This window comes from Mustelus asterias, chromosome 23, assembly GCF_964213995.1.
Source record: "Mustelus asterias chromosome 23, sMusAst1.hap1.1, whole genome shotgun sequence".
In the NCBI taxonomy this organism is placed as follows: domain Eukaryota; kingdom Metazoa; phylum Chordata; class Chondrichthyes; order Carcharhiniformes; family Triakidae; genus Mustelus; species Mustelus asterias.
Window position 1 is genome coordinate 58248382 of NC_135823.1, and position 72089 is coordinate 58320470.

At 44.3% G+C, this 72089-nt stretch overlaps 1 protein-coding gene across 2 annotated transcripts; it reads right to left on the reverse strand.

Moving 5' to 3' along the window:
* Window positions 1-446: 446 nt before the first annotated feature.
* acsm3 (acyl-CoA synthetase medium chain family member 3) lies at window positions 447-54273 on the reverse strand. Of its 2 annotated transcripts, XM_078239841.1 has the most exons (13): window positions 53988-54273; window positions 51156-51366; window positions 48078-48285; window positions 43220-43363; window positions 40247-40403; window positions 38147-38226; window positions 30724-30847; window positions 19612-19692; window positions 17004-17105; window positions 8931-9058; window positions 5850-5949; window positions 4320-4439; window positions 447-843 (listed from the first exon to the last, which is right to left on the reverse strand). In XM_078239841.1, the coding sequence occupies exons 1-13, from the start codon at window positions 54243-54245 to the stop codon at window positions 748-750; spliced, it is 1809 nt and encodes a 602-aa protein (XP_078095967.1). In that variant the 5' UTR covers window positions 54246-54273; the 3' UTR covers window positions 447-747. The 2 variants fall into 2 exon arrangements, with proteins under 2 accessions (XP_078095967.1, XP_078095968.1); XM_078239842.1 differs by lacking the exons at window positions 447-843; window positions 4320-4439; window positions 5850-5949 and having other exon boundaries at window positions 9000-9058; window positions 16984-17105.
* Between the last annotated feature and the right edge of the window lie 17816 nt (window positions 54274-72089).

A 72089-nucleotide genomic window follows, 5' to 3' on the forward strand; every position in this document is an offset into this window, starting at 1 on the left:
TCCCATTGAATAGGATTCCAAAGACAGCACACAAATTAATTCAGAAATCAATATTGGATTAGATTTCAATCCAAAAATAACCTTCAATGTGGTTATATTCTGGCTTTATATTAAAATAAAAATGTGGCTACGTTTTGGCTTAATATTAAAAAATAATAATGGCCGGAATTTTACTGGGAAAATTCGGAGTGGGCGAGGGGCAGAGCATGGGAAGGTCCATTTCAGGATGAGCGAGGCTGTAAAATCCCACCCAATATACATTTTTTCCCTGTAAATACTGAGCACTTTCACGTTGCGATCTAGAAATTTGGTTATTCTTCCAAGTATGAAATCTCTTAAATTGCAGCAATAACTGTATAATATCATTTGGGAACTAAAATGGTGTGGGTGGCACTCTTCAACTTGATTGCTTTCTATTAATAAGTAGTGGGTAAAAGAACATTGTGGAAATTCATGATGAAAGCATCCTTTATTACCTTCAACAAAACCCATATCTTATTATGTCTTATAACAAATCAATCAATTAACATATAGAGCAGGATTCTCCGACCTCGTTCCCCGCTGCCAGTGAGAATGGAGAATTTGGTGCTCAGCCAAAACTCCATTCATTGCAGCGGCACTGGAGAATCCCAGCCACGGATGGGGTCAGAGGTTCCCGGCAATAATTTATATCGTCATCCAATCGTTAGTTGAACTGGAATTATTGCTTATTATTAATGATTCCTTTTTATGATGAACAAAAATGATTTAGCTCTCAGTTTTTCTCCCCCATTCGTTCTTTCGCAATATACTTCTTTTGATTTTCCCACTAATGGTCTTGGGCAGTTCCTTCACAAATTCAATCTGTGGGGAAACAGAAAGGTAGTCCATGAGTAATGTGCATTCAGAAAGGCCAAACCTTTTTAACCAAGAACTTAGTAGATTAGGTAATAGGGACATGCTAGAGGCAGAAGGCAAGAAGAACCTGTTAAGCAGATTGGATGCAGTTGGTGTATTAACCAGCTAACGCTTAATAAACATGAACAGCCAATACTTCAAGAAATGGTTTTCGCTAAGGAGAAAAGTCCAACCTCATTACCTGGTGAAAAGATCAACTTTACTCAACCCTGTCATTCCAAATGCAAATACTCAAGTATGATACAATCCAAGTAAGAAGTGCCATCTATTAATATCTTAACTAGGATATTGTTGAGTTTTAGACTATTAATATAAATAGAAAGTATAGAACATAGCCCCTATAATGTAGCTCAGAAGTCCATTTAAAATGAACCTCTCTTTGATGTACTAAAATAAAACAGGACAGATTTTAAGTTTAAAATTTCCAACAGTATCCAAGGGCCAAATTTAATGAGAGCTGTGGGGGTGGGGAAGGATGGGGGCTTAAGGATGTGTTATAAAGGTGTTCTAGTTAGTGAGGAGCAATGGTACCATGCACATTATGTAGAGAGTCACATCATGGTAGACTGTGTGTAGATAGTCTAGCTCGTAGGAAGAAAATCTATCCACTCTATAAATGAACAGAGCAAATATTCCCTCCAACCTGCATCCAAAGTTGCAGGAGAATTGCTCTACCCTTTGGATTTAATACTGACATGACCCAGTCCCAGGAACAGGATGGTTTTTCCTTTCCACAATGGAGACACCATTAAAAACTTAATTCTACTCAAATTTTACACATACATAAATAAAGTATCTGTCTGAAATGAAGGAACCGGTCCACAAACTACTTACCCAACCCTGACACCAATACAACTATACCTGTGGGATGTGCTGCATCAGGTGGCCATTCTGCCAGCGAAAAACTGAGACCCATAAGTGAGTAACCAAAGTCACTTAAGGATCTCATTGTGCCACAACTGGGATTCAACCTCTGTTTGGCTGCCAGCTCTCTGAGACAGAACTTTCTGATCCAATTACCTTTTTAGCATGGGTTGGGGTGCAGGATTTCAGCATGGGTTGGGCATGAGAATCCTGTAAAAATCAGCTCATGAAGTAACACTTCAGTATGATGGCTAGGGTATAGTGATGGAATGTGCAGTTGCAAAGCTTGTCATTTTTGAGATAGGCCCTATTTGAAAAGGGTAACCAAAATGGGAAATAGAGAAAGGAAACCGATCCTCCAAATAGCTAAAAAATGAAGATTAAAACCGAGATTGGAAACCAAGAAATCTGGGGAGACTGAAACTGGTTGAATCCATGTAAAGAGTCACAGAACCATCAGAGCTCAGAATTTGGTGAGGTTCCCAGTAGTGCAGTACAGGCAGGCTGAAGAAGACAGATAGAGGTTTACAACATGGAAACAGGCCCTTCGGCCCAACTTGTCCATGCCACCCTTTTTTAAAAAACCCCTAAGCTAGTCCCAATTGCCCGCATTTGGCCCATATCCCTCTATACCTATCTAAATGCTTTGTAAAAGACAAAATTGTACCCGCCTCTACTACTACCTCTGGCAGATCTAGATGCCAGATCTAGAAGCTGGGAATAGGCAAAAATACAGTTGCTGCAGTGGTATTTGTTACTTGAAGATAACATTTGTTGATCTGCACCATCCAGAACATCATAAGCAGAGTTCAGGAGCTTTGGTGAAATACCTCACAGAACCAACAGACCCCACCTGCCATGCAGCCTCCCCCCACCCCTCCCACCATAGACTTGGGATCTCACCCCCTCAAATACATTGGAACCCCCCCGCCCCCACCCCCCTAACAGAAGACTCAGGGTTAGGATGCAGTTCCAGGGACCAAAGCCAGGGGCTTTGGCCCCTGGCACTGCATTCTGGTCCTGGGGTAATGCCCAGGCATGACGCTCTCCTACCGAGAGCTGTACCTACTTGTGCATCCTGAGTGGGTTCTGTTTGCCAGGTCCTGGTTTGTTAAGACCTGTTGTGAGCTCCACCAACATGACATCATGCTTTATCTGAGGGGATGATACAGTGGGGAGGCCTGCTGAGCAGATGCTAATGTATGCTAATGGCGTTCCCGACTTTTCATGGTGCGAATCCCATTACGTCATTGGCAGAGGGCAGGGACAATTTCAATGGGAAATCCCATTGATGTAACAGCTAGTTTGGATCTCCTGTTCCACATCCCCTCTGGCCTTCCCCCCCCCACTGCCTGTGAAACTCAAGCTGGTTCTGCGCTGCTTTTGGCTTGGGATCAGGCTAATTCCCAAAGTAAAATAAGCTGAAATTCTTTTTGAGGAAGACAGAGTTTAGAATGACTTTGTGACATGATGACATATATGCTGAGTGGAGTGCCAAGCCAATTTGCAGTATCTGTCTCAGTTGTATCTGCCATTTAAGGTGCAATTTAATTTATAATCGACCGCAATTTGCCTGTTTATTCATATTTAACTCACATTGATTCTGGATTTTAAAGTATAGATGGTGGTATTTAATGGCCCATAACTTCCTGGTTCCCCAGTGTTGCATTAAGGGAAATTCCTCTAGGGTTTATCCAGAAAGGCTAACTTCCCCTGGACAATTGTGTTGGGCTGGGAACCATCTGACAGAAGCAATTTAAATTGCTAACTTTGATGATTCTGCCAGTTTTACTCTGATTGTTACTCTGGCAGAGTTAGAAGAAACCTTACATAGGATACCCTGCAGACACATGACCACCCCCCCCCCCCACCCCCCAACGGATCCCCCATATAATCCCCATCCCGATCTCCCCGACCCCCATCCCTTTCCCAGTGTTCCCCCCTTCCTCCTGGTCCCCCCCCCACCCTCCCTTCTGATCATGCTCCCCCTCTTTGATTGTTTGAACCACTTATCTTTGAAACATCGCCCTTTAAATTGTTCCTTTAGACATCTTCTTTATGCCAACTGGTGCTGTAAAGAGGGCACATTCCTTTCTGTCCTGTGCCCAGTTACTTCTCATCAGTGCAGCCAAATAAGCTTAAATAAGCAGCTTCGCTGCTCCTGTCTCAAACAGCCTGAATGAAGAAGGTTGGGTGAGACAGGGGTTTTAGAATTTCAGCAAAGGTAAGGGTAAGTCCATTCAGAGTGGCAAGCCGCAGGAGATTGCCACTCTGAGGAAATTGATGGGCCAATAATGTTTGCCTTGTTTTGACGTTTGTGCAGCAAAAATTCTTTTGTTTTAAACCACAGAACATTTTCCTTCTAGTAAATAACTCAGACTTCGGCTTAAATTTCTGAAGAAGAATTCACAAGATCATAACAATAATGCTAAAAATCTAAAATAAAAATGCACAATGACTTGCCATCATCCATATCTCTGTATAGATAACTGATTTTGAAAAAAATACTCAGGATCTATCATTTTAATCCAGGAAATCTGGAGAAGTAAAATACAGACCTTTCTTGGGTATTTATATGGTGCTGTGATTTTCTTAACATGTTCTTGTAATTCGTCAATTAACTTGTCAGGATCACAGGCAGTATAACCAGGACTTAGAATGACAAATGCCTTCACAACCTTAAAAGAAGAAAATGTTTTTAAATGGGGAAATTTGGAGTATTCAAAGTATTTATTTATTTGTGTCACAAGGAGGCTTCCATTAACACTGCAATTAAGTTACTGTGAAAATCCCCTAGTTGCCACACTCCGACGTTTGCTCGGGTACACTGAGGGAGAATTTAGCATGGCCAATGCAACTAACCAGCATGTCTTTCGGACTGTGGGAGGAAATCGGAGCACCCGGAGGAAACCCATGAAGACATGGTGAGAACGTGCAGACTCCACACAGACAGTGACACAAGCTGGGAATCGAACCCGGGTCCCTGGTGCTGTAGGCGCTGAGCAGAAACTGATAGCCAAGTTCCGCACACATGAGGACGGCCTAAACCGGGATGTTGGATTTATGTCACATTATCAGTAACCCCCACAGCTTGCCTCCTGGGCTTGTAGAATCCAGCTGTTCTGTCTGGAGACAATACACATCTCTTTAACCTGTGTTGAATGCTCCCTCCACCCACATTGTCTGTACCTTTAAGACCTGGCTGGCTGTCGAGATTCGCATGCTAATTAGTATTCTGTAACTTGATTTCTGTGTCTGTGCATTGTTTGAGAGCACATTTCCACTCCATCTGACGAAGGAGCAGTGCTCCGAAAGCTTATGGTATTTGCTACCAAATAAACCTGTTGGACTTTAACCTGGTGTTGTGAGACTTCTTGCTGTGAGGCAGCAGCATTAACCACTGTGCCACTGTGTTGCCTACAAGTGTGACTATCCCACAAACGATCATTATTGGCATTATGTTCTATGATGTGAAATTACATTGGCCAGTTCTGCCAATGAAGGCCGTATTTTTAAAAATCAGATTTTAAAGTTAGTTCTGTTTGTGAAAGGTGAAAAGGCTAAGCTCTTGCAATTATAGAGCTTAATCATGTAATTAAAATAAAACAAAGAGTTCAGTCACCTGCCTAAAAGCCATTTCTAGTGGTTAGCACTGCTGCCTCACAGCGCCAGGGACCTGGGTTCAATTCCGGCTTCGGGTCACTGTCTGTGTGGAGTTTGCACGTTCTCCCCGTGTCTGCGTGGGTTTCCTCCGGGTGCTCCGGTTTCCTCCCACAGGCCAAAGATGTGCAGGTTAAGTTGACTGGCCATGCTAAATTGACCCTAGTCAGGGGGATTAGCAGGGTAAATATGTGGGGTTACAGGAATAGGGCCTGGGTGGGATTGTGGTCAGTTTAGACTCATTGGGCCGAATGGCCTCCTTCTGACTGTAGGGATTCTATGATTCTAGTTAAAATTTCCCTTAAATTTCCATGTGATTGTGTTACGAGGCAAATCCTGCTAAATATGTCCACAGTCTAGTCTTAATTTTAATAATCTGCGAACAATTGCAATTGCTTGATTAAATCTGTGTTGGTTTCTAAGCATACCTCTCCTCGGGTTGGATCAGGACTGCTAACCACAGCTGATTCTGTCACAGCCGGATGCTCTATCAATGCATTTTCTACTTCAAATGGTCCAACACGGTACCTGTGACATTTTTAGTATAAAGGAGTCATATTACTTGGCGCATTGGCTTACGTTAAATCATCTTTAATGCATGATATTTGTTCATATTTTATCACAACCATTTAGTTTTCTTTTTAAAGGTTTAACCGGGTATGACATTTTTCCCCTGATTGTAAGAGTAAATACTTGGCCTACTCCCAGTTGTTCTCCCTGGAAAGACGGAGAATGAGGGGAGATCTAATAGAGGTGTACAAGACTATGAAGGGGATAGATAGGGTGAACGGTGGGAAGCTTTTTCCCAGATCAGAAGTGACGTTCACGAGGAGTCACGGGCTCCTGAAACATTATTGCAAAATAGTTGTCCACTCTGGTACAACATATTGACCTTGATCTTGTGGTCCTAACAGCTGGAGATTTTCACTGCAATTCAGAGCTGCAATGACTCTGTATCTCCTTGGGAGCCCCCTTACGTTCAATTACATCTGCACTTAGCAAGTGCAGGGACTGCTCAGGAGCACATCTCTTTAAATAAACCAGAATAATAAAACTCTCCCCCTTCTCTGGTTCCTCTCTGCCCACATCCTCGCTCTCCTTCAGTCAACCCTGCTCCTCACCCAGATATGGGGCTCACCCGCCCGCATTTTTGGCACCATCTGCCCATGGCACCCTGGTTCCGCTGACCCTGAGCACCCACTGTTGTTCTCCAACCTGACTCCTCAGTTCCACCTGATGGATACAGGCTGCAGGGGGTGTAGAGAGATCAGGGAGCTGTCACCATATCCTTGAGACATATGCAGGAGTTGAATGCAGGAGGCTGTGGTCCTGCCCATTGACTGGAGAGCTTGCTTGATCCTTGTATTACTTCCTTTGAGGAAGGCATGCTGTTATTAAGTGCCAGTCAGCATTTAAGTGGCAAGTGGGAGGTGCCTTCCCTGAGATCAAGGACTCCAGGGGTGGAATTCCCACTGCCCAAAGCTGTAAGTTGCTGGTATCAGCTGGAGCAGGGGTAGCTGCCAGCAATGTGTTAGGGAGAGGCTTAAGTTTGCCAACGGTCCAAGGCCACAGGTGAGTTGGGCCGCAATGGGGAAGAGGGGTGGGGTGATTGGCAGCAAGTAGTGGGGATGGCTCTCAGCAGACCACCCACCTCTTGGCGCCAGGTGCCTCAAGCTGGCACTGAATGCCAGCTTGAGGCAAATACAAGAAATAGAAGGAAAGGATCAAGAAATATTTGCTTGTCATTGAGTTGAACATAGACCGCTTGGAGCCTGTCTTCAGCCAGTGATGTCAAACTGGTAATGATTTTGTTGGCAATGTGTTTAACTGCTTGGCCTCTCCACTGGGAAAGAAAATTCTTGTTGCAGCCCATTACCAAAGTCGGATGGGTGGTAGTTCTTCACGCAGTCAGCACCATTACCACAATTGACAAACTATTTACAACCTAAGTTGTATCTCCGAGCTAAATGTGATTTGCCGACTATAAGATTGATCTCCAATAATCATCAGATGATCATTTCACACATTTTGCTATTTTACAGTCCTAAATGGCATATTTCCCTTGCCTTGCTATGAAGCAAAATGGCCTTTTCTCTTCCAATGACAGAATCACATCCAATTCCCAGTTGAAAACAGCTTCACCACTCGTTAATCCAGAGCATTTACCTGTTGTCATTCCACACCTACCTATTGAGTTCTTGAAATATTCAACCTATTCTTGGACAGGTGTTATTCTCTCTCCCTTTTCGCAGCTACATATTATTTAAAAAATACATTATTTTATTGGTTGTTGAAGCTGAAGTCTTTATATTGTCTTTTTCTCATTTTACAGGTTGTCTCGTCTTGTTAGCTAATCACCTCAAATACAAAAAACCTAATTTTAAAATTCATGTTATGGGATGTGGGTATCCCTGGCCAGGCCAGCATTTATTGCTCATCTCTAATTGCCCTTGAGAAGGTGGTGGTGAGCTGCCTTCTTGAACTGTTGCAGTCCCTGAGGTGTGGGTACACCAACAGTGCTATTCAGGAGAGATTTCCAGGACTTTTACCTAGTGACGGTACAGTTAATGAACACCCAAGGGTTTTATATATTTTTTATCCATTCATGGGATGTGGGTGTCGCTAGCTGGACCAGCAATTGTTGCCCATCCCTAATTGCTTTTGAGTGGCTTGTTTGGCCACTTCAGAGGCCATTTAAGTGTCCACCACATTACCGTGGATCTGGATTCACATATATAGGCCAGATCAGGTTAAGACAGCAGATTCCTTTCCCTAAAGGACATTATTAAACCAGATGTGTACTTGCGACAATCGACAATGATTCCATAATAAAAGCAAATTACTGCAGATGCTGGAGTCTGAAACCAAAAGAGAAAATGCTGGAAAATTTCAACAGGTCTGGCAGCATCTGTAAGGAGAGAAAAGAGCTGACATTTCAAGTCCAGATGACCCTTTATCAAAGCTAAAAGAGTTAGAAAGTGGGAGATGTTTATACTGTAGGGTGAGGGAATGAAAGATGAGTCATAGCTACAAAACTAAGGGGAAAGGCTGCTGATGGCAGTCCATAGAGAGAATAGAAGGTGTGAATAGCCAAATGGCAGAGAAGCTGAAATCGGAGGATAAGCTGTGACAGATGAAGATGTGGGGGGAGGGGGTGGCCCTTTTAGCTTTAACAAAGGGTCATCTGGACTCGAAACGTCAGCTCTTTTCTCTCCTTACAGATGCTGCCAGACCTGCTGAGATTTTCCAGCATTTTCTCTTTTGGACAATGATTCCATGGTCATCATTAGACCTTTAATTCCAGATTTCTTTTTTACTGAATTCAAATTTCACCATCTGCCATGGTGGCATTCAAACCTGGGTCCGTAGAGCATTGCTCCGGGTCTCTGGATTACTAGTCCAATGACAATACCATTGCGCCACAGCCTCCCTATAATTTGCATTGTAAAATATATATCTCCTGTGTGAAACATTGACTAAATAAAATGGGGATAACTGGAACACTATACCCAGCTGATAAAATTATATCATCTGATCTTCCAAGGAACCAGATGTATCCATCGTCATCCATCAAGCCACGGTCTCCAGTCATGAAATATTCTTCTCGTAGGACTTCGGCAGTTCGTTTTGGATCATCCTGGCAACAACAAATAAAGCAACTCAAAGTTCAAAAGTAAGATCTTTTTACAATAGCATTTGCTCTGTGGTTAAAAATTAATTCCCCTTAATCCTTTCTTTCCCCCCCCCATACAAAATAGTTCTAGCTTCATTAGGTTTGTTCTGGTGACCACATGGGCTGGAATAAAATCTTTAAATGCTGCCTGTTGTTTTACTTCATTAAATCAAAGAACCCTCCGTCTAATTTTAACCTGCAATACAACCCCAAACTGTTATTGATCTTTTTCACAGAATCTCTACAGTGAAGGAGGCCTTTTGACCCATAGAGACTGCACCAACAACAATCCCACCCAGGCCCTATACCTGTAACCACACATATTTACCCTGCTAATTCCCCTGACATTAAGGGGCAAATTAGCACAGCCAGCCAACCTAACCTGCACACCTTGGGACTATGGGAGGAAACCCACGCAGACACGGGAAGAACGTGCAAACTCCACATAGACAGTGACCCGAGGGTGAAATTGAACCTGGGTCCCTGGCGCTGTGAGGCAGCAGTATAATGTGTATTGATCTAAACTTTATTCTGTCCAGTACAGGGTTCATTTAATTTAAATTATGGATGGATATACTTGTATTGGAAGCAGTTCTAGGTTGATTCTTAGAACGAAGGGCTTGTCTTTTGAGGAAAGATTGAGTAAGTTGGGCATATACTCATTGGAATTTAGAAGAATGAGAAGTGATCTTATTGATACATTGAAAATTCTGACAGGCCGTGACAGCGTATATGGGGAGAGGATGTTTCCCTTGGTAGGGAATCCAGAACTTTAGGGCACAGTTTAAAAACAAACGTACAAGAACAGAAGAAAAAGGAGCAGAAGTAGATTACATCGCCCACCAAACTTGCTCAGCCATTCAATCGTGGATGATCTGGGATTCAACTCCATTTTTTTCACATGCTCCCCATAGGGCCTCCCATTTAATATTGAGCTGATGAGATTTTGTTACTTTGGAATTCTCTTCAACAAAGTGCTTTGAAGACTGTGCCACTGAATATATTCAAGGCTGACTTAGAGAATTTTTTTCTCTGTAAGCGAGCCAAGGGTTACGCGCGTAGGCAGAAAGTGAAGTTAAGGCTACAAGCAGATAAGCCATGATCTTATTGAATAATGCAGCAGGCTCGAAAGGCTGAATGGCCTACTCCTGCTCTCAATCTTATGCTTAGGGTTTAAAAAATAACTGGGCTGATCCTCCTCTCCTGGTACTGCCCAGTACCTGATATTGGAACATACTCTTGGGTTTCATTTAAATCATGGAGACTGATACAAATTCATTTTCTGCGGCAGGTAAAAGGACAGAAACAGATAGGGAACATCCATGGCTTTAAAGACACCAACACCATTCTAGTTTCAGGCATTGTTCAAACCCGGTGGGAGAGGTAGAAGAATTTATTTGATGCTGCAGGTGATGGGGTAAGATTATTGCTTGTACACTGTATGAAGTAGGGCTGGAGGAAATGAATGCATGTGTACCAGTGGTTGTGACTTGCATTCCAGTAGCTTTCAAAACTGTGAATGAATACATGCTTGCATGCTGTCATGAATGGCACCAACCAAGCAGCAGTCTAGATGTTTCTGCAGACTGCCTTGGAGGGAGCCAGTAAGAAGCAATTAGCATTATGCCAGGCATAGATGTGGAATATCAAAAATGTGTCTTGGTATTGGGAATGAGGCTACTAGAATGAAGGAGAGTGCTTGATTGAATGTGGATTTGTTCTAAGTGATTTGGAGTTATTGTCTGGTCGAGAGTTCCTAAACTGTGGTAGGGTAACAGATACTTATGGCTGAGTGAATGAGCTCAGCAGATACCAAGAATCTTAGGGTATTTCCCCACTGAATAAACTGTATCTGAAAGGAGAGCACTTTGAGTGTGTAAATGATAAACTGCGTCCGCAACAAGTACTGAAATAGCAACCTAGCTACTAAAAAGTTAAAAATAGAAATCTTCTCAGGCAATTTTGTTGCTTAAATGGATAGAAACAAAGCACTTTTGTTGCTTAAACGGATAAACTGGATAGGAGCGAAAGTAACAGGGTAGTTGTACCGGGGGACTTTAACTTTACAAATATTGACTGGAAAAGCTATAGTTCGAGTACTTTAGAGGGGTCGGTTTTTGTCCAGTGTGTGCAGGAAGGCTTCCTGACGCAGTATGTAGATAGACCAACAAGAGGCGAGGCCACATTGGATTTGGTACTGGGTAATGAACCAGGCCAGGTGTTAGATTTGGAGGTAGGTGAGCACTTTGGTGACAGTGACCACAATTCGATTACGTTTACTTTAGCAATGGAAAAGGATAGGTATATACCAAAGGGCAAGAGTTATAGCTGGGGGAAAGGAAATTATGATGCGATTAGGCGAGATTTAGCTGGCATAGGTTGGGGAAGGAAACTGCAGGGGATGGGCACAATTTTGTAATGTGGAACTTGTTCAAGGAACAGCTACTAGGCGTCCTTGATAAATATGTACCTGTCAGGCAGGGAGGAAGCAGATGTGTGAGGGAACCGTGGTTTACTAAGGAGGTTGAATCTCTTGTGAAGAGGAAGGAGACTTATGTTAAGATGAGACGTGAAGGCTCAGTTAGGGCGCTTGAGAGTTACAAGTTAGCCAGTAAGGACCTAAAGAAAGAGTTAAGAAGAGCCAGGAGGGGACATGAGAAGTCTTTGGCAGGTAGGATCAAGGAAAACCCTAAAGCTTTCTATAGGTATGTCAGGAGTAAAAGAATGACTAGGGTAAGATTAGGGCCAGTCAAGGACAGGAGTGGGAAGTTGTGCGTGGAGTCTGAAGAGATAGGAGAGGCACTAAATGAATATTTTTCGTCGGTATTCACACTGGAGAGGGACAGTGTTGTTGAGGGGAGTACTGAGATGCAGGCTCTTGGACTGGATGGGATTGATGTTCATAAGGAGGAGGTGTTAGCAATTCTGGAAAGGGTAAAAATAGATAAGTCCCCTGGGCCGGATGGGATTTATCCTAGGATTCTCTGGGAGGCTAGAGAGGAGATTGCAGAGCCTTTGGCTTTGATCTTTGTGTCGTCATTGTCTACAGGAACAGTGCCAGAAGACTGGAGGATAGCAAATGTTGTCCCCTTGTTCAAGAAGGGGAGTAGGGACAACCCTGGTAATTATAGACCGGTGAGCCTTACTTCTGTTGTGGGCAAAGTATTGGAAAGAATTATAAGAGATAGGGTTTATAATCACCGAGAAAGGAATAATTTGATTAGGGATAGTCAGCACGGTTTTGTGAAGGGTAGGTCGTGCCTCACAAACCTTATTGAGTTCTTTGAGAAGGTGACCAAAGAGGTGGATGAGGGTAAGGCGGTTGATGTGGTGTATATGGATTTCAGCCAAGCATTTGATAAGGTTCCCCATGGTAAGCTTTTGCAGAAAATACGGACACATGGGATTGAGGGTGATTTAGTGGTTTGGATCAGGAATTGGCTAGCTGTAAGAAAACAAAAGGTGGTGGTTGATGGGAAATATTCATCCTGGAGTTCAGTTACTAGTGGTGTACCGCAAGGATCTGTTTTGGGGCCACTGCTGTTTGTCATTTTTATTAATGACTTGGATGAGGGCGTGGAAGGATGGATTAGTAAATTTGCGGATGACACTAAAGTCGGTGGAGTTGTAGACAGTGCGGAGGGAAGTGGCAGGTTACAGAGGGACATAGATAAGCTGCAGAGCTGGGCTGAGAGGTGGCAAATGGAGTTTAGTGCGGAAAAGTGTGAGGTGATTCACTTTGGAAGGAGTAACAGGAATACAGAGTACTGGGCTAATGGTAAGATACTTGCTAGTGTGGATGAACAGAGGGATCTGGGGGTCCATGTGCATAGATCCCTGAAAGTTGGCACCCAGGTTGATAGGGTTGTTAAGAAGGCGTACGGTGTGTTAGCTTTTATTGGTAGAGGGATTGAGTTTCGGAGCCAGGAGGTCATGCTGCAACTGTACAAAACTCTGGTGCGGCCGCATTTGGAGTATTGCGTACAGTTCTGGTCGCCGTATTATAGGAAAGATGTGGAAGTGTTGGAAAGGGTGCAGAGGTGATTTACCAGGATGTTGCCTGGTATGGTGGGAAAATCGTATGAGGAAAGGCTGAGGGGCTTGAGGTTGTTTTCGTTAGAGAGAAGAAGGTTAAGAGGTGACTTAATAGAGGCATACAAGATGATCAGAGGATTAGATAGGGTGGATAGTGAGAGCCTTTTTCCTCGGATGGTGTTGGCTGGCACGAGGGGACATAGCTTTAAATTGAGGGGTGAGAGATATAGGACAAATGTTAGAGGTAGGTTCTTTACTCAGAGAGTAGTAAGGGCGTGGAATGCCCTGCCTGCAGCAGTGGTGGACTCGTCAACGTTGAGAGCGTTCAAGTGATTATTGGATAAACATATGGATGATATTGGAATAGTGTAGATTAGAGGGGCTTTAGATTGGTACCACTGGTCGGCGCAACATCGAGGGCCGAAGGGCCTGTACTGCGCTGTAATGATCTATGTTCTAAAGCATAGAAACCCTACAGTGCAGAAAGAGGCCATTGGGCCCATCGAGTCCGCACCGACCACAATCCCACCCAGGCCCTACCCCCATATTCCTACATATTTACCCGCTAATCCCTCTAACCTACACATTTCAGGACACTAAGGGGCAATTTTAGCATGGCCAATCAACCTAACCCGCAAATCTTTGGACTGTGGGAGGAAACCGGAGCGCCCGGAGGAAACCCACGCAGACACGAGGAGAATGTGCAAACTCCACACAGACAGTGACACAAGATGGGAATCGAACCCAGGTCCCTGGAGCTGTGAAGCAGCAGTGCTAACCACTGTGCTACCGTGTCGCCCAAGGATAGTGCCTAAGCAGTAGCTCAGCAATCAGTAGCATCATTGTTTTCTAAGAGCATTCTTTCTCTGAATTGTATTGGCTTTAATTTTTATCATGGTCAGCTATGAATACATAATAGCACAGCCGAGGCAGTTCATTGTTGGGAGTTGTTTTTTTGATATCACATGACTGGCTGTGGCAAATATTCAACAACAACTCATATTTATATACAATTTTTGTGCAGTAAAAGACAACTAACAACAGGAACAGTATGAAACAAAATTTGACACTGAACTGCAAAAGAGGACAGATGGAAAAGACAGGGAATAAGGAATGACTTGAAGGAAATGAGGGAAAGTGAGACCTTAGAGCCTTGGCAGCTGGAAGCTTATCCACCAGAGTGGAGTAAATAAAATTGGGAATGTTAACATCTTTTGGGAAAGTGTTAGAATCAATTATCAAAGAAGCAATAACAGGACATTTGGAAAGTCAAAACGCTATCCATCAGAGTCAGCATGGTTTTATGAAGGACAAATGATGTCTGACTAATTTGCTTGAGTTCTTCGAAGATGTAACAAGCAAAGTGGATAATGTAGATGTAGTATATTTGGACTTCCGAAAATCGTTTGATAAGGTGAGTCATTGGGCAGCATGGTAGCACAGTGGTTAACACTGCTGCTTCACAGCTCCAGGGACCTGGGTTCGATTCCCGGCTTGGGTCACTGTCTGTGTGGAGTTTGCACATTCTCCTTGTGTCTGCGTGGGTTTCCTCCGGGTGCTCCGGTTTCCTCCCATAGTCCAAAGATGTGCAGGTTAGGTTGATTGGCCATGCTAAAAATTGCCCCTTAGAGTCCTGAGATACGTAGGTTAGAGGGATTAGCGGGTAAATATGTAGGGATATGGGGATAGGGCCTGGGTGGGATTGTGGTCGGTGCAGACTCGATGAGCCAAATGGCCTCTTTCTGCACTGTAGGGTTTCTATGATTCTATGAGGTGCCGCACAGAAGGTTAATTCACAAGGTTAGATCACGTGGGATTGGGGTAATTTATTAGCTTGGATTGGTGTCTGGCTGATGGACAGAAGGCAGAGTCGGGCTAAATGGGTTTTTTTCTGGATGGCAAAAAGTAATTAGTGGGGTGCCACAGGGTTCGGTCCTATTTACAATCTATATTAATGGCTTGGATACAGGGATAGAAGGCTCCATAGAAAAATTTGCAGATGACACAAAAATATGCAGGACAGTAAGTTGCAATGAGGAAATAAGAGTCTTACAACTGGATATAGATAGGTTAGGAGAGCGGGCCATAATGTGGCAGATGGAGTTTAACGTGGATGAGTGTGAGGTCATGCATTTTGGTTGGAAAAATGGGAAGGCAATTTATTATCTAAATGGGGACAGACTTTGTGATACTCTGGTGCAGAGGGATCTGGGGGTCCTCGTTCATGAGTCACAGAAAACTAGCATGCAGATACAGCAGATAATAAAGAAAGCAAATGGAATGTTGGCATTTATAACTAAAGGAATAGAATATAAAGGTAAGTAAGTATTGTTTGCAACTATACAAGGCATTGGTGAGACTGCACCTGGAGTATTGTGCACAGTTTTGGGCCCCTTATTTGAGGAAAGGTGTAGTGGCATTGGAGGCAGTTCAGAGGAGGTTCACTTGATGAGGAGTTTGTCTTATGAAGAAAGATTGCACTGTTTAGGCCTATACTCTCTGGAATTTAGAAGAATGAGGGGAGATCAAATTGAGGTATACAAGATGATAAAAGGTATGGATAAAGTAGATGTGGAGCGGATGCTTCCTTTTATGGGGCATTCTAGGACAAGATCTCTTAGGATAAGGGGTAACAAATTTAAAACAGAGTTGAGGAGAAACTACTTCTCCCAAAGGGTTGTGAATCTGTGGATTTCACTACCCCAAAGTGTGGTGGATGCTGGAACAGTGAGTAAATTTGAGGAGTCAGACAGATTTTTAATTGGTAATGGGTTGAAGGGTTATGGGGACAAGGCAGGAAAATGAGGATGAGGTACATGTCAGCCATGATCGAATGGTGGAACAGACTCGATGGGCCGAATGGCCAAATTCTGCTCCTATACCTTATGAGCTTATGAACTACAGGTGGAAGGAGGTGGTATCTACTGGGAGGGAACTAGCTGCAATGTCAACTAGCATGGACTCAAGGAAGGACATTTGTGCTCTTTAATGGAATGGGGTCAGGACAACAGGTAGGAGAACGGGAGAATGGATAAGATGAGTTGGAGAGGACATTGGGAGATTGGAGGTAAATTTAGAAAATTATGCAGGTCCAGTTTTATTGTAAGGAGAAATCTTCGGAGAGGATTGGTTGGGTAAGCACAGGAAAACAGTGCAACAGAGGCAGTTGAATGATTGGGGAAGTAATTTAATTGACCATACATGTTCTCCTTTGATGTATGGAGACAGCAGGTTATCCTACATTGCCTGACCTGGTGAGGTCACTGCATTTTTTTTGGATCTACTCAATAAAGTGTATTTATATTCATGGCCATTGCCCATGAATCCTGAACGGCTCAGCTGGTTATTTAGTGATGGTCAAGTGATGGACAAATCCACTTTTTCTGGAACATTTGTTCTAGATGAAAGATGAATGTTCTGCAGCACACCACATTTCTTATAGGAATTTGGTAAGTATTTTTCAGTTCCCTGCTTCTAAATTACCAACACGCACGGACCCATGAGACTGCAAATTTGTCCACATTTTAAAATCAGGCAGATACTAAAAGTTCTGCTAAGGTCATTTACATGGTCAGGCATGTGCTAAATATACACCACCTAACGCCAGCCTGGTCAGTAACCTATATTTACTTCCATGTCAGGTAAATTAGGTTAAGCAGTTTGAGATCTGCTGAGGATAGGAAGAAAGCTCCAATGTCTTGGTTTTAGGGGTCCAAAGTAAAATTATCTGAGAAGATATTACTATCCCACTAAGTAAGCAGAATCATTAAATCAAAAAATAATCACATTCATCAACTAACACAAAGTACATCATTACATATTGTGATAATTTTAAAACATTTTCAGTGAAGTACTTGAAATAGGGTTACAGTACAATGTATCCAGAAAAGAGGCTGAACGGTCTAACAGGCTTCAGTTTAATGGCAATTTCACCTTCTGTTCCAGGAGGAACCACATTGCATTTCTCATCAACAATCTGAAACAAGAACAACATGAATTCTAAAAATGTGCAAATGGTTGCAGAAACAATCATTTCTAGGGTTGTCAATAAAATACTTCTAGGTTGACCCTCAGTCGGCCTATTTGTTTTAGATCAGATTTGCTGTAAAGTGTACTCACCTAATGGTGTTCCAGTTTTCTGAAGGAATTCTTGCAGAAGTTTAACCTTCTGCCAATTCTATTCAGGTTCTGCTGGCAGGTTTAGCACCACAATGGATTGAATTTGTGTTGCTGCACCAGTGACGTCATTGGGCTGCAGACTTTCGATGGCTAAAATTTTACACCCTCCCCCAGCGGGTTCTGAGGTAGGGAGGGGTGAAGCATAAAATTGAACAGACAGGATGACAGGATTCCCTCCGGGATCCTGCCCACCCCAAGACAGACACAATTTTACTGTGAGGCAAGCAGAGATTCGGATAGGAAGACAGCCCGTTCCCCTATTAAGGCCCTTAAATGCCCATTTAATGGCCACTTAAGGGCCTTTTCCCACCCAGTCTCAACTTTTAAGCTGGTGGGCACCAGTTGGATCAGGGTGCCAAGCAGAACGAAGTGTTTAACGGGGGGGGGGGAACCCCCTTCAGATATTTGGGGTGTCCTTTCCTCAAGGACCTGAGAGCTCTGGCACTTCTTCACCTCCTCTCCCGGCACCCTGGACACAGTCGTGACCCCCAGGGCATCCCCTACCCTCTCATCCCCAGGGACTCCTGGGACTTACTGAAATGTGGTCAGATTTAGGCTCAGGCATAGCATTGCGGTACCTCTTCTGGCCACTGCAACAATATGCCTAGAGGGGCTCTAGGGCTGTCAGTCAATCAAATTGGCCGACAGTTCAACAAGTTACGGACAGAAGTCCTGTCTGCTGCCAATCAATGCTGAATTGAGTGTAAAATGGCAGCATGCCCGTCAAGAGTCGGCAGAGGTGCATTCTCTGCTGACTCTCAGGACGATGGCCAGGGAGTGCCTGTCATCTTGTAAATTCAGGCCCACATGGAATAAGCCTGCCTGCTTAAGTTGAGGGGCTCTCCCATGCTCAATCTGAGTTAACTTCAGGGGGAGAATGCATTCGGAATGTTTCCCACACTGGTCACTTCACCCCTCTGTTTGCACCATTTCTACCAGATAGGCGTTGGTGAAATAAACCCGATAAACTCTCTCACTGCATTTAACGCTTTGTTTATTCCGGCAAATTTGGCACATTGGTAGTCGTCTCACTTTGAATTAGAAAGTCCCAGAATTGTTACTGAGCAGATGGAGACCCATTTAGCCCATTGTGTCAGCACTAGTTCTCCAAATGTCATGACTTAGTGCCATTCCCCTGCTTTTTTCTTCTATGCGCATTGTTTCTATTTGAGTAATAATCTAATGCACTTTTGAATGCTGTGATTGAACTTGCCTCCACCACATATCCAGGTAGTGCATTCCTGACCCAAACCACTCGTTGTGTGAATTCTTTTTTTTCTCGCATCACATAGATTTATTTTGCAAATCACTTTAAATCTGTGCCCTCTCATTCTTGATGTTTCTCTGAGCAGGAACAGCTTCCTCCCATCTCCACTGTTCAGTTCCCTCATGACTTTGACCATTTCTTAAAGCTCCTCTTAGCCTTCTTCTCTCCAAGGAGAACAGTCCCAACCTCTCCAATCTATCTTCATTACTGACGTTTTTCATCCCTGGAAACCTCTTCTGCATTGTCTTCAATGCATCCTTCCTATAATGTGGCAGCCAGAACTGTACACAATATTCCAGCTGAGGTCTAACTAGTATCTTGTGTAAGTTCAGCATAACCTCCTTGCTCCTGTATTCTATGTCCCTTTTAATAAATAAATCATTAATAATAAATAATACGCCCTGAGTCGCGTGTTTCAAAAGCCTATTCCCGAATTAAAGTACATAATCTAGGCTGGCACTTCAGTGCAGTGCTGATGGTGTGCTGCAGTATTTGAAAAAATGCAGTAAAGGTGTTGTAGTGAACATTTCTCCCTCGAACAGACATGTGAATCAGTCAGACCCTCCTTGTGCTTAAAGAATTTTATTGTGCACAAATTAGCTGCTGTGTCTCTTACAGAATAGGGAGGCACCAGAGTGAATTTGAAAGCAATTTGTTGGTTGTGAAATGCTTTAGGATACCCTGAGGATTTTCAACATATTATATAAATGCAAGCTTTATTGAAGATTGGAAGATTCAGGTCTTATAAAACTGGTGAGCTAAAACTGTCTCTAGGGGCAGAGAGGGTCAGTAACCAGAGAACACAGATTTAAGGTGATCAGCAAAAGAACCAGAGGTTACATGAGAAATCACTTTTTTTGTTGTGCTCTGGAATACACTGCCCAAAAGTGGCCATGTTACTTTTTGTAGTAATGCCCTGTAATTCCCGTGAAACATGACAGACAATTTACACAAAGGGTACTGAAAAATAAATACTGCCGCTCAGGATATAGATTGTTAATGGCAATTTTAAAGACATCAAAAAGACAGTGCTCACCTGCACATTAAATGCTGGAGAAGGCTTCCCCATTGCACCAGGTTTAATTTTCATGCCTTTGAATGTTGCACAGATCAAAGTCTAAATGGTTATTATGAAAAAGACCAAAGCTAATTATAATCACAATGTTTAAGAGTCCAAAGCAAAGTACAAGCAAGTAAAATATACCCCAGGTATATTTCAGTTCACCAATGCAAAATAATGTAACTTCAGTTATCAATGGAGGACTGGTGGCCTTAGATCTCATGAAACTGCTCTCTTTGTTGATTTTGTTTCAAGCATTGGCATAAATGTCAGCAGATCTGCAACCACACCAATCACAACTCAGGATGTGTACAATGCTCCCAGTACACTATGGATGTGTATGCACAGTCTCAGAGCATAGGGTTACCCATAAATTGATGCTAAACTGCCAACTCAGATACCATAAGTGTGCCTGTTGAAAATAAGAAAAAAATATAATTTGCTTTGTGAGCAAGTGCAAAATATATAAATTAAAAAAAAATATATATATTCTGTCTCGCAGAGACACAAATTCCATTCACATAACAACTTGGGCGCTGACCTGCATTACCTTCCAGTTGGGAGCGAATTTATTTAAATTTTGAAATGTAGTGGAACATATTGTAATATGCTGTTTGATAAGGCTGCAATTTGCACATGTTGCTGAAAGGTTCCTAATATGTGCTCAGACCCCTATGACTAATGAATTTACTGACAACACAGAACTTTAATAATCTGGTTGCCAAATCAGTGATGGCTTACAAACCGCATATATCGGTGAGTAAGTAACTAGCTGCATGTCACTTTGATAAGCTTTGTAATCGACTGATAACATTTCTACATCTCCATGTTACTATCAATCTATCAATCAATTTAATTGAAACAGGACAAAAATGTCAAAAATAAAGAAATAGTGGATGGCTTGAATTAAGCAACTTTAAATCTGAAGTAAGATGGCAAATGTTTTTGTGCTACTCATTCAACTTTGCAATTCTACTATAATATCAGAAGGATATGGCTTATATCATTTAAACAACTAACATCCCATCACCTCTTGGCAATCAATTATGCCATTAGCACATTATGTTTATATTTTCAAAAATATCTTCATCACATTCATGGCATTTTAAAACGTTTTTTACTTGCTGTCACAATAATGGAAAGTTGTGACTGAGAGATCTACCTATAACTTCACCAGCAAACCAAAAACATATTGGACTGCTTAAAGAGGAGCTATTTTAAAAAAAAAACAAGAAAAGACACTGACTAAAGATGGCTACCTGATGCTTGGTATTGTAAGTGAGGTATTATTTCCACACAGAGGGTGTTTGGAGACTGGAACAAATTTCCTGAGAGGGAGGCAGCTTTGATTGAGGGATTCAAAGGGAATTGGATTGCTATCTAAAGGGGTGTGGGACTATTAGAATGCTCTTTCAGGGAGTCTGTGCAGAGTCGATGGGCCAAATAGCTTTCCTGTGCACCGTAAAGATTCTATGATTCTGTGACCACTCATATCAGCTCCTCCTCTGCAGACCTGTCTGGGCATCATGCATGGAATTTCACACCTGCAGGATGTCCAGTCCACTTCAAAACCTGACTCTTGAAAGGAAGCTCTAAAAAATGCATGTGAAATGTCTCATTACCTGTAATTCTGTCAAGATAATGGGAACTGGTAACCAGCCAGATACACCCACCAGACACTCAAAACCCCCTTTGGAGGTTGAAATAACCCCATCTCCTGTTGGTTTCTATTATCTTGAAATTGGGCAAAAAAGTCTGAGATGAAAGGTTAATAATTAATAAACGTACTCTTCTTTGACTCAAGAAAACCTGGTTTGATTGTCTCCTAATTAAAAAGTTAGGAATGGAAAAGGTATTTGCAGGGAAAAGAAATAAAAGTTTCAGGGGGCTGAATAAAGAGGAGCCAGTTCAATCCTCCTTACCTGGCTGTAACATTGCTATTTAGTGAAGTTTCCCTCTGTAGTCTTCCATCAGGGAATTTTCACAGGGGGTGCACAATAAGAGCATTCAAAATGGTCAACTGATTTCCCTTAAATGAATCCTTAAGAGGGTATGAAGATTAAGGTTTGTGAAAGATTGTTCCAGTCCTTAATTGTTCTCGGGGGGGAACCGGAATTCGCTAAGGAAGCTAAGTAAGGGCTCTATAGACAGTAATCTGCCAAGAGCCTGATCTGGATGACATTGTGGGTTTGGCATGGTACCATGTGGCACGTAGCTTAATACTGGTTTCCAGTTTGAGACTTCCCCATTCACTGTGACTCTTTGTTGTTGTTTGGTTAGAAATGTTCTTATCCATTGCTTTATATTTCCTCTGACTCCATAATGGCCTAGTTTGTCCAGTAGCTTTGCACGTGGTGTGGTACATAATCAAAATCATTGATAAAATCTGAAGTAGCTGAATCTGTAGACATGATTTTTAACATTACAAATAAATGTGTTTGCACTGAACTATTTGCTTAAAAGTGCAAGCTGAGCAAACCAACATTGAATCAGATGGAGCTAAGATGGGGTGGAATCTTAAGAGAATTTGGCAGTGTCAGTTCTGGTAAGAAAACTGGCATGCACCTTTTCAGCTCCACTGGCCAGTTTTCTCTCCAGATCTTGTCACTTTAACTGCCAAAGTGGGCGTGGTTTGCGCCGTCATTCTGGCGAGGCGGGGGCCAATAGAGTAGGGAACTGGCGCCATTGAGATCGGGGTGCTATTTTTAAAGAGCGCCCCGATTACTGAAAAAATATTAATCCTTCTCCCCGGGGGCTTTCTGTGATCTTCCCACCATACCCCCCCCATCATTGCTGGCAACAGCCCCCTTCGCCCCACCCCCCCACCATTGCAGAGCATTGCCCACTCTCCCCGATTGTCGTTGGGACAAGCCCGCTTCACCCCACCCACCCTGATCACTGTCAGCATTGGTCCACGTCCCCTGATCATGCCCGGCATCGTCCTCTTTATCCCCTGCTGATCATCTCCAGCATCCCCATCTCTCATAGTATCCACACCCATCACCCACAAATAGATGAGTTCCTATGTGTGAGGCTCCCCCGTGGGGCCTGCCCTGGGGGCAATGCCAGGGCACTGCCGGCCACGTTCCTTTCCCCTGGGGTCTATAGTGACCTTTGCACTTCCAGGAGGATCCCCACAACAAGTTCACGTCAGGGTGAACCTGTTGTAAAAGCGGTACGAAAATCAGAATGTGTTATGTTGCTGGAGATGGATCACCCCGAGGAATGTTGTCCGATTGAAGGCTACCATCTATGAGCATGCTCACAATAATGGATCAGCTCCTGCCTCATGTAGGTTGCCATTGCAATTGAGTTGCTGCCGAGATGATGGTGGCATGCTTCTTCCAGACAGAGCCTTGTCTCAGCAAGGGCGCATGCCCCTAAGGCTTCATTAACCTTCAATGTGGAACAGCTCACTCTCATTTTGAAATGCATAGTTGAAAAGTTAGCAATAGCAAAGCAGCTGTCCATGGTGGCCTCTCATATGGGACACCTGTCCAAGATGCTCACTCCTCCTGGGGTCTGGGGACTATGAGGCCTTCCCATCATACCTGCCTCATCTGGCCTCAACGACGGCCCCTTCAGCTTGGCTTCCTCAAACTTATCACTCTGATCCTCTTCAAGGTCCTCCACATCGCAGGAGATGTGTACCTTCTTCAAGTCGGCATCTGGCAAATCCTTCCCGTTTGCAGTGCCAGGTTTTGTTGCGCACAGAGAGTCACAATGATCTGTGAGACTCTCTGGGGGGTGTACTGGAGTGCTCCGGCAGATCTCTCCAGGCATCAGAATCTCATCTTTTGCATCCCCATGGTGTGCTGCACCAATGCTTGAGTAGTGACATGAGCCTCTTTGTAATTTCTCTCAGCAGGAGTCTGAGACTGCTGTACAGTGTCATCAACTATGTCCTTTGCAGGTACCTTTTGTTCCGAAGGAGCCAGCCCTCAATCATGTGTAGTCCCTTTAAGATGTCCGGGACCTGCAATCTACTCAGGAGGGTTTAAACTAGTTTGGCGGCGGGGTGGGACCTAAAGCAGTAGGGGGACAGAAGAGAAGGTTGAGGAAAGCACAGAAGTTAAAGACAGCATATTAAATAATAAAAGTAGTGTCAGTAATCTTAGTACTAGACAGATCAAGCAAAAGCAAGGCAGAGAGCAAGGGAAATCCAGCTGAAACTGCATTTATTTCAATGCAAGAGGCCTGACGGGCAAGGCAGATAAACTCAGGGCATAGATGGGTACATGGGACTGGGACATTATAGCTATTACTAAAACATGGCTAAGTGAGGAACAGGACTGGCAGCTCAATGTTCTAGGGTACAGATACTATAGGAAAGATAGAACAGGAGGTAAGAGGGGAGGGGGAGTTGCATTTTTGATTCGGGAAAACATCAACAAACAACAAAGAACAATACAGCACAGGAACAGGCCCTTCGGCCCTCCAAGCCCGCGCCGCTCCCCGGTCCAGGATTGAATCCTGAATCCAGGATCCCCGCCCAATTTTCCAGCCTATCTACATACCAATATCCTATCCACCGAGCTGTCCCTCACAGCTACGATGCTTTGTTCATTACAACCTATTAACTCACCCCCACCCCCCCATTCCAGACCATGTGATCTCCAGGGAGAGGCGAAAACCCAGAGTGAAAAACCCCAGGGCCAATATGGGGAAAAAAAATCTGGGAAATTCCTCTCCGACCCCCTGAGGCGATCGAAACGAGTCCAGGAGATCACAATGGCCCTGATCGGAAAATGCTTCCCAACCCTAGTCATTTCCACTTCCACGAACACCATATGAATTCCCTGCCCCCGAGACAGGTTCCCAACTATCCGCAGTCTCGCTCTGTACTGGCACCAGCAAGATGATCATAGAATGAAGCCTTGAAACGAGAAACAAGGAACAATTAGCCCGCGCCGCTCCCTGGTCCAAACTAGACCACTCTTTTGTATCCCTCCATTCCCACTCCGTTCATATAGCTGTCTAGATAAGTCTTAAACGTTCCCAGTGTGTCCGCCTCCACCACCTTGCCCGGCAACACATTCCAGGCCCCCACGACCCTCTGTGTGAAATATGTCCTTCTGATATCTGTGTTAAACCTCCCCCCCTTCACCTTGAACCTATGACCCCTCGTGAACGTCACCACCGGCCCGGGGAAAAGCTTCCCACCGTTCACCCTATCTATGCCTTTCATAATTTTATACACCTCTATTAAGTCTCCCCTCATCCTCCGTCTTTCCAAGGAGAACAACCCCAGTTTCCCCAATCTCTCCTCATAACCAAGCCCCTCCATACCAGGCAACATCCTGGTAAACCTCCTCTGTACTCTCTCCAAAGCCTCCACGTCCTTCTGGTAGTGTGGCGACCAGAACTGGACGCAGTATTCCAAATGCGGCCGAACCAACGTTCTATACATCTGCAACATCAGACCCCAACTTTTATACTCTATGCCCCGTCCTATAAAGGCAAGCATGCCATATGCCTTCTTCACCACCTGTGACGTCACCTTCAAAGATCTGTGGACTTGCACACCCAGGTCCCTCTGCGTCTCTACACCCTTTATGGTTCTTCCATTTATCGTGTAGCTCCTCCCTACATTATTCCCACCAAAATGCATCACTTCGCATTTATCATGGCAGTACTGAGGGGGGGAGTATTTCTGAGGGATCGCCCACTGAGTCTATATGGGTAGAACTGAGGAACAAGTAGGGGGAGATCACTTTGATAGGATTGCACTATAGGCCTCCAAATGGTCAGCGGGAAATTGAGAGCAAATATGTAAGGAGATTACAGATAGCTCCAAGAACAATAGAGTGGTAATAGTAGGGGACTTTAATTTTCCCAGCATTGACTGGGACAGCCATAGTATTAGGGACTTGGATGGAGAAAAAATTATTGAGTGTATTCAGGAGGAATTCCTCATTCAGTATGTGGATGGCCCGACAAGAGAGGGGGCAAAACGTGACCTTCTCTTGGGAAATAAGGAAGGGCAGGTGACAGCAGTATGAGTGAGGGATCACTTTGGGACCAGTGACCATAATTCCATTAGTTTTAAGATAGCTATGGAGAATTATGGTCTGGCCCAAAAGTTAAAATTCTAAATTGGGGCAAGGCCAATTTTAATGGTTTTATCAGGAACTTTCAAAAGTTAATTGGGGGAGTGTGTTAGCAGGTAAAGGGATGTCTGGTAAGTGTGAGGCTTTCAAAAGTGTGTTAACCAGGGTTCAGGGTAAGCACATTCCTCTTAGAGTGAAGGGCAAGGCTGGTAGAAGTAGGGAACCTTGGATGACTCGGAATATTGAGGCCCTGGTCAAGAACAAGGAGGCATACGGCATGCATAGGCAGCTGGGATCAAGTGGATCCCTTGAAGAGTATTGAGGGTGCGGGAGTAGAGTTGAGAAATCAGGTGGGCAAAAAGGGGACACGAGATTGCTTTGGCAGATAAGGCAAAGGAGAATCCAAAGAGATTCTACAAATACATAAAGGGCAAAAGAGTAACTAGGGAGAGAGTAGGGCCTCTTAAGGATCAACAAGGTTATCTATGTGCGGATCCACAAGAGGTGTGTGAGATTCTAAATGAATATTTCTCATCAGTATTTACTGTTGAGAAAGGCATGGATGTTAGGGAAATAAATAGTCGTATCTTGAGGAGTGTACAGATTACAGATAAGGAGGTGCTGGAAATCTGGGTAGATAAATCCCCGGGACCTGATGAAGTGTATCCCGGGACATTGTGGGAGGCTAGGGAGGAAATTGCAGGTCCCCTAGCAGAGATATCTGAATCATCGACAGCCACAGGTGAGGTGCCTGAAAATTGGAGGATGGCAAATGTTGTGCCTTTGTTTAAGAAGAGCTGCAGGGAAAAGCCTGGAAACTACAGAATGGTGAGCCTAACATCTGCAGTGGGTAAGTTGTTAGAAGGTACTCTGAGAGACAGAATCTACAGGCATTTAGAGACACAAGGACTGATTAGGGAGAGTCAGCATGGCTTTGTGAGTGGAAAATCATGTCTCACGAATTTGATTGAGTTTTTTGAAGGGGTAACCAAGATGGTAGATGAGGGCAGTGCAGTTGACATTGTCTACATGGACTTTAGCAAGGTCTTTGACAAGGTACCACATGGCAGGTTGTTGCATAAGGTTAAATCTCACGGGATCCAGGGTGAGGTGGCCAATTGGATACAAAATTGGCCTGATGACAGAAGATGGTTGTAGAGGGTTGTTTTTTAAACTGGAGGCCTATGACAAGCGGTGTGCCTCCGGGATCGGTGCTGGGTCCACTATTATTTGTCATTTAGATTAATGATTTGGATGAGAATTTAGGAGGCATGGTTAGTAAATTTGCAGATGACACCAAGATTGGTGGCATAGTGAAGAAGGTTATCTAGAATTGCAATGGGATCTTGATCAATTGGGCCAGTGGGCTGATGAATGGCAGATGGAGTTTAATTTAGATAAATGCGAGGTGATGCATTTTGGTAGATTGAACCAGGGCAGGACTTACTCAGTTAATGGTAGGGCATTGGGGAGAGTTATAGAATAAAGAGATTGAAAATAGAGTCACAGATGGACAGGGTGGTGAAGAAGGGTTTCGGCTTGCTTGGTTTAATTGGTCAGAACATGGAATATAGGAGCTGGGACATCTTGTTGATGTTGTACAAGACATTGGTAAGGCTACACTTGGAATATTGTGTACAGTTCTGGTCACCCTATTAGAGAAAGCATATTATTAAATTAGGAAGAATGCAGAAAAGATTTACTAGAATGCTACCGGGACTTGATGGTTTAAGTTATAAGGAGGCTGGATAGACTGGGACTTCTTTCCCTGGAGCATAGGAAGCTTCGGGGTGATCTTATAGAGGTCTATATAATAATGAGGAGCATTGATCAGGGAGACAGTCAACATCTTTTCCCAAACATAGGGGAATCTAAAACTAGAGGACATAGGTTTAAGGTGAGAGGGGAGAGATACAAAAGGGTTCAGAGGGCCATTTTTGTTTTACACAGAGGGTGGTGAGTGTCTGGAACGAGCTGTCTGTGACATCATGTATGCATTTGTGTGTGGCTGCTTGAGCGATAGAAACATAGAAGATAGGAGCAGGAGGAGGCTATTTGGCCCTTCGAGCCTGCTCCACCATTCATCACGATCATGACTGATCGTCCAACTCAACAGCCTAATCCTGTTTTCTCCCCATAACCTTTGACCCCATTCGCCCCAAGATCCCACAGAGATTCCCAATAATGCCTTGGAAGGAGCCAGTGGTGTCAAAAGGCTGAGAGCAGCTGTTACATTCAGACACTGGCCATAGATATCCTCTGTGTCTGTGTGGCACCAATTCCTGGAGAATGTGGCAAATGTAAGTTACCAGAACCCTGTACATGTCGGGGCATCAGCAATATTGATTCTTGCTCATGTGCAGATAAGAGAGGTGATGTTAGTACACCCTGAGTCTAGCGAGGCACCTATGCACAATATCGCTGTTCTTCACATTCTGTTTCTGGAAGAGGCCCAGTTGGGCCCTTGGTTTGAGGGTTTTGCTCCCCCCTTTTGTAAGCCAGACTGCTCCGTTGCAATTTTCTCCTTCTCTCATGCATGTTTGCAATTATGCAACGAGCAATGAATCCAGGCTCCATCTTCCTGATGGCCTTCTCTCAATGAAGAACAGCAAGAGTCAGGTCTTGTCTGCAAAACTAATCTTTCCATCAATGCCTCATGCATGATTTTGGCTTCATGGCCCTGGTTCCTGTGTTGGAAACTATTTGACCCAGAAACAATCTACAATGCGGAGTGTGTCTCAAGATTCTCCCCCTTCCTGTATTCATGAGCAACTGCTATGAAATTGCTTTGCCTGGTGCCTGGATATGATGCTTTCAGCTTAGGTGCTGGCATCCTCATATACAACATTGTAATATTACAGTCTCTGGAATATACATGAGTGCTAATATTTAATCAGGTTATGAAATATGTTGAGGGCGGCCTGATGTTTATCTTCATCGGGTCCCATCATAGATCATAGAAATCCTACAGTGCAGAAAGAGGCCACTGGGCCCATTGAGTCTGCACCGAACACAATCCCACCCAGGCCCTACCCCCATATCCCTACATATTTACCCACTAATCCCTCTAACCTATGCATCTCAGGACACTAAGGGGCAATTGTTTAGCATGGCCAATCGACCTAACCCGTACATCTTTGGACTGTGGGAGGAAACCGGAGCACCCGGAGGAAACCCACGCAGACACAAGGAGAATGTGCAAACTCCACACAGACAGTGACCCAAGCCGGGAATTGAACCCAGGTCCCTGGAGCTATGAAGCAGCCGTGCTAACCACTGTGTTACCGTGCCGCCCCATTTCTTGTCCAGGTGCCTAATTGCTCTGAACATCTTCATTGCTGTGGGAAATTGCTATGCTGTGAGCAAGGGGTTAAACCCAGGAGATCAATTAGTGCCACTTTGCTCAATTAGTGTTGCATGAATGCGCATCATTGTTTCACTTTGCTGATTCCCTGCAATGTCATTGAGAGACCACTAACACCTCTGAGTTATGTCCATCTGTTTATGTGCCAATAGACAGTTTAGTTGGGTGCCCCTTTAATTAGCCCTTCCAGTTTAGTCAGTTGGTGTCTGAGGCACCTGCAGAGCCCCAGGGTTTGTTCCCATTATACTTTTTCTCTGTGTATTTAAATCAAATCAAAATCAAATATTTGTTGCAGTCTGCAAGATGAGCTCTCACTATCAGATCCGCTTGGACCCTCACTGTACGAGTATGGAAACCACAGCCCCACATCATTATCAAGGAAGTGAATGTTAAAATTATGCTCCTCCAAAGACCTCTCAGTTACTAAAATCCCCAGCCCCCCAGTAGCCCTTGATCCTATTGTTTTTGTGGTAAATATCCATTTATTAGCCCATGGACATTCTGAGGTGGAGATACCTATCCCCCATGTCCACCTCAACCCTCACCTTCTTGAGGCCACTTGCTCAGTTAAACACATACCAAACACATCCTGGGATTATCCTTCTTTACCAAGCAAGCCCTGACCCTACAGCCTCTTGCCACAGTTCACTTCCACCCTTCCCTGAGCAAGCCCTTGCCCTGCAGCCATTGAGCAGACACCCCCCACCTTACCGCTGGTCTTGCCTGTGAGCACCCCCCTGAAATCGATGTGGTGCTGCCAGTGAAGCCTGGCACAGAATACTGTGACGCTGCCGAAAACAAGGTGAACGAACCTTGAAGTGAGGAGTGAAGTACAGGTTGCCAGAGGTGCATTGCTTATGTATCATTGTGAAACATGTCAGCATTGTGGGGGGATGGTTCCAGCGAGCAGGGCCTATTATGAGATTGAAATCTATGTAAATGATGTTCCTTACGTGCAAAACTGGGAAAAGTGGCCCTACCATTGACAGGAGGAGTGGACGATCACAAATTGCCTTACAATGACAAAAAAATGACTTTTGCAATCTTGTGGTTGCACCAATGATGCACACTGCAAGCTGGAATGGAAAATCCCGGCCATAGTTTGTCCTGATCTTAAGTATCAAGGGGATGATTTTCTCCGTGGGCAGAATTCAGCACAATATTAATGGATTGTGACCTCCAGCTGACAATTTCCTGGGATCAGATGCATACACAATTTTGGCAGGCTCCTGTCAGGACTCCTGTCTGTGTTGATGAACCATTTTCAGGGGAGAGAGGGAACATCAACAGGCACTTGCTGCAGTCCAACATGACTAGTTGACTCTGGGCAGCTGAAGAAAAGTCTGGTTATCTTTTTAAGTTTGGTTTGGTGGGGAAGGGAAAGAGGGCAAGTAACAGAAGCAGTTGAACAGATGGTCTCCATGTGAATGGCAAAGAAGCCCATGGGTTTCTCACTCTTTTGGAAATGAAGATGGATGGAGCAGGAGAAAGTGATTGAAGGAGATGGTTGATAATGAAAAAAAGAAGCTCAAGGTTATCTTTGCTCTGTTTGCTAAGGTTCAAGATTTGCCTTCCTAAGTTACAGGACCCTCTACTTCATTACCAAGCTGGCTGGTTTTCTTTCTTCCTTCATTAAAGGTACGAAACCTGTTGGCTCAAGCTTGAAGCACTTACAGTCTCAGTCTGGCCATATCCTTCATAGATGTCTAAGCCTGTCTGTTCTTTCCATTTCTCCATCACTTCGGGGTTGATAGGCTCACCAGCACTCACACAGTGCTGGAGGCTTTTGAATCTGTAACTAAATTAGAAGAAAATAAGTGAAGTCACGAGTAGCGGAGAGAGTTTTCAACATCAATCTTATTTGTTTTGTTAAATTCTCAATATATCATGGATAGGAACTAGAATTAATAATATTGCCCTAAATCTTCAGGTATCCAGATCATTGGAGATTGCTTCAGTTGTGAAATGCACGGCAGGACCCCATGGAATTCCAGCTGAAATTTCTCAGGAGGAAATGGAGTCACAGGATCGCTAATTAGTTTTTACCCAACAAAAGAAAACATTTATTAAACATAAAAGAAATGTATAATATGATGCGCGACAATTAAGCACGTGGAACCAAGGCTTCGATATTGAAGGCTTTAATAGAGTAACAATGGAACTACTAACACGAATACACCAGTTCAGACTGAAGGGGTCCTGCCGGAGCAGGGGGTCTTATACCTCGCCACCGGAGGCGGGACCCCACTGGAATGTGCCATGATAACTCTTATAACAGGTAAACACCCTAACCCAACAACATTGTACAACCCCCACAGTAACAACACCCTAGCCCAACAGTAACATACTAACAACCCCCAGTGGTGAACCAACGATGGTTCACCACATTCACCCCTCCTTTAAGAACAAAAGGTGGCGGGGTGCAAGAAAAACAGGTCATATAAACAGACAATTCACAGAATTCACAAGTCCAGACGGTCTGGAGGACCGCACCGACGCTGTGATCTCCTCAACACCGGTTGCGAAACCGGAGCAGGTGCTTGTGGTGGCGTTCTTTCCAAAGCAACGTCTGGCTGTCCCCTCAAGGACTCCCGGGCCGGCCGGCCCTGGTGAGGCGATGGTGCAGGGGATCCTGGAACGTTTGGTGGTGGTGGTGGTGGTGATGATGGTGGCGCCGATCTCCGAGTCTCAGGCAAGCTGTACATGGGAGTAAAAGTGTTATGCACTGGTCCCGGTGCTGACCGCGCCACGTCTGGGGAAGCAATGAGGAGTAGTGGATTCGTGACTGGGGGAATAGGAGCGACAGGAGTTGCTACGTCCCCTGCGGGCGCCAGGTCTCTAATGGAGACAGTGTCCTCTCGCCCGTCAGGATATGCCACATAGGCATACTGAGGGTTGGCGTGGAGGAGTTGGACCGGTTCGACCAAGGGGTCGGACTTGCGAGCCCTCACATGTCGCCGCAGAAGGACGGGTCCTGGGTACGTCAACCAGGCTGGCAATGAGGTTCCCGAGGACGACTTCCGAGGGAATGCGAACATCCTCTCATGGGGAGTAGCATTGGTTGCCGTACACAGGAGGGAGCGGATAGAATGGAGCGCATTTGGAAGGACCTCCTGCCAACGGGAGACTGGAAGGCCCCTGGATTTCAGTGCCAGTAAGACAGCCTTCCAGACTGTAGCATTCTCCCTTTCCACCTGTCCGTTACCCCTAGGGTTGTAGCTCGTGGTTCTACTAGAGGCAATCCCGAATGAGAGCAGGAATTGCCTCAAGTCGTTGCTCATGAACGACGAGCCCCTGTCGCTATGAATGTAGCAGGGGTACCCGAACAGGGTAAAAAGCTCACTGAATGCCTTGATGACGGTGGCAGTCGACGTGTCCGCACAGGGGACAACAAACGGAAACCGGGAATACTCGTCTATTATGTTGAGGCATTCCGGTCCGTTGAGGGAAGGGGGCCCTTAAAATCCACACTCAGCCTCTCAAAAGGGCGAGTGGCCTTGACCAATTGTGCCCGGTCTGGTCGATAAAAGTGTGGTTTGCATTCTGCGCAAATCCGACAGCTTCTCGTCACTGACCTGACATCCTCCACCGAGTAGGGCAGGTTGCGGGCTTTGACGAAGTGGTAGAGTCTGGTGACTCCAGGATGACACAGATCATTGTGGAGAGCCTTCAAGCGGTCCTCCTGCATAATGGCGCATGTTCCGCGCGAGAGGGCATCCGAAGGCTCATTGAGCTTCCCCGGACGATACATAACATCGTAATTATAGGTGGAGAGCTCAATTCTCCACCGCAAGATCTTATCGTTCTTGATCTTGCCCCTCTGCGTGTTGCTGAACATAAACGCCACGGATCGTTGATCCGTGATCAGGGTGAACCGCTTCCCTGCCAGGTAATGGCGCCAGTGTCTGACTGCCTCCACAATGGCCTGAGCCTCCTTCTCCACCGCTGAGTGCCGAATTTCGGGGCCTTGAAGGGTGCGGGAAAAGAACGCGACGGGCCTGCCTGCCTGGTTTAGTGTGGCGGCTAGGGCGAAATCAGATGCATCACTCTCCACCTGGAAAGGAATGGATTCATCCACCGCGTGCATCGTGGCTTTCGAGATGTCGCTTTTCAAAGCCTTGAAGGCCAATTGGGCCTCCGGCGTAAGTGGGAAGGTCGTGGACTTAATGAGCGGACGAGCTTTGTCCGCGTAGTTGGGGACCCACTGTGCATAATACGAAAAGAACCCGAGGCATCTCCTCAGTGCTTTCGTGCTAGCGGGCAAGGGAAGTTCAGTAAGTGGGCGCATACGGTCTGGATCAGGGCCAATGACCCCGTTTTCCACCACGTATCCGAGGATGGCTAACCTACGCGTACGGAATACGCACTTCTCCCTGTTATAGGTCAGATTCAGGCGAGATGCAGTGCGCAGAAAGTGTTGGAGATTCGTGTCGTGGTCCTGCTGGTCATGGCCGCAGATGGTGACGTTATCCAGGTACGGGAAGGTAGCCCGCAACCCGTTCTGGTCCACCATTCGGTCCATAGCACACTGGAAGACCGAGACCCCATTGGTGACACCAAATGGAACCCTGAGGAATTGGTATAGACGACCATCCGCCTCAAAAGCCGTATATTGTCGGTCCTCTGGGCGGATGGGGAGTTGATGGTAGGCGGACTTAAGGTCTATGGTAGAAAACACTCGGTACTGCGCAATCTGATTGACCATATCAGAAATGCGCGGGAGAGGATACGCATCCAGCTGCGTATAACGATTAATGGTCTGACTATAGTCGATGACCATCCGAGGTTTGTTCCCGCTTTTGACTACCACGACCTGCGCTCTCCACGGACTAGCACTGGCCTGTATGATCCCTTCCTTGAGGAGCCGCTGAACCTCAGATCTAATAAAGATCCGGTCCTCAGCGCTGTAACGCCTACTTTTAGTAGCGATGGGCTTGCAGCCAGGTACCAGATTTTTAAAAAGGGATGGTGTCGTGATTTTCAGGGTGGATAGATTGCATGCGGGGCGCTTTGGGCAATTTGGAGGCTGCGGCTGATTCCCTACTGCCAGTGAAGGGAGTGGCCCACCGTACTGTAGGATCACACTCTTCATGTGGACCATAAAGTTTAGTCCGAGGAGAATTGGCGCGCAAAGGTGAGGTAACACAAGGAGCCTGTATTGCTCGTAAATTGTGCCCTGTACCTCAAGAGTTACCATACATCGTCCTTGGATCGGTACAGACCGGGACCGTGATGCCATGGAAATTGTCTGCTTGGCAGGGAGAACCCGGAGCCCACACCTTTTAGCAGTTTCAGGGTGTATGAAACTTTCGGTGCTCCCACTGTCAAACAGACAATTCACAGTTCGACCACTAACCTTTATATCCATCATGGAATTTTCAAGTCTGTAGTGCCTGGTCTGATCCAGGGAGATCGACGCCACCGTTGGCCCCTGGGCGTCACTGCATGCTGCCGATGTGGATGCTGAGGACCCCTGCTGGTCGCTCCTAGTCGTCGTGGACCATGATGGCCGCCCCCATGAATCGCACGTGGGCGAGGGCGCCAAGCGCAGCGACTCCTGGTGGTCTTCCTCCTCCTCTGTCAGCCACGATGGCGCCGTCCTGGGATCGCACGTGGTCAGACCTCGTGGGTACTGCGACGCCGAAGGAGATTGTCTCCGTTCTGGAGGGTTACAAGCTGCACTGCCGTTTTTAGGTTTGGACCTGCAGACTTTGCCGTAGTGGCCTTTTTTACCGCACTGGCTGCAGATTGCCGTTCTTGCCGGACACTGTTGCCGTGGATGCTTGGCCCCACCACAAAAATAGCATCGCTGGCCACCTGGAGCTGCCGCCGTCGTCGGATCGATCTGGGAGCGCGGGTTAGCGGGGCGAGGAGGGAGCTGAGCTTGCTCCAACCACGTTGACTGCACGTGGTCCTCGGGGTACAGCGCCAAGCTCTTCGACGCCGCTTCCAGCATCACGGCTATCTCCATTGCTTGGGTCAAGTCGAGTTTCCCCTTTTCCAGCAATTTAAGCCTGATGTACGAGGACCCTACCCCTGCTACGAACGCGTCTCGGGCGAGGTCGTACATATATTGTTCGGCTGATACGTCCTTACAATCGCAACCCCTGGCAAGCTGCAGGAGCTCATTGGCATAGTCCTCCATGGTTTCGCCCGACTGCCGACGTCGTGTAGCGAGGAGGTAACGAGCATGTATCTCGTTGGGTGGCTTCGTGTATCTTTTTTTTAGGAGCTCGACGGCACCCGGGTAAGTGGGAGCTGCACGAATGGCTAGATAAATTGTGTCGCTTACCCTTGCGTGGAGGACCTGGAGTTTATCACTGTCTGTAGTGATAGCTACCGAGGCTGCCAGGTAGTCCTCAAAACACTTCCACCAATGGTCGAATGTGTTAGCGGCACCGACCGCACGTGGGTCCAGTGTCAGACGATCCGGTTTTAGGATCTGTTCCATACTCTCTGTTTTTTTTTGTTGTACAGCTGTGAGTTTTCTGTTACTCTATTAAATTGATGCGCGACAATTAAGCACGTGGAACCAAGGCTTCGATATTGAAGGCTTTAATAGAGTAACAATGGAACTACTAACACGAATACACCAGTTCAGACTGAAGGGGTCCTGCCGGAGCAGGGGGTCTTATACCTCGCCACCGGAGGCGGGACCCCACTGGAATGTGCCATGATAACTCTTATAACAGGTAAACACCCTAACCCAACAACATTGTACAACCCCCACAGTAACAACACCCTAGCCCAACAGTAACATACTAACAACCCCCAGTGGTGAACCAACGATGGTTCACCACATAATACAATACTTCTTTACATCCCTTTAGCTTAACAAATACATGCAGGTTTTAAGATTAATACCGATGACAAAGCACATTCAAAGCTACAATGGTCTCATTAGCACACAAGTTTGTGGTTTGTGGATTCTTCCACAGAATTTCCCCAGATAATTTTCATAGACGTGTTTTCACTTCACTTTTAGCAGTAATTCCTGTCAGGATTTTGAACCAACTCCTTTCAGTTTCCCCTGCCTCGAATGGCTTTCAGTTATCTCTGACAGTCTTCTCTCAATCTAGTTAAATAGAGTGGCTTATTTAACTCAAGGCTCTTGTTTCTCTCTTCCTTGATTTCTTCTGGACCATGTTGAGAAGTGTTCACAACTAACAATGAAAGGCATCATAGAGTGGATGATTTTGCTAGAGGCAATGCCCCTTCTAGTGAGCTCCAGATCTACACTCAGATGGATGCTTCACTGAAGGAGTTAACAAGTTTTGTAAAGGAAAGCCCGGAAAAAGGGAACACACTTCAGCTTTGCAATTGTGCATCCAGATCCTAAACGACCTGGTTACAGAATGAAAGAAATCGGTACCACTGTTTCAGGAAGGAAAGGACCAGATGACTCAATGAAAATTTCATTTGGGGACTACCTGGACATTGCAATAACACCACCTAGTAGAGCACCACCCTCTTCTGGCTGCATGAGACCATATTAATGTTCTTTCCCCAAGCTCTCCTTGCGCAGCACAGCTGATTGTCAGTGGTCCTGCACCTGTCTAACCAAGAAAGTTGGCATGTTTCATTGTATTTTCTTCCTAAACAAGGTGCACTTTTGAGAATTAACTTTAACTAGATTGGGGGTAGCATTGTATATTCTAGCTCTTGTTCTTTTGGGGAGGTGGTGGGAGCAGGTACGATAGCGACATTTAAGGGGCAACTAGACGAATACATGAATAGGGTGGGAATGGAAGGATACGGACTCCGTAAGTGCATACGGTTTTAGTTTAGGCAGGCATCGTGATTGGGCAGGCTTGGAAGGCCAAAGGGCCTGTCCTGTGCTGTACTTTTCTTTGGTCTTTGTTATATCTTATTCTCTATTCATTTAGCTTCAGTATTTTGAAGTTTATTTTCTATCACTGTTCTCTGGGTTTGTTGAAGTGACTTATGTTTACTCCATTGTTACAGCCTTTCTCAACCTTGAGCAGAACTGAGAGACCTTTTGCCCAGGTCCCTCACAGCCCCTATAAAATACTTGTCACACTTTTGCTACACTTAAGAACACAGGGTGCGCCAGTCCCACCCTTTCTCTCTGAGTTCTAAACTTGTTGCTGTGGCAGATGACTTTGGAGTTCAGCAGAAACTGAAGTTAACTCTTAAATAGCCAAACACTTTTTCAACATGAAACTGGAGCTCCCCTCCAGGCACAGAAATATTAAATCAAACCTACCTGAACTATATCTTATTTCTAACATTTTACACATTAAATATAAATCATTTAAATCTATCTTTGAGATTTTAAGTTGTCACCTTAATGGCTGTGTCTTGTGACTCTTAATCTTTAAAGCGGTTGAATGTACACCTTCATTACAATGTGAATAGATAGCAGCAATGGCTATATTTTCCCGTGAAAAGCCCATGATAGGCCTTTTGTTCCAGTGTCAGCAATCAGTTGGATAATTATTACAGTTTGCACTTACCCGACTGTTCAATTTTGTTATCCCCTCCAAGCCACAGCAATACCAGCATTTATTTACTGCCTCACAATTGGATTTTCTTAACTGGCCCATTTTAAAAACATTTACGACCAAGGTGCCTATCCCACACTGGGTTTCCTTCCACTTCTCCACTCCTTCTGGGCTTAATGGGCTTAACTCGCATTAGACCCCATCCCAAAATCACACCATCTTTGGGAGTTTCTTGAGAGTTGGGTTTGCAGAGTTGGGACTTCCTCGATTCTGTGAGTGAAGATCCAGGTCACAGAATATGCTTGAAATGGCCATGTGACAAAGGCCTTAAGTCAGCCATTTTTACTAGTGTGCTGATCCTCAACATTTATTCCAACCAAACTACAGGAAAGGTTTCAACCCACAAAACGTCATTTGGACAGTACTTGTCTTAAGAAAATAAACCAATAATGCAGTGGTTAGCAAAAGGAAAAGGGCACTGTGCCAATTCAAGGGGGAGCTCTGAATAGCCTTAAGGAGTCCTTTGCCTGAGTACAGACAACCGGGTGAGGTAGGTGGGTTTAAGTGATTGCTACATGTGTTGGATTAAAATGGATGGCAAACAAAGAATGATGAGAAAACAAATACCGTACCTATTGACATCATTTTGTACAAGCATACGATATGCAGTCGGCGGTGAACAGAAGGTTGTTATTGGATACTGGGATAAAATCTAGGAGAATATTTAAAAATAAATGATCATCCAGATACCAATTGCAATAATAAACATCAATCTTCAAAGAATATAATGCCTCAGACAAAGATGTTATGGATACCACAAATAAGCAGCACAATTTTAAAAAATTCTTTTGTGGGATTTGGGCGTCATGTGCTAAACCAGCATTTATTGCCTAACCCTAATTGCCCTTGAAATGTTTGTGAGCTGCCTCCTTGAACTGCAGTAGTCTCTGTGGTGGATGTACACCCACAGTGCTGTTAGAGTTCCAGGATTTTGAACCAGTGACAGTGAAGGAACGGTGATTAGTCTATGGCTTAGAGAGGAACTTGCAGCTGGTGGTGTTATGATGCACATGCTGCCTTTGTCCTTCTAGGTAGTAGAGATTGCAGGTTTGAAAGTTGCTGTCAGACGAGCCTTGGTAAGTTGCTGCAGTGCATCTTGTAGACGGTACACACTGCTGCTACGGAGGGTCAGTGGTGGAGGTAGTGAATGTTGAAGATGGTGGATAGGGTGCCAATCCTGGCCTATATACAATTAAAAACAAATTTTCAAATTTTTTTTTAAGATGCTAACTGAAATACACTACAATCTTCCTGTTACTGTACTAGGTTTGCCATTTTTGATTTGCTGAGATCTAGTTCCCATCCTCTTCACTTAACTTCATGCTCACATCATACAGTGACAAACATGTGTAGGCCTGTGTAGGCCATTTGGGCTGGTTGGAGTGAGGGTTCACTCAACCACATTAAAATTTAGTCAGAAAAAAAATAATTCTGAACAAAATGTTTTGGAAGGGATAGGGAGTAAATAATTTAATGGAAATAAAAGTAAATCGACAATGTAGTACTCCTGTCAGCAGACAACGAGACCAATTATAGTCAATGGTGGTACTGTTATTATTCTTATCAGGATCCTGTCACCATCATAGGTCCCCAATTATCCTATGTTAACAAGGCTCTCAACTGACTCCAATTTAGGAAAACCAATGCAGGAGAGTTCCCAGGAGTAATTATCACAGTTGCATTAATAAAAATGAAGACAAGAAAAGTTGCTCAGCCTCTTGGCGCAGATGAAGTGTCAGATCAAGCCCAAGATGGGGTGCAATGCCTTATCTTGTCAGCTTGGATCTTGTTTGTCCCTTTTGTAGGGACCATGATTGGATTCAATTTGAATTTGGTTTTATGGATGGAATGAAAACTTAAAAATAAAAAAACAATGCACAGAAGAAATTCTCTCAAGGTGAGGTAAACATATTGACAAGCTTTTGCTGTATTCTCCCTGGGAATGTGGGAGAGGAGTCAAGACACCGCAGCTCTGATCACAGCATTATTCAAGCCTTCGCAAACTTTGGTTTATGGAGCATTAACAATTTTTGAGAGGAAAAGGAGAGATGTTGTCACTAAAGAAAGGTGAGTATGTGGCCCATCAAGTGCTTTGTTCTAGAGTGTACAAGAGTAACTTTTCCTTTGGATGTGGTTGTAAAACTGTTGGTTGTGGATTGGCCTCCAGTTACCCGCCCTTGTGGCTGATCTGTAGCCACCTGTTTTAAAAACACATCTAAAGTGAAAACTATTCCCAGCATTTATTATTCTATCACAGACTATCTCCTAAGAGGTGATAGACGTTGGTAGGACTTGTGAGGGATTTGAGAAAAGTGTGCTCCTGAAGACTGACATTAAAAAGCAGAATAAAAAGTGCCAATATACATATTTTATATATAAGCCATTTAATAATTGATGAGGGAATCTGTGAAAAAATATGTAATTTACACAGGCAATTAGACTTTCAAGCATGTTTTTACTTCTGGCTACAATTTGTAATAGATTGATTGAAATAATTAGAAAATGTATATGCAGGAAGCATGAGTTGTAAGTAAGTGCTGGGCTTAGGAAGGCCATACAGTGGAAGTGAAGAGGCAGTGCTTTGCTGGTGGATTCATTGATTTGTACAACAGTTGTTAATAGTATGCTCACGATTACATTTTACTGAGAAAGAACAGTGACTGTTTGCTTACTTCCAATACAGTCTTTGGTTTAAACCGTGGCATCTCAATGACAAAAACACAGGATCCTTGAATCCATGGCGCAAATATGCTGCTCCAAGCAGACTTAGCCCAGCCAGTGTCTGAAGTATTCCACATCACATCTGAGGGAGTGAGATCCAACCAGTACCTGGTAGAAGGCATTATCATAATCAGCCTTCTGCCCCACTGGATTATAACCAAACATATTTTTGGAAACCTAATTCTGTAATTCACTCCCTTTTGGATCTAGGCAAAATGAAATTGCTATAAAAATACAATTCCTGTCAACTGAAATACATGGAGCTACCCAAGTGGCACAGTGAGTATCATGCAGCACAGCACGTAACTATAATTACCAGGGAAATTTAAGATTCAATTTCTGATCAGGATAATAAAAACAGAAAATGCTAGGAGTACTCAGAGGTCTGCCAACATATGTGAAGAGAGGAGTTCACATTTCAGGGCATAATCTTTCATTAGAAAGGGAAAAAATAGATAGCTTTATGCAGGTAAAATGGGTGAGGGTAGATGAAGAGCCAAAGAAAGTAGTAATGGGGCAAGTGAAAAAAAGAGAATGGGTCCCCAGAGGAGGTGTGTGGCAGAATATTGAACAGCTTGCCTCTATGTACAAGCTAAAGTCAGAAAAATAAAATTAAGGCTGACATGTGAAAGAAAGGGAACAACATGAACCAGCAGAAATTATTGTGGGTGTAGTTACTGAATTCAATGTTGAGATGCCAGAAGGCCGTATGGAACGCTGCAGTAGGCTGAGGACTAAGACGTCAGCTTGAGAACAAGGTGGAGGATTAAGATGACAAGCAGTATACCTTCCAGGTGAAGCAGCAATTTATCTCTACTTCTTTCAATTTAGTAAACTGTGTTCTCTGCTCACAATATGATCTGTTGTACACTAGGAAAACCAAACAGGAGGTGGGTGGTCGCCTTGCAGAGACCTCCCTTCAGTCTGTAAGGATGACTCTGTTTTCTACTCTATCAGAAATGTTCCTTTTTGTCTTCCACACTCGGGCTGTTTCACTTATGGAACTATGTTTCTAACTTTTCTCAGTTCTGATGAAAGGTCACAACTTGAAACTTTCCACAGAAGCTGCTGGACTTGCTAAATATTTCCAGCATTTTCTGTTTTTATTTTGCATTTCCAACATCCTCAGTATTTTGCTTTGGTTTCCTGATCACAATAAGTTAGCTGATGACCAATGGTGAGGCTAACTTCAGTGACTTAGTTGTCAATGCATGACTGGGGAAGGGAACAAGAGGGAGAAGAGAATGAATAATAATGAAGAGTGATTCAAGGTGCTCCGTATGAGCATTCTTATTCTCTGCTAAAATATGCATTTGTGGATGTAGGGTAACGGGGCAGGTGGAGAGGCCTGCCATGTTACCCTGATTGGGTGCCAAGTGGGAGAAGTGGGCCTCTATCACTGACCTCCTTTCTAGATTAGGGAACCCCTCAAATGTTTACCCACCTCAGGTGCTGCCTTCCCACCTTGTCATCAGTATTCCCGTCCCCTCCCTGAATTCCTCCTGCTAATCCCTAAATTGTGTTGCAGGGTGGCGTGGGGTGAGTGTGACCCTAAAATGGCCAATAATTGGCCACATCAAGGCCTCAACTGGGATATGGGCAGTCATCCTGCCTTAGGCCTTACCACCCCCTCCTGTGGACAGGTCAAGGGTGGATTAGGCGGTGTGGTAGGAAGGACATGGGGGAATTTTACAAACCCTCTCCCGCTGCCTGGAAATCCATCAGCATCAGCCCATAAAATTCTGTCCGACATGTTCTAATTTCCCCGTGTAACGCTGGGCATTGTAGTGCACATAACATAAAAACATTAGGTTAAAATTTCTTTTAGATCCATTTCAGGCACAATATGGCTGCTTCTTATGCATGAAAGAAGCCGGCTCCATGTTTCATATCAATATTACCAGTGAGCTGTGGTTGCTTCTCTGACTTCAGTCCTCAGGTAGGTCATGGGGGGAAGTGCAGAAAGAGGGAGGGGGACTTGCAGCCTAGCTGCAGCCTTCAGGAGTGCCAAGGAGCTGCAGGTAGCATTCCTGTTCTTCCTAGCTCCATGTCAAAATAAAGTAAAAATAACATTACCTGTTTATTAGCCACTCGCAAGGATGCAACAAATACTGGTAAACCTTTTGGGGCTCAGGCTTGCCATTTGCTCTGCTCAGCGCAGCCTTATTTCAGCAATCAGCCCTGAAGGAGGTAGGTTTCATTAAGATAGGCATGTGGCCTAAGAACATTATGATGATCTATAACATCTTTGATTAACATTTTATGCTGCTGTCTAGGGTATCTGATCACTGCCTAGGGCCAATATGACATTTAACTTATTTAAGCCATTCTCAGAGTGCACGACATAATCCTATGAAATTGGTCCTTTAAACTTGTTTTCTACCCAGAAAACAGGCCCAACAAGAAACAATGGCTTGGATTTTACCGGCATGCCCGCCTTGATCCCGGGGTGGACGAGGCTCGGAGAATGGCATTCTCAGTTGGCCTCAGGCGGGATCGTACGAACCTCGGGCAGACATGCCAGTAAAATTCCGCCCAATGTCTCTGCCCTACTGACTGTTTCTAACCCTCTGCTCCTAACTTGTTCAGCTTGACTCCTGGGATCTATTCTGGTAATGATGAATGTTGTATAATCTGGCAGATTCTCAAGCTCCCAGCTGTGTATATGGTTACAGAATGTCACTTACAGCTGTGAGCATGTTGCCTTCCTGTGCGATGGCATGAAATGCAGGAAGACAACAAATATCATAAGAGAAATAAATAGTGAACTCATTATTTGCCACAGCAAAAAAAAATCTTATTTATTTTAGGCATAGACCTCTACAATTTATTTTGTTCTTAACAAAATAGTTTCCAAGCCCCAGATTTAACAATATCAAGTTATCACATATATTCCACATTTACACTTGAAATAGTTATCTGACCTTCCATTTACTGCAAGACCCATTCCATAACTGCAGTGGGTGTGTAACGCCATTTTTGGAGCTCCTGTAGTTCCGCTGGTAAAGAAAATGGCCATTGGATCCAAGCTCTTTGTTTTCGCACACTCATGATCTTCTGATGCAGTCCTTAGGAGATAGAGTTAAGAACATTGTCATTTTTTAACTATATTTATAACAAAACGGAAAATTAGTGACTTTAATTTTTTGTAAAGATGAGCAAATTCCTATACATTTAAAAAAGACATCAAGACATGAGACGGTTTAAGCTAATGGCAGTTGTCTTGCCTAAAGATTATAAATAACAAGCAAATTTGTTAGTTTGTTTTGGTAATCAGTATGCACTTCATCATAAAGCTGGAATTTTTTTGATCCCAAAACTAAGGTAGAGGAAATGCAGATGCACAGACACCTTCCAAAGTTAAAGTGATGTTCTTAATCTTCCTACTAAAATGTACTGCCTCATATTTAGCTCTGTTGAATGTCATTTTCCAATTTTTTGTCCATTCTGAATGTTCATTAATGTCCTCAAAGAACAAAGAAAATTATAGCACAGGAACAGCCCTTCGGCCCTCCAAGCCTGCACCGACCATGCTGCCTGACTTAACTAAAACCCCCTACCCTTCCGGGGATCATATCCCTCTATTCCCATCCTTTTCATGTATTTGTCTAGACGCTCCTTAAAACTCACTATTGTATCTGCTTCTACTATTTCCCCTGGCAGCAAACTCCAGCCACCTACCATCCTCTGTGTAAAAAACTTGCCTCGTACATCTCCTTTAAACCTTGTCCCTCGCACCTTAAACTAAACCCTCTCGTAATTGACTCTTCCACCCTGGGGAAAAGCTTCTGACTATCCACTCTGTTCATGCCCCTCATAATCTTGTAGACTTCTATCAAGTCGCCCCTCAACCTCCGTCGTTCTAGTGAGAACTCACAACGGCACCGTCGTTCCTCGTGTAAGTTCTTGCAGTCCTCCTTAATATTGACTATTTCACATTCCCAAATTTGTGTCATTCACAAATTTAGAAATCCAAAGTCCAAATTATTAATGTAAATTATGAGCTGCACAGTGGTCACAGGCTTGATCTTGTGCAGTTGCCTGGTTTGCAGACAGACCGGCACCAGGTAAACCAGAGCTGAATTTTAAACAGTTTAAATTTAAAATTTACATCTTTTAAAATTACACTTAGCACATCAGATGTACAAATTGCAAGTATGATTTCAAACATGATACAAGTTCAAAGGTATCACCATTCTGGTCTACTTTTTTGTAGTGTATTTACAAGCACTCATCACTCTGACACTCAAACAATAGCTTCCAGGGAGAGAGAATCACCTTTTGCTGCTTTCAGGAACAAGCAGAGTTTTTTTTCCCCCTGTAAGATTAGCTCCGCCTATTCACATGACTCTGTCTCTTGTCAATCAACCTAATTAAACCCTACTTTGAAGCCCCAGGAGAAAAACCAAAAATAAACAACAATGAATTCACTCAGATTAAAATAAACACCCCATTATCCAGGATCAATTATGCTCCTGCATTTTCAGCATGGAGTTGCCTGGTTTGCAGACAGATCGGCACCAGGTAAACCAGAGCTGAGTTTTAAACATACCCCTCACAAGAAACATGATATAAATACATTTCTTAAAGGCGCAGTGTCATCACACTTTCAGTAAGGTGACTGATAATTGGCTAATGAACAAAGTCAGAGAATGCAGACTCAGAGACAAGTGACAAAGTGGATTGCTTCCTGGCTTTAAGACCTGTTGTTAAACTTCTTACTTTAAGATAGAAAGCAGTGAGCGGGAGTAAAGGATAATTATTCAGAGTGGCAGAAGATGGGAAGCGGGGCTCCACATTTGAGTGACAGAGAGACAAGTGTCTCTTTGTCTCTCTATCTCCAGAAGTGTTCAACGGCTTGAGGACCGGCAGCCCATGTACCTGCAAACAAGCCTGCGTTGTTTGCAAACTGATGTTGAAGTGGAGAGTTTAAGTCTATGAGGAATATTACTTGAATTGAAATTAATAGAGATAGATTAGCAGTTAAGAATTGTATTGTGTCATGTTTAAGTATTTCAATAAGTAAAAGTTAAGTTAATTCAGTTGTTATATTTAAACTGTATTGTTAGAATAAAGTTGGTTTTGCTGAAAGCTTCCGAGTGTATCAATAGAATCACACATGGAGTGAAACACCTTATCCTCACACTAATACCAAAATAGAAAAACTGTTGGGATCTATTCGAGCTTGATAACAAAGTCTCTAACAAAAGCCTTTTGAAAATCCAGATAAATGACACCTACTGCACTACTCTCTCTCTATGTTACCTCCTCAGAAATTCAATAAGGTGGGTCAAGCAAGATTTTCCCTTTTGGAATCCATGCTGAATATTCATTATTTTATTTTTCGTTTTATATTTTCTTCTATTCTTTCCTTCTGTAGGGACTCCATTATTTGTCCTACCATCAATGCTAATCTGGCTGGTATATACTTTCCTGGAAATGTATGGAATAGTTATTCACCAGTCTTCTGACATTGCGCCTTTTTCAAAACAAAATTAAATATGTATAATAATGCCTCTGTTATCATTTCCCTAGGTGTTTTTAAAATGCATAGATACATTCCATCCACGCCAGGGACTTTAACGTCTTTGAGTTAACTTATTCAAAGTATTCCATTTATATTCTAAATGGTAAGATTTATGTCAGAGATACTGGAAGACAATTAGAAATCGCCTTGTTTAAGTGAAGTAAAATGACTCACTGATGAGGGGAAGCATTTACATTACAGCATCATGATTATTGGTACCGACTGAATTTGCCTTGTAGGAGGTGATGATAGGGGGTAGCTGTTAAATCCCAGGGCAGGTGGGAATGGGGTAGGGGTTACATTCTTAAAAAATTAGAAAGCTGACTCCAACTTGTTGTTTGTTTGCCTACTTCTAGTTTAATACAGTGGTACAAATCACTGGGTCATCATACCTTACTTAAGTATATTGACTTCTAATTGTCTTCCAGAATTTCTAACTTCAGTCTCACCAGCATCCTTGCCCTCTTTCTTTTTGAAAATTCACATTGAATAATTTGCTCGAATGCCAGATCAATAATCATAATGCTTAAAAGAGGTAGCATGCATCAGATTTTAGCAGCCATTTGGATTGTATGTTAAGTGCTTTTCCGCACTGCTTGTTTCTTTTATTCGTGGGACATAGGCGCTGCTGGATGGCCAGCGTTTGTTGCCCATCCCTAGTTGCCCCTGAGTAGGTGGTGGTGAGCTGCCTTCTTGAATCGCTGCAGTCCATGTGCTGTGGTTTGACCCACAATGCCGTTGTGAGCCAGAACGAGCAGGAATGCTTCCCTCTAAGCTACCTTACCACAAACCGCCCCACTCCCTGCGATTTCATTGCTCTCTGTTGCTGAATATCATGGTGATCTGATCCTCCTGTCTTTGTTATTCAGGTCTGCCTGGCTTGAATTTATTTTGGTGTGTGACCTTATATTGGGATATGAACTCTGACTGGCTACCCCCATTTAAAATAGGTCAAAAGCAATGAGCATTATTAGCATGAATGTCAACATTACAATTATTGGTTATAGCATCTCAACTATTCCTTTTATTTCAGCCAGAAAATAGCTGTGCTCATTCACGTGATATTATATGACTGAAATATGGAAAACTGACACTTTGATAAAACACATATTTATATCGGTTTTAGAAGATTCATTGGTAGAAGCTGAAACAGGCGTCAAAAATTGAACATTGAGTGTTTGTAAATTTTACTTGTTAAAAATTGATTGACCTAATTTACTGAGAACACCTTTGAAATGTATGGGGGCGATTCTCCCAAAACATTCTAAGTGCCGAATTCTTGTGAAAACTGGAGTATCTCCTGCCAATCTTTTTAGCGGGATTTTCAGAATGAATCTCCCATACTCTGAGCACTGCAAAGTGCCCTAGCGAGATTCACACTGAAAATTTGAGGCGGGACTTATTCTCGCTGGAGAGGCCGGCAGCATTGCGCTGAGCGGGTCACTGCGCATGCACTGATCTGTCAGAACAGAGATTGATGCATGCGCCATGGCCCTGCACTGCCAGCCTCCTGATCGCTGGCCAGCCCTGTGACACTGCATCACTGCGTCTCCGACCTCACCACCCCCAATGTCTCTTCGCTCCCTCCCCCCCCACCAGTCCCGATTTTCCTGACACCCCCCCGCCGCAGCACCTCCCCTCCCACACCCATCCGGATGGCTAGCCCTGACCATCCTTTCCTCTCCCTGCCACTGATCCCTGCGCAAAGTGTCAGCGGGAACCCCCACCCCCACCGACTGGCCCTCCCCCAATAGGCCCCACCCCTAAACACTGCCCAATGCCCTGTGGGCAGTGCCAAGCTGCCCTTGGGCATTGCCAGTTTGTCCCTTGGTCAGTGCTGGGGGGGCCAGACTGACACTGCGCAGGAGGGGGCTTTCATGGCCTCTGTTCCCTCCAAAGGGGTCAGGCCGCCTGCTCCCCGTTAGTGGGGAGCAGTTGTAAACCCCGCTGCAGTGAACCACTCCAGGCAGGGATGGGGTGGCGTGATGCTAGCGGGCCCAGAGACCTCAGTCCCGGGCCTGCTAATGACAGGCAAATTCAAAGTTAAATGTTTACTCCAAAAAGTTTGTAGCTGTAGATGCGCGGAGGCCATGGCCACCCAGCGGGGAGCCTGCTAAATAGCCTCCACTGATGTCTCGCAGCGCAGCGGACTGCAAGAATCGCCCCCTATATATTTACTAGATGTGTAATTCCTTTAAGGCCCGGAAGTACAACCTGTTTCAAAATTACTCCATGTAAGTACAGTTATTACTAACCGGAAAAGTTCTTGGAAGCTCAACCATCCCTCTCTCTGTTTAAGTGATATGGTCACCTTTGCTTTGAGTGAAGGGCACTTGGATGACACTGATTCAACAGCATCTGCCAGGCTTTCATCTGTAATGATGCATTTTGCACTGGAGGCCTGCAGCCTGCTGAAAATGTCCGTGGCTGTTAACAGACTTGTGCCAGGAATCAGTACAGCACCTAAACAGAGCACAAACAAAAAGATCAATGCCTAAATATTTGCAGAGGCTTAATTAGAGATAATTAGAACTAATTTATCAATGCTGATTTGAAATGTTTGAAAGAAATGAACATATGCCAGGATGGGCAGAAAATCCCAAGTGAAGCCAAAATTGAGAATCTCACTGGCAAGATCTTGTGATGCCATTGTCCCTGCCCCTCACCATTAACATAATGAGGTTCCTGCCCAGGAAGGGGGGGAACCTCATTTAAATATATTTTAATATCACTACTAAAACAGGAAATGCTGGGAAATCTCAGCAAGTCTGATAGCATCTGTGTGGAGAGAGAACAGAGCCAACGTTTCGAGTCAGGATGACCCTTTGAAGGGTCATCAAGGGGTCATCCTGACTTCCAGCACTTTCTGTTTCAGATTCCAGCATCCACAGTATTTTAGTTTGATTTTAATATCATTAGTTGGCTTCCCTGTTGTATCGCCTCCCCGCATTGGATTTTCCCCCTCGTTAATGTGACATCACGTTGGCGAGGTTTATTACGGGTCTGAAGCAACAGGAATCAGGTGAAAGGAACCAGCCGGAAATGCATGGCTAAGTACAGTTCCCCGGGGGAGAGGGTCATGTTCAGGCAGTACCTGGGGAGCTGTGTGGGGGGAAGGGGTGTTCCCTGTGTGCGTGGGGGAGGCGGAGGAGTGAGCACTTAGAAAAAAAAGCTGAAAACTCCACCCATAATAGATACTTATTATTCATGAGGCAAAATAGTGAGCATGCTGGAAATCTATCCTACGACCAGAAAGTGCTGGAAATATTCAGCAGACCAAACACCATCTGTGGAGAGGAAAAGAATTAAAGGTTCAAGCCTATGATCTTCCGCCAGAACTGGAAAACATTACAGGTTTTGATCAAGTACAGGGCAGGAAAGAACAAAAAGAACAAAAGAACACATACTGTGATAGGATGATTTCACAAATTATTACCTGCTGCGCCTGCGATCTGGAAGAACTGGGATGGAGATTAACATTTCAAATTGTTGAGCTCAATATTGTGTCCAAGAGACTGTGAAGTGCCTGACTGAAAGATTAGGGGTGGGATTTTCCGGCTGCGCTCGCCTTGAAACCGGAAAATCCCATCTGAGGTCAAGGGACCTTTTCATGGTCCATCCCTCGCCTGCTGCGATTCCCCTCTACTCGCCCCCTAGGTGGTGTTCCTTGAACTTCATTGGAACAATGCGGGAGGCTGAGGACAGAGAATTCAAAATGGGAGTGCTATGGGCTAAAGGGTTGCACGAGTAAATTGAGCGGAGATGTTGAGAAAAGTGATCACCCAACCTGCATGTGACCACACTGTGAGAAGCAAACACAAGATATTAAATCGGAAGACGTATAAGTAAATCACCTGGGAAGACTATTTGGAGCCCTGGATATTGGGAACTGGTGTTGCATTTCCTGCACTTGGATGCGGAGGATGTAAAAGGAAGGAAATAGACCAAGGTATTGCAAAGGGAACAAAGTGGAGAGGAAAATGTGTTTTATGGTGCACCACATCGTGCTGGAAGTGACAGTAACTTCTCAAACTCCAATTGATGCAACCACCAAACACATCTTCCCTCCTCTTATAACATTCCCTCTTTGGCACTGAGAAGACAAAATGCCGTTTGAGTGACTTCCTTGCTAAACATCTACATTTAGGTCGCAAGCGTGACCCTAAATTTCAGATCCATTTTAATTCTCTGTCTCACTCCCACTCTGTCTTGGCCTACACACTATCCCAATGATACTGAATGAAAGCTCAACAAACAACACTTCATCTTTCAATCAGGGACACTAGGGCCTTTAAACACAGCATCAAGTTCAAGTATTTCAGATCATAACCACTGCTCCATGTTTCAGACAGTAGATGTTCTACTGTTCTGCAAATATCATCTGTTTTCTACCCTCTTCACTTTTGTTCGTTTCCTGGCCTCCTTTCCCCGCATGTATACTTGCTTAAAATGTTTTCCCACTTCCGATGACAGCCACAGATCTGAAATGTTAACTCTGCTTTCCTCTCCACAGGTACTGTTTGGTCGGCTGAGTATTTCCAGCATTTTCTGTTTTTGTTGTGTAGTATTCAGTACAAGCTTTGTGGTACACGTACATTTGTTTCCAGAGCTCACATTTCCAGGAACAGTTTACCAGCCTAGGCCGTACAGCAGGAAGGGCATTACTCTACATCAAGCATGGCTGACCAGGTGATTCTCCTGCATTATGAATAGGCTTTCCATGGCCATCAAGTCCTGGAAAAGGGTTAAAACCCTGAGCTTTCCGTTCATTATGACACATTACCTCCAGTTTTTCTGGCACTCAGCTTCATACCTGTAATCTTTCTATTCCTCAATCGCAGAAGTAAATCTTTATTGTGGGCCAGAAACATATCAGCTGCTCGTGCAGAACTCAGGGTTCCCATGAATCAATGAATCAGTAACAAAATCTATCACCAGAAACTGTTAACACGCTTTTTATAATTACGACAATTTTAATTCCATTTTAACATGTTTTTATCAATGTATGGCTTGTATGTGTAATTTAGTCTGATAAATCGGAGGCTGATGAATTATGTATGTATTGGAAAGGATACAATTACTGAAGCACCTACAGATTAATTATTATTTCTACATGTATTAATAGAATTCCATCGGACTGGACTCAGTACTTATTTTGCCAACAATTGCATAGAATAAACAAAAACTGTTCCAAATCTGAAGTTTATATACGTTAATCAAGAACTCTTTGCAATTATTTGATTTTTAAATGGGCTGTTTTGAGACAACCTCTTAAAGGAAGAGTAAAAATGTATTTTGTTATATGTCCATCTTGACAGTAATATTGACGTTACCTGTTCTCATGCATGCTAGGTTTATAAGCCACCATTCCGGAACTCGTGGCAGGATAACAATAACTCGATCAGTTAATTGTAGGTTGCAGGGTCCTGACAGGACATTGGCCACCTTCTTAGAGAAGGTTTCAAGGTCTTGGAAGCTCCATTTCACCTCTTGCCCATGTTCACTTAACCACCAGAAAGCAGGGTTCGAACCTCTGCTCCCAGCCTGTGGAAACACCAATGGAAATATTATCAGACAAGTAAAAACACCAAACCTCAAACACAGCATTTGTTTTTTAAAAATTCTTTAAAATTCTTTTTAGCAAGGTTTCAATCAAATTTTAATGAATATTTATGTAGCTCTTGTAATTTCAGAAGATCAGTGAGATCAGGAAAATTACTTCTGTTTTCTCTTGTTAATGCATATACCATTTTCGGTCAAAGCAAATTACTGCGGATGCTGGAATCTGAAACCAAAAGAGAAAATGCTGGAAAATCTCAGCAGGTCTGGCAGCATCTGTAAGGAGAGACAAGAGCTGACGTTTCAAGCTCAGACGATCCTTTGTCAAAGCTGGCAAGGGGTGAAATGGAGCTTTGACAAAGGATCGTCTGGGCTCGAAACGTCAGCTCTTTTTTCTCCTTACAGATGCTGCCAGACCTACTGAGATTTTCCAGCATTTTCCTTTTTTGGTACCATTTTAGAGTAGTTTTAATTGGCAAGAGTCAGAGGCCTGAATTTTTTGCTCGTCACGCGTGTGTACTTAGCAGGCATGGAAGTCGGGGTGAAGTGTGCTCCCGGTCGTGATCAACCCTGGAGCACCATTAATTGGCCAGCCAGCATGAAACACATCCTGTGAAAGGCTGAGCACTGACATGGAGGGCAGGCACTGAGGAATTGGGAGGGTGCAGGCTGGCATTCCCAATGTACTCCCTCAGGGCGACAGCTGGTGCAGAGCTGTCTCAGGGAGCTACTGATCTGTGAAAAATAAGTAGATGGAAAAAGATGTCACGAGTGTCTAGGCAGCATAATCATACAAAGACCTCAGTCCTCAGACACATTGTTAATTTTAATTAAGCCCAATCTTTCCTTCCACCTGAGATCCAGGTTGCAAACATAAAGTCCGCCTTGCTAATTGGCTCGCCTGCCTACTGTACAGATATAAAATATAATATCCTGGTCAACTAGTGTTTAAATCATTTAAACTGATTTGTTAATTGACGGCGCTGGCGCTTCTGACTTTCGCGTGAGCCCACCAACCAAAATATTATGTGAGTGTACGATGAGGTTGGGACACATGTCTGATCTTTTCCCACCTTATTTCATGCACTTCCAGGTGAACGCACCCAAACTTTGGATGTCAATTTCTGGCCTTAGTATTCCAAATGCACAAACTCACTTATTTTATCCTGAGTGCATAAACTGCACTGACCATTCAACTAACTGAAACATTTTGATGAATGCATTTACCTTACAAGTTTCAGAGAAACTGATTATTATTGCAGCATGGATTCATGAGGGGAAAGTCGTGCTTGACGAACATGTTGGATTTTTATGAAGATGTGACGAGGGCGGTTGATGGAGGAGAACCGGTGGATGCGGTGTTTTTGGATTTCCAAAAGGCATTTGATAAGGTGCCCCATAAAAGGCTACTGAAGAAGATTAGGGCACACGGAGTTGGGGGTAGTGTGTTAAAGTGGATTGGGGACTGGCTATCCGACAGGAAGCAAAGAGTCGGAATAAATGGGTGTTTTTCCGGTTGGAGGAAGGTAACTAGTGGCGTGCCGCAGGGATCGGTACTCGGGCCGCAACTGTTTACCATTTATATAGATGATCTGGAGGAGGGGACGGAGTGTAGGGTAACGAAGTTTGCAGACGACACAAAGATAAGTGGAAAAGTGAATCGTGTGGAGGACGGAGAAGATCTGCAGAGAGATTTGGACAGGCTGAGTGAGTGGGCGAGGATATGGCAAATGGAGTATAACGTTGAGAAATGCGAGGTTATACACTTTGGAGGAAATAATAACAAATGGGATTACTATCTCAATGGAAACAAATTAAAACATGCTACCGTGCAAAGGGACCTGGGGGTCCTTGTGCATGAGACGCAAAAGCCCAGTCTGCAGGTACAACAGGTGATCAAGAAGGCAAATGGGATGTTGGCCTATATTGCGAGGGGGATAGAATATAAAAGCAGGGATGTCTTGATGCACCTGTACAGGGCATTGGTGAGGCCGCAGCTGGAATACTGTGTGCAGTATTGGTCCCCTTATATGAGGAAGGATATATTGGCATTGGAGGGAGTGCAGAGAAGGTTCACCAGGTTGATACCGGAGATGAGGGGTTTGGATTATGAGGAGAGGCTGAGGAGATTGGGTTTGTACTCGTTGGAGTTTAGAAGGATGAGGGGGGATCTTATGGAGATTTATAAGATAATGCGGGGGCTGGATAGGGTGGAGGCGGAGAGATTCTTTCTACTTAGTAAGGAAGTTAAAACTAGAGGACACAGCCTCAAAATAAAGGGGGGTCGGTTTAAGACAGAGTTGAGGAGGAACTTCTTCTCCCAGAGGGTGGTGAATCTCTGGAATTCTCTGCCCACTGAGGTGGTGGAGGCTACCTCGCTGAATATGTTTAAAGCGCGGATGGATGGATTCCTGATCGGTAAGGGAATTAAGGGTTATGGGGATCAGGCGGGTAAGTGGTACTGATCCACGTCAGATCAGCCATGATCTTATTGAATGGCGGGGCAGGCTCGAGGGGCTAGATGGCCTACTCCTGCTCCTATTTCTTATGTTCTTATTACATCTAAAAATAAACTGTGTTTATCACACAGGAGGATTATAAAATACCTTTTCCATTTCACTCCACTTATCGAGGACATCACTTGCAAAATTGAAGTATTCTGGCACTTGTGGCTTGTACTCCTGTTTGATAGATTCATAGTCTGTGAAATTCTGAGGATTACAAGTGTTGTAATTTGAGAAGAATGATCTGAATTGTGTTTTCAATATCCCAAAAGCTCTTTTGCTGCAATTAGCCAGGATCGATGAATTGACACTCATTCGTCGTAGCTTTAGCGTACCGGATGGAATCATTAGGATCTTCATTTTATATCATGTGGAATTGGACAGCCAATATACACAATAAAACTAGAAAGACAAAGATTCATCAATACATAAGAATGAAGCTCACGGAACAGAAGTAAATACATAACCATGAAATCAAGATGTTTCAATGATTTGCAGCACTGTATGGCACACTTGCTGACTCATAGTCAAAGTTCAACCAGGATTGACATTTGTAGCTTGGTTCAAACTTGTTCATGATGAGGTTCAGGAGCGGTGGAGCAAGGATGTGGAAAGGAATCCCAGAGCCTTTTTTCAGTATTTCAGGACAAAATACAGACACAAACTATTTGTTGAGCAGTCCCTAATTTGTTGGACATAAGCTTGGCTAGTTCAGAAATTCTGTTATGGACAGGTGAGGTGGAGTAAAAAAAGTCCCCTATGATAGCACCCTCAAGTCTGACTGTAACAGAATTTGTTGATAGATTCAGAAGGATAAAGCTATTTTATTCAATTTCTTTGTTTAAGCATTTATGTATCGATTGCAAAAAAATGAACAGGTTTTCTTAAAGTATAAAAATGGTTTTTATTGCGTTAAAAAGCCCAGGTAAAGACAGCAAAATATTTCAAAAGGTAAATACACGCTTCTCAAACTTTTGCAACCTACATTCACACACATACAAACATACAAAATTTACAAGCTATACTGTAGATAGTTATCTTGCTAGCCAAATTAGAGTTCAATATTGAAAGGTAAAGAAATAGCGAATTCATGGTTTATGAGCCCTTGGCCGTAGCAGATTTTTTTCCTGGTGATCTTGACGTCCAAGAGTAGAGTTGAAGCCCATGCAAAACTACAATTTTTTTTTCATATGCCTGGGTCTTGTTTCCCGCCATCTGGAGAGTTGGGTGGGAACACATCTCTGCCGACTCCGACTGTTCCACAACCAATTCATGCTCCAATAAGCTTTGATTGGCTGCAGGCTGGATTTCCTCCCCTCATTTAAAAGGAATTCCTACCTACCGGCATTTCTGATTGGTTGGCAGTCTCCAGTCCCCGCAGCAACAGCACTGCACAGTAGATAGAAGTCATTGGAGATTAAGGCTGAAACTTTATGGCCCTTCCCGCCAGCGGGACCTTCCAGTCCCGCCAATGATAACTCCCCCATGGCGCATTCCTTGATGGCGGACGGCATGGAGCAGCAAAACCCCATAGACATCAGTGGGACTGTCCAATGGCAGGCCGCGTTTGCTGCCAGAAAATAGGTCGAGGGGTGGGGGGAGCAAAAATCCTACCCCAAGTCTGGGAAGGAGAGTCCAGGTTAGATCAAGGGGTCCCAGGGCCGGGAGATACGGGGGAGAAGGGGGACAGTTGGAGTCACAGGAGAGAGGCTGGGGGTAGGAGAAGAGAGGTCCGGAGGCCACTGGACGTCAAGAGGGGGAAAATACTGGAATTCAGAAGGGTGCTTCCAATCGAGGCATCTCCCCACCACCCCAATTCCCACCCAAGATGTTGTATTTCAGGTTTCTCCCACAGAGGTGTCTTCCTGCAAGCCTAAATATTGAGGCTGGGCAGGAAGTGGCCCTTAAGGGCCTCAATTGGGGCAAGGGTGGGCTTCCCATGGAGGCCTTGCCTGCCCTAGTTGTGTGGTTTGGCAGATGGGGATCCATTTGGAAGCCCATCCCTTCAATTTCACCCTCCCCTTTCTTGTTTAAAAGCCGCTGGTGGGGGAGAATAAAATTCTGGCCAATTTCTTTTTAAAACATAATCCGTCTTTTCCAAAAGGTCGGTGAATTTTGAATCTGAGGTTCCTTTCTATGGAAAATTCAGCCCCTCTGTGGTGGATTTTTAAATTTTAAGTGATCGGGTCTTAACTTGGGAAAGGAGAGAGGATAGCTGAGGCATTAAAGGCTGATGTATCCAAGTTTACCCATTTATCTACTCCATTGAAAACTTTTCCAAACTACTCACTTTTGTCTTTAGCAGCTTGTATTTAAAAAAAAATTCAGAATGGTTACTTTAATCACATGATCTTTTTATCCTGATGATTTCAGGCAGTATTTATTTATCTGGGGTGGGATACTTCTGCCCTGCTGCGCTGGTCGAGCAGGGCAGGAGATATAAGCAAGAGATGAAAACTTGGGTGCTCTGCTGATATTGCTGGCCCTGTTCCGTCGGCGAAATATTAATGACACGATTACCATGTCATTAACGAGCTCGAGACGCAATAGTCCAGGATTGTTCAGAATTGTAAATCATATTTGTATTTGCTATTAAAGTCTTTGAAGTGAAAATATTTGCCAGTAAGACTGACCTTTAGATTGAGGTGGAGCAGCAAAGGATCATATTAAGTTGAGCACTCCTTCGCCCTTCCGAACGTTTACCTGCACAACAACCGTGAAATAACTTCCGGTAAGACGATCGCCTATTTTATGTGTAACATTAGAGCTACAATAATGAGCATGCACAGGTAATGTGGTGGGTTTGGTGGAAAACATGGATTGAGTATTTGTTAACAGGCAGAAAATAGAGAATAGACATAAGTCTATTGGGAACGTATGCTATGACTAGGGACCACAATAATTAGTGCTTGGGTCTTATCTACCTGCAATCGATTTCAATGCCTTAGACAGCTGAGGCTCAAGCACTCATTCTTGAACTCCCCTCCATTGAGCCATGTATAATATCCACCACAGCTGCTAAAAACTACCATTTGGTGGCAATATTTATTTGCTTTATTCATTTATCTGCAACCTATATCAATGACTGAAATGAATGGAAAATTGTAATCTACCCAGGTTTGTTGACAATACAAGTTGGATGGGAAGGTAAGTTGTGAGGAGGACTCAAAGAAGCTTCAAAGAGATATGGATGTTTCAGGTGAGGGGGAAGCAATGGCCCAGAGACCCTGGGTGATGCTTTAAGGACCCAGGTTTGAATCCCATCATGGCAGATGGTGAAATTTGAATTCAATAAAAATCTGGAATTGTAAGTTTAATGATGCGCATGAAACCATTGTCAATGGTTGTAATAGCCCAGCTGGCTCACTATTATTTGGGAAGGAAATCTGTCATCCTTATGTGGTCTATCCTATATATGACTCCAGATCCATAGCAATGTGGTTGACTCTTAAATGCTCTCAGCGATGGGAAAATAATGCTGGCCCAACCAGCAACGCCCAGATCCCATGAACGAATTTAAAAATCGAATATAGCAGATAGAATATAATGTGGAGCTGTATCCAATTTGATAGGAAAAATATAAAAGTTGCATTTTTTAAAAAATGGTTAGAGATTGGGAAATGATGATATTTAGAGTAATCTGAGTGTCCTTGTACATGAATGACAGAACGTGAAAATGAAAGTGCTGCACAAAATTAGGAAAGCAAATTATACTAAAGTATTAAGGGATTAGAAAATCAGAGAGGAGTTGGCATAGTGGTAATATTACTTGATGAGAGATCCAGATTGTTATAACCATTAGACATTATAAGATGATTATATTTTAAACTCTTTTAATTCAAGGTAAGATAGGAGAGGGGTTTGTGGCCTCACATGAAATCTGCCCAGAGACAAGCCAATGTGACCTGGTTGCTATGGGGACAGGAGCAAGGTCAAAACTTATTGTAAGGTATGTGATGTTAATGTACCTTTAAGAAAGGTACACGAACATCACATGCTCTCTGCAGCTCACAGGCTCAGCTGATGTCATTAGAACCGGCTTGTCTGGAGATGTCCTTTTATTGCTACTTCAATAGCTTAAATGGGATCTGTTTATTTTAACTCAGGGTTGCTTTATGATCCTGCATTGTTAGGACGGTCAGGTGTTTTTGGACAGTTATTTCTTTCCTTTCCAGTGAGTTTAAGGTTTCATTTTCTGTATGGCTGCAGTTAGAGTTGAGTTTTAGAAGGGACAGCAAGCTGAAAAGAAGTCTTTCTCCCTGGTTTTGGAAATTCTGCTGGTTCGCTGAAAGCACGGTCTTGCCTTTCTGAAGGGGGGAAATCTGCTGTTGGTGATTGCTTAGAGACCCTGGTGTTTTGGGAAGCTGTTCTGGCTTCAAACTGTTCTGAGTCTATCTAGTGAACTGCAGACTTCATCCAAAGGACTCAATTCCAGTATCACGTGAGCATTAGTCTACGCTGTATTAAACCAATTTAAAGGGTCTTTTGTCTATGGGTTTGGCTTGATTGGAACACATTAGATATATTTGTTAAGGGTTATACATTACAGTGGTTGTTTTGCTTCTTGTTTGTAATTGATAAAAGATCTTGCTAATTTTACTATACATATTAACTATATTCTTAAATAAACCTTGTTTGATAAAAGCTCCTTGGTGGGTCATTTGAATCATACCTGAAGTGAAACATATCATGCTTATCCTAGCCAAATTCAAGATGCAAAACTTATGATCGGGGTGGGGGGGGGGCTCCATAAAACACTTTGGGGTTTCGGACCTGAACCATAACAGGTGCAAGTTTTAACATCCAGAAGGATGAACGGAGAAGGTATCTGTTCTTGCTATATAGATTCACAGGGCAGAATTCTTCCAAGTCCTCCACTAGATCTTCTGCAGGTTCCCACCATGGCGGGTTGGCAAACACACCAGAGGCCGGCATGAAATTAACTTGCATCCCACTAATGGATGTAGATGAAGACCTGACCAAAATTTTCCACCCACACCAGTGGGAAAACACACTGGCATGAGACATGTTTGAAACAATGTGCAGCTATCAGGATTTTGCTGATTAATGCCTGAGGCTGCCTCTGAAGCTTGGGATGGAGCCACCCGCAACCTTGGAATGCCACTGTAGTAAGTCATGAGAGCATCTGTAGATGCACCTTCCAGATTTGGTGTAGGTCCATCTACCAGCTTCAGAATGTTCCTGGAGCTCCACCTTCTGGGATCAAGTGTTCTCGGATATCTCTCTTCATTTGCATTCCTTTGGATCTCATGAATGTTCATGAAAAGAGCTGCCCATTGGTCTCCCATCTGGCCTTCCAATCTTTCATGAATCCAACATGAAATTATGTCAGTCTGAAATCTGATTGCATGAGGTGGTCCATAGTTTGCACGAGACTTCAAGGTGAATGAAACAAAGCTTTTCTACCATAATGCTGTGTGTCTCCTGATGCATTGTGTACCATTCTGCTGGGGCCAGTTGTTACCTCCATGCCGAACTGGTCTTCATGGACAGTATCATGCTGCTTGGACCATGGACCTTCCTGTTTCACCGAGTCAGATCCGTACAGTGCCTGGGGTTGGGGGATACAGGCATCTCCTTCCGCTAATGCCACACACCTGTGTCTGTCAGGACTGTACTGTGATGCGAGACTCATGAGCCACCACAACAAAGTTCCAAAGTTCTATAGGAGTGGCGTGCGATCTGGGGCTGCACCAGATGTGGTTCCCTCCCAGAGGGGTTTACAACTGCTCCCCACTAAGAGGGAAAAAGGTGGCCCGACCCTGCTGGAGAGCACAGGCCACTGAGGCTCCTCTTGAGGGAGTAAGGAGGGGTGCCCCCAGCGACTGCCCTAGGGGCAAACTGGCATTGCCCACTGGGCATCGGGCAGTGCCTGGGGGGTGGGGTGAGGCCACAGGGGGCGGGATCTATTGGGGGAGATTGGTGGAAGTGGGGGGGTCCCAATACCACTCTACAGAGTATCGCTCTGAGGGGAAGGGAAGCGTGTGATCAGGGCTGGCCATCCGGGTGGGGGGTGGCTGCTGGGAGGAGTTGGGGCTGCTGGGGGGCGGGGGGGGGGGGGAGAGACATCGGCGCTGGCCTGGAGAGGTCCAGAAGGCCAGCAAATGGGGGTGGAGTGGCTGCGATACGGGGTCGCGGAGCTGGCCAGTGATTGGAAGACCAGCAGTGCGGTGCCACTGTGCATGTGCCAATCTCTGCTCTGACAGATTGCTTCATGTGCAGTGGCCTGCTCAGCGCTATGCTGCTAACCTCTCAGGCAGGAATAGGCCCTACCCCCAGATCTTCAGAGTGAATCCCGCTAGGGCTCTCAACCGTGTCTGACCCATCTCCTGGGCCACTTTTCTCACCCCCTTCCCTCCCTCACAAAACCAGGATAGGGTCCCCTTTGTCCTCACTTTTCACCCAACCTGCCTCTGCATTCAAAGGATCATCCTCCACCATTTCCACCAACTACAGCATGATGCCAGCACCAAACACATTTCCTCTCACCCTCCTGTCAGCATTCCACCTGGACCGTTTCTGCCAGAACACCCTGGTCCACTCCTCTATCACACCCAACATTTCATCTACCGGCCATGGCAGCTTCCTATGCAATTGTGGAAGGTGCAACACCTGTCCCTTTATCTCCTCCTAGCTCACTATCCCAGGGCCCAAACACATTTTTCAGGTGAAGCAGGTGCTTCACATGCACCTCCTTTAATCTGGTCTATTGCATTTGAAGACTGGGTGACAACTTTGCAGAACACCTTTGGTCCGTCCATATGCAGGACCCAGACCTTCCTGTTGCTTGCCATTTCAACACACCATCTAGCTCTCTTGTCCATATGACCGTCCTTGGCCTGTTGCAAATATTCCAATGAAGCCCAACGCAAACTGGAGGAACAACATCTCATCTTCCGATTAAACGCTTTACAGCCTTCCAGATTGAACATTGAGTTCAACAACTTTAGAGCATTAACTCTCTCCTCCACCTCCTTATGAATCCATTACTTTATACTCTAGCATATATTTTAAATGTTCATTTCTTCCATCGTTCCATTTCTCGACTTCTAAATCTCGCTTTCCATCTTGTTTGATACTGTGTGCCTTTGTTCTGCCATTTACACATTCCAACCTCGTAATGGATGTTTTTAACACCATTCTCAGCCTTTATAACCACCATTTACATCCCTTTGTCCTTTTGTCTGTGACATCTTTTTTTAAAGTAAAGTTTATTTATTGATCACAAGTAGGCTGACATTAACACTGCATTAATGAAGTTACTGTGAAAATCCCCTCGCCACCACACTCCGGCGCCTGTTCGGGTACACTGAGGGAGAATGCGGCATGGCCAATGCACCCTAACCAGCGCCTCTTTCAGACTGTGGGAGGAAACTGGAGCACTTGGAGGAAACCCACGCAGACACGGGGAGAACGTGCAGACTCCACACAGGCAGTGACCGAAGCCGGGAATCGAACCGGGGTCCCTGGCGCTGTGAGGTAGCACTGTGCCACCGCCGGATGCTATAGTGATCACAAAACCCCATCTGGTTCACTAATGTCCTTAAGGGAAGGAAATCTGCTGTCCTTACCTGGTCTGGCCTACATGTGACTCTAGAGCCACAGCAACGTGGTTGACCCTAAACTGTCCTCTGTTCAAGGGAAATCAGGAATGAGCAACAACGGTTGTTCTTTGCAGTGACACCCAAAGGTGCCATGGGGTTCCTTCTTCTTTTTTCTCCCCCTATATCTCTCCTTCACTCCCCAGGGCACTAACCTCTGCTGTCCCTATAAAGATGATTCGCGTACCGGCGCTTGGACCCTCGCGCCGGGAGCTCCCCCTCCCGCGCGCCAGCCCAAACCGCCAACCGGCGCCCACGTGCCCGGCTCCTCCCAATCCATGTCTCTCACTCATCGGCCGTTTGCCGCCATCGCGCAGGCGCGCAACGACGCCCTCTTCCACTCGGCCGCACATGCGCGGTGGGCGGAACCGTCCCCGGGGGACACCGTCCGCGCGTGCGTAGTAGGTGCAACCGGCAATGGGAAGACCATCGTCCGCGCGTGCGCAGTAGGCGGAACCGGCAATGGGCAGACCATTGTCCGCGCGTGCGCAGTAGGCGGAACCGGCGCAGGTGAGACCACCATCCGCGCGTGCGCAGTAGACGGAACCGTCAACGTGCCCAAGAATCCAAAGATGCAGGTACAGGTTTGGTGGATTGACCAAGCTAAATTGTCCCTTATAGTGTGTAGGTTAGGGGACGAGCAGGGAAATGGTTTAGCCTATTTATTAATGTCACAAGTAAGCTTAACAATACAATGAAGCTACTGTGAAAATCTCCTAGTCACCACACTCCGGCACCTGTTCGGGTACACTGAGGGAGAATTTAGCATAGCCAATGCACCTACTCAGCACATCTTTTGGACTGTGGGAGTATATCAGATACCAGTAGAAATCCACGCAGACGTGGGGAGAACACACAGTCTCCACACAGACAGTGACTCAAGTCGGGAATTGAACTCGGGTTCCTGGCGCTGTGAGGCAGCAGCGCTAACCACTATGCCGCCCGCAGGGTAATTATATGTGGGGTTGTAGTGATAAGGTGGGTCTGGGAAAGATGCTCTGTCGGAGAATCGGTTGCAGACTCAATGGGGCCCAATGACGAAGCTTTGACAAAGGGTCACCTGGACTCGAAACATCAGCTCTTTTCTCTCCTTACAGATGCTGCCAGACCTGGTGAGATTTTTCAGCATTTTCTCTTTTGGCTAACATTTCAGGTCATTTTATCAGAATTGGGAAATGTTAGAAATGTAATAGCTTTTAACAAGGTGAAATGTGGGAGGGTAGAAAAAAAGAAAAAGGGAAGGTCTGATAGGGTGGGAGATCAAAGGCATTAAATGACAAAAGAGTTGTTGGGGCAGAGTCAAAGAAATTAGTAATGGGACAAGTCAAGAAACAACGGATGGATCCCCATAGCAAAGAGACATTTGAACTCAAAACGTGAACTCGGTTAAGTGAGTGGGCAGAAAATTGGCAAAATGAATTCAATGTGGGAAGAGATAGAATGAGAAGGTGGATTATTATTTAAATGGAGAGAGGCTGCAGAAAGCTGCACAAAGGAACTTGGGGTTCTTGTTCATGAAACCCAGAAAGCTAGCATACAGGTGCAGAAAGTAATAGGGAAGGCAAATGGAATGCTGGCTTTTATTTCAAGGGGGCTGGAGTATAAAAGTAGAGAGGTGTTGCTGCGACCATACAAAGTCTGAGTGAGGCCACATTTAGAATACTGTGTACTGCTTTGGTCTCCTTATTTGAAGAAAGATACTGGAGGAGTACATTGGAGGTTTACTAGGATGATCTCGGGTAGGAGGGACTGCCATATGAGGAAAGATTAAACAGGTTCTGTCTACTGTTTGGAGTTCAGAAGAATGAGAGGTGATATGATTGAAACATATAGGATTCTTAGGTCAGACAGAGTAAATGTTGGGAGAGTGCCCCTTATTCTGCAACTATGCCCTCTTGTCCTACACTCTCATGGGTGTTCATTTAAGATGGATTTGAGGAAGAGTTATTTCTCTGAGTGGTGAATCTTTGGAATTCTTTACTCCAAGAAGCTGTGGAGGCTGAGTCCTTGAACATTTTCAAGCCTGAGATTGATAGGTTTTTAACCAGTAGGGGAATTAAGGGTTATGGAGATAAGGCAGGAAAGTGAACTTACTGGATGGAATTTTCCCATCCCGCACTCCACAGGAATTGTAGCATGTGGGACACATGCAAAGGTCTGTTGGTCCAGCAAAGGTCCGTTGACCTTGGGCGGGATTTTCCGGCCTTGGGGCGAGTGCGGCTGGAAAATCCCGCCCACTGAGTTCACTTACTGAACTCACTGCCATTTAATAAGATCAGCCATGATCTTATTAAATGGCAGAGCAGGCTCAAAAGGCTGAATGGCCTACTCCAGTTCCTATTTCTTATGGTCTTATCTGCTTGTTTCATGTGACTGACTTGGGGCCCAGCGTAAATTGCAGGGGTTGCAGATATGTATTGTGTCCTATGATTCCATCAGGTTGAATGCAAGTCCAAACGAATGTAGGGTGGGTTTGGTTTATAATCCCAATGTGAACTTGGCTAAAGTATGTAGAATGCCTCAGAAAGGTGTGTGAACAACTAGATATAACGATTGTGTATCTCTCCATGCAAATCATTCATTGGGCTGCCGTTAGAATATTGTGCTGTGTTTTGGATGCCGTACTTTACTGGCTGGAGCAATTCACTAGGTTGACAACATGATTCAGAGACTTTAATTAAAACTCTGCTACCTTTTATATATTCAAGTGGTGCCCAACCATCACCTCCTCTTTGCATGGTCCCTGGTTCATCCAACTTTTCTTTGTTCTTGGTTCTTTGAGTGGTGTATTTACGGCAGTGCTGCATAATCTGATAAATCAAAAAAAAGTATAAAGTTACGCCTTACTACACTTAGCAGGTCCTGAGGCTGTTGAGAAGTTCCAGTCACTTGTTTTTCCAATGGAGGAGGAGAAAGAAGACCTGAAAGTTTGAGAACATTTGTCTTGTGATAGAAAATGTAACACTTGACAAGCACGCGTTTAATTCAACAAACCAAAGAGCGGGTGAATCAATACAATCTGATATGACAACATCCAACTATAACTGCACCACCAGTTATACAACAGATATACACACCACCAGCATCCTACACCGTTCTTCCGCGGCATATTTTCCCATGGGGGAGGCGGCCGTTGGTGAATTCTCCTGGTGCTGTTGAAGTCTTTGGCGTTTTGCATGGCTTGCCTGACCTGCTGCGGGGTGGGTTGGGGGGGCGGGGGGGAGGCCTTCGGTAGCGGGACTGGAAGATCCCACTGACAGGAAGGGCCAGAAAATCCCACCCAATATATCCCATATACTAATAACACATCACAACTAAGCTAATCAGTGAAACTGGAAAAAGTATTACACGGACTCAAAACATTAACTCTGTTTCTGTCTCCACAGATGCTGCCAGACCTGCTGAATGTTTCCATCATTTTCTGTTTTTAGTTATTAATATAATGAAGCTGGCAGATTGATAATCCAGCTGTGTGCTTTTCTTTGTCTTCCATGGTATGTACAACTGACAGATATCCAGTTATTTCAGCCTTGAACTCAGACTGTTAACTTTCAACATGTTCTTAGTTCTACAAATTACAGATCAGGGTTGCACATAGATTTTAAGGAAAATAAAACAACAATGATTGATATCTGTTTAAAAATCCTAGCAGGTAGATGCTTTATTTTACAAAAGAGATGGCCTGATTGAACTTTCCAGATTTATGATATATTTATGATTTCTTTTAAAATATTTGCAGATATTGCACTTTGATAATGAATGTTTCTTTATTCCTACTCAATTACTTCCTTTTTGGCACATTTATGTTAAAATTGAAGAAAACCAGAATATTCCCCGTGAGATTATTTATCACCTATGTATTTCCTTTTACAGCCTTGATTTATGATACTGCCTAATTTCTGTCTGTGTGAATAACTTTCCAAAACCTGTCAGATTGCACATCTATTAAAATGTTGGTGAGGTCCGAACACTGTAGATGGATCAGAAATTTCTAAACAATATTTATAGACATTGCGCCCCTGCATATTGAATCTTTTGAAAGCTCAACAGCAGCAAACTGGACACCAGCCATATTGGCTGTACTCAGTATCCTTTGTTTCTTGCACTGACTCATCAACCCCCTGACAGCACTTTGGCTGAGCTTGTTGGCGTATAACCTTGACAGTTTCTGCCTCTAAAGTGAACTTTCTTCCCTACATTTATTGACTTAGTCTTTTTCAGAACATTGTCTGTTCGCATCTCTACCTCAACTACTCCTTCATCTCCTGAAGGATCCATTTGTTAAATATTGTTTTATCACAAAATCTGGCTAATTCAGAACTCTGGACTAAATGCCTGCTCCTGCATACCCATCATCTCCTTCGTCAGCAAGCTCCACTGCCATAGAGTCATAAAGGTTTACAGCATGGAAACAGGCCCTTCGGCCCAACTTGTCCATGCCACCTTTTCTTTTGAAACTTCTAAGCTCGTCCCAATTGCCCACATTTGGCCCATATCCCTCTATACCCATCTTACCCATGTAACTGTCTAAATGCTTTTTAAAAAGACAAAATTGTACCCGCCTCTTCTACTACCTCTGGCAGCTTGTTCCAGACACTCACCACCACCCTCTGTGTGAAACAATTGCCCCTCTGGGCACTTTTGTATCTCTCCCCTCTCACCTTAAACCTATGCCCTCTAGTTTTAGACTCCCCTACCTTTGAGAAAAGATATTTACTATCTAGCTGATCTATGCCCCTCATTATTTTATAGACCTCCATAAGATCACCCCTCAGCCTTCTACGCTCCAGAGAAAAAAGTCCCAGTCTATCCAGCCTCTCCTTATAAGTCAAACCATCAAGTCCCAGTAGCATCCTAGTAAATCTTTTCTGCACTCTTTCTAGTGACCAGAACTGTACACAATATTCCAAGTGTGGCCTTACCAATGTCTTGTACAACTTCAACAAGACATCCCAACTCCTGTATTCAATGTTCTGACCAATGAAACCAAGCATGCTGAATGCCTTCTTCACCACTCTGTCCACCTGTGACTCCACTTTCAAGGAGCTATGAACCTCTACCCCGAGATCTCTTTGCTCTGTAACTCTCCCCAACACCCTACCATTAACTGAGTAAGTCCTGCCCTGGTTCAATCACCACCACTCTATCCCTCTTAATCAACTTATAAGAGCCTTGGCCCTGTTTTCAAATCCTTCCATGCCCTCACTGATATTTGAAAAAATATTCTATGCTATTCATCCAGCCTTTATCTTCCATCGCTCACAGTCCAGGTTACTACTTACTTCGCTCTGCTATCAGAGTTTGATTTTACAATCAGTATGCCCCTTCTAGAATCATTTCACCCTGCAAATTCAGTCCCTGGCTTCATAAGTCTTGATGTGGAGATGCCGGCGTTGGACTGGGGTAAACACAGTAAGAAGTCTCACAACACCAGGTTAAAGTCCAACAGGTTTATTTGGTAGCAAAAGCCACAAGCTTTCGGAGCGCTGCTCCTTCATCAGGTGAATGGGATTTCAGTTCACAAACAGGGCATATAAAGACACAAACTCAATTTACAAAATAATGGTTGGAATGCGAGTCTTTACAGGTAATCAAGTCTTAAAGGTACAGACAATGTGAATGGAGAGAAGGTTAAGCTCCTCAGAAGACAAACACGGGACACGGCAGACAGACTACCCTCCGTCGTCCAGTACTTCCCCGGAGCGGAGAAACTACGACATCTTCTCCGGAGCCTTCAACATGTCATTGATGAAGGTGAACATCTCGCCAATGCTATCCCCACACCCCCACTTCTTGCCTTCAAACAACCGCACAACCTCAAACAGACCATTGTCTGCAGCAAACTGCCCAGCCTTCAGGATCACAGTGACCACGACACCACACAACCCTGCCACAGCAACCTCTGCAAGATGTGCCGGATCATCGACACGGATGCCATCATCTCACATGAGAACACCAGCCACCAGGTACACGGTACATACACTTGCAACTCGGCCAATGTTGTCTACCTGATGCGCTGCAGGAAAGGATGTCCCGAGGCATGGTACATTGGGGAGACCATGCAGACGCTATGACAACGGATGAATGAACACCGCTCGACAATCACCAGACAAGAGTGTTCTCTTCCTGTTGGGGAACACTTCAGCGGTCACGGGCATTCGGCCTCTGATCTTCGGGTAAGTGTTCTCCAAGGCGGCCTTCACGACACACGACAGCGCAGAGTCGCTGAGCAGAGATTGATAACCAAGTTCCGCACACATGAGGATGGCCTCAACCAGGATCTTGGGTTCATGTCACACTATCTGTAACCCCCACGACTTGCCTGGGCTTGCAAAATCCCACTAACTGTCCCGGCTGGAGACAATACACATCTCTTTAACCTGTGCTTAACCCTCTCTCCACTCACATTGTCTGTACCTTTAAGACTTGATTACCTGTAAAGACTCGCATTCCAACCATTATTTTGTAAATTGAGCTTGTGTCTTTATATGCCCTGTTTGTGAACTGAAATCCTATTCACCTGACGAAGGAGCAGCGAGCGCTCCGAAAGCTAGTGGCTTTTGCTACCAAATAAACCTGTTGGACTTTAACCTGGTGTTGTGAGACTTCTTACTTCATAAGTCTGCCAGCAACATATCCTTTCAACCATGCTTTCAGTATCCTTCTCTAAAGTCAGTTACTTTTTCTACACCATTTTCCTTCCCTTGCCAGGTAACTTAATTGTTAAAAAATTGGTGGAATTTGTTTGACCTTTTTTAAATTATGTATTGAAGGGCAAGTTGTGCCTCACAAATTTGATAGAATTTTTTGAGGAGGTAACTAAGTGTGTTGATGAAGGTAGGGCAGTTGATGTCATATACATGGATTTTAGTAAGGCGTTTGATAAAGTCCCCCATGGTCGGCTTATGATGAAAGTAAGGAGGTGTGGGATAGAGGGAAAGTTGGCCGAGTGGATAGGTAACTGGCTGTCTGATCGAAGACAGAGGGTGGTGGTGGATGGAAAATTTTCGGATTGGAGGCAGGTTGCTAGCGGAGTGCCACAGAGATCAGTGCTTGGTCCTCTGCTCTTTGTGATTTTTATTGATGACTTAGAGGAGGGGGCTGAAGGGTGGATCAGTAAATTTGCTGATGACACCAAGATTGGTGGAGTAGTGGATGAGGTGGAGGGCTGTTGTAGGCTGCAAAGAGACATAGATAGGATGCAAAGCTGGGTTGAAAAATGGCAAATGGAGCTTAACCCGGATAAATGTGAGGTGATTCATTTTGGTAGGACTAATTTAAATGTGGATTACAGGGTCAAAGGTAGGGTTCTGAAGACTGTGGAGGAACAGAGAGATCTTGGGGTCCATATCCACAGATCTCTAAAGGTTGCCACTCAAGTGGATAGAGCTGTGAAGAAGGCCTATAGTGTGTTAGCTTTTATTAACAGGGGGTTGGAGTTTAAGAGCCGTGGGGTTATGCTGCAACTGTACAGGACCTTGGTGAGACCACATTTGGAATATTGTGTGCAGTTCTGGTCACCTCACTATAAGAAGGATGTGGAAGTGCTGGAAAGAGTGCAGAGGAGATTTACCAGGATGCTGCTTGGTTTGGAGGGTAGGTCTTATGAGGAAAGGTTGAGGGAGCTAGGGCTGTTCTCTCTGGAGCGGAGGAGATTGAGGGGAGACTTAATAGAGGTTTATAAAATGATGAAGGGGATAGATAGAGTGAACGTTCAAAGACTATTTCCTCGGGTGGATGGAGCTATTACAAGGGGGCATAACTATAGGGTTCGTGGTGGGAGATATAGGAAGGATATCAGAGGTAGGTTCTTTACGCAGAGAGTGGTTGGGGTGTGGAATGGACTGCCTGCAGTGATGGTGGAGTCAGACACTTTAGAAACATTTAAGCGGTTATTGGATAGGCACATGGAGCACACCAGGATGATGGGGAGTGGGATAGCTTGATCTTGGTTTCAGATAAAGCTCGGCACAACATCGTGGGCCGAAGGGCCTGTTCTGTGCTGTACTGTTCTATGTTCTATTGTCGATTGAATTTGCACTGATCAAGGCCAGTATGAGGGACATTTTCCTTTCCCATTCTTTGACAGCAGGTACCACTTCATAATTAACCGTACCAAATGTGGTAAACCACTGTTATATGTTATCTGTCTTGCTAATAAAAGCCTATTTGTCTTGCTCACAACTAGTCTCGGCTCAATTGATAGTGCATCACCAGAAAAATGTGTCACGTAGACTTTTTATCCAAAACTATGTCATTAATGAATGTGACATCAAGGAGTCCCAGTAAAACTGAAGTCAATGAGGATCAAGGGGAAAATTCTCCAGTTGTTGGAGTCATTCCTAGCGCAAAAGAAGTTGGTTGTGGCATTGGAAGCCTATCATTTCAGTCCCCAGACATTCCTGCGAAAGTTATTCGGGATAGTCCTTGGCCCAACCATTTTTTGTTGCTTTATCAATGACCTGTCCTCCATCATAAGAGCAGAAGTGTGCATGTTTGCTATTGATTGCAAGTGTTCAATTCCATTTGCAACTCCTCAGATAATGAAGTTATCCAAACCCATAGGCAGCAAGAACTGAACAATAAATGATAAATGGCAAGTAACATTTGTGCCACACAAGGCATTGATTATCTCCAACATTTCTTAGCACTCCTAGTTCTGACGATGGGCCACTAACCTGAAGCTTTAACTCTGTTTCGCTCTCCATAGATGCTGCCAGTCTTGCCAACTGTTTCTGGCATTTTTTTTCATTAAAACTAAACACTCCTCCCGTTATCTGAATGTGTAAAATGTACACTTGCAGAAGAAGTCATGGATAGCAAGCAGGAGTCCTGAAAGATCGTCTCTTCTCAAGAGTGTTGCTCCAGTACCAATAGTGCTTTGGCTGCGATCATGAAAAGGAATTAAAAATAGGGCCAATTCATGGCCTGTATAAATCAGTACAGTTCATTATGGTTAATAATGTGGAGTATATACCCATTAAACAATCAAAAGAGCTCAACAGTGGTTTAATTTTGGTGCCATTCAGAAATACTAATTTATGCTAAGGGTATTAGTGCTAATTAGGCAGGCTAGAAATAGGCTAATTAACATCAACAATAAAAATGATCAATATCAGCAATTAATTATCTCTTCTGAAAGAAAGGTGAAGGGCCTCTTTAAAAGTGGCAATGTGGCAATGGGCAGTGTCAGTATTAATGGGGCGACCCCATTTTATGGCTCTTACCATTCCATTAATGCTGACTGCAGCATTATCTTTCTTCTCGATGAACATGTGTGTAACTGGGAAAACATTAAAATACAGGAGACTGTGAAGAACAGGAAAAGCTAGATCAGAATACTGAATAGTGCACATCTTGATGTTGTGGATATCCATAGTTTAAGATTAAAACTGACTGATTGGAGGCAGCAGCATGGGGAGGGACGCAGAGCAAGCGTGTAATCATCTGTTTATATTTTGGTATGTTGCTGAAGATCAAAAAAAACTTTGAATGCCTTAATTTTTTTTACAGCTGGAGTTGCCATCTGTCAGTATGTTGGCCATTGCATTTGTCCCATTTTTCAAGCCAAAATGGTGGATTCCAGCCTCCAATTCAGTACATAGACTCGTGAGCTTTTCCACTTCAGAAGCCCATGGTGCTTGAGAGTTGATCTAAAGTGTGTAGCTTCTCACACAGTTTGGCAGTCAGCTTCTGCTGCCACCAGACTCAGCAGTCAACTTATAATCAAGACGCAAGGCCCAGCTGCCACTGATTTAATATTCCTTCAATCTGTCTGCGGTTCTTGTGGAGTTAGTATAACCCACTTGAATTCAGATTTCTGCTGCAATCTGCTCAAACAAAGAAGTCCATATATAAACGTACATAACTTTTTGAGAAACTTGCACTGATATCTGTTGTCATATAGAGGAAGTAACAAGGCGGATTGATGAGGATAGTTCAGTAGATGTTGTTCAGTAGATGTTGTCCACATGGATTTTAGTAAGGCATTTGACAAGGTCCCATGTAGCAGACAAATCAGGGTAGGGGGGGGGGGGAGGATTCCAGAGCCTGAAGCCTTGACTGCTGAAGACACTACCACTGATGGTGGAGCAACTAAAATCAAGGCATTATAGACGAGAGGCCAGATTTAAAGGAGTGCTGGTATCTCCAGTGTGGCCAAAGGGCATGACCCAGTGACAGTGAAGGAACAGCGATACATTTCCAAGTAAGGATGGTGAGTGGCTTGGAAGGGAATCTCCAGGTGGCGGTGTTCCCAGGTAGATTAGGGCTGACAAATGGCAAGTAATATTCGCGCCACATATGTGCCAGACAAAGACCATCTCCAACAGCAAAGGATCTAACCATCACCCTTTGACATTCAATGGCTGCACCATCGCTGAATCCCCCATTATTAACATCCCAGGGGTTACCATTGACCAGAAACTGAACTGGACTAGCTATATAAATACTGTGGCTACCTAAGCAAGTCAAGGGCCAGGAATCCTGCAACAAGTATCTCACCTCCCGACTCCCAAAACCTGTCCACCATCTACAAGGTACAGGTCAGGAACGTAATGGAACACTCTCCATTTGCCTGGAT

Bases quoted from the DNA above. Each gene is read 5' to 3' on its own strand.
- acsm3 (XM_078239841.1), bottom strand. From the start codon at position 54,245: ATGAAGATCCTAATGATTCCATCCGGTACGCTAAAGCTACGACGAATG. The intron at 17,106-19,611 runs GTGAGCACTGTC...TTCTTGTTTCAG, and splicing joins CTCCAGCATTTAATGTGCAG to ATTGTTGATGAGAAATGCAA. The intron at 9,059-17,003 runs GTACTGTAACCC...TGTTGTTGCCAG, and splicing joins GCCTCTTTTCTGGATACATT to GATGATCCAAAACGAACTGC.